Below are 72,089 nucleotides of genomic sequence, written 5' to 3' on the forward strand. Positions count from 1 at the left end.
TCTCTCGGGTCCGTGTTTGGGATAGTTGGTGGGTGGGTGGTGATGGGCACTGTTTATGACGTTGACTTTTATAATCCTGCTGTACAATTTCAGAGCCGCTCTTCCGCCTGTATAGATTTACTTCTGGGTTTCATGATTGCATGATAATATTGTGGTTACTATTACGTCGTGCCTGCACGGACTCTGCTCTTTTGATTTCTTTGTTTACGCTAAAATGGCGAATGTCGACCTTCCTAGCTGCCAGAAAATATAAAACAAACCTTTATTAATCCTGAGACGTGGTAACAACATGTTCTACAGTGTAACTTTCGAATATTTGCCTTTCGTGACAGGATGTTACTGTGTCGCCATGTTGCATGCGTTGGTGCTTCGATTGTATCCGTGGCCGGCCGGTTGGTTATGGGCCCGTATTTGTTCTTTTTTTGATGCACAATAAAGGTTTAAAAAAAAAATAAAAAATGTAATCATTTAAAGTAATTTTTTTTTTTTATTTCATTTAATTGATTTAATTTAAATATAAATTTATTTTATTTTTACCCTGTACGCCTGTACCCCAAAAACCCAAAACTGACCCTGAACCCTAAAAATACCCCTTTACCCAAAAACTGAAAACTGACCCTGAACCCAAAAAATACCCCTTTATCCAAGAACTAAAAACTGACCCTGAACCCTAAAAATACCCCTTTACCCAAAAACTGAAAACTGACCCTGAACCCAAAAAATACCCCTTTACCCAAAAACCCAAAACTGACCCTGAACCCTAAAAATACCCCTTTACCCAAAAACTGAAAACTGACCCTGAACCCAAAAAATACCCCTTTACCCAAAAACCCAAAACTGACCCTGAACCCTAAAAATACCCCTTTACCCAAAAACTGAAAACTGCACCTGAACCCAAAAAATACCCCTTTATCCAAGAACTAAAAACTGACCCTGAACCCTAAAAATACCCCTTTACCCAAAAACTGAAAACTGACCCTGAACCCAAAAAATACCCCTTTACCCAAAAACTGAAAACTGACCCTGAACCCTAAAAAAAAACCTTTACCCAAAAACTGAAAACTGACCCTGAACACTAAAAATACCCCTTTACCCAAAAACTGAAAACTGACCCTGAACCCAAAAAATACCCCTTTACCCAAAAACCCAAAACTGACCCTGAACCCTAAAAATACCCCTTTACCCAAAAACTGAAAACTGACCCTGAACCCAAAAAATACCCCTTTATCCAAGAACTAAAAACTGACCCTGAACCCTAAAAATACCCCTTTACCCAAAAACTGAAAACTGACCCTGAACCCAAAAAATACCCCTTTACCCAAAAACTGAAAACTGACCCTGAACCCTAAAAATACCCCTTTACCCAAAAACTGAAAACTGACCCTGAACACTAAAAATACCCTTTTACCCAAAAACTGAAAACTGACCCTGAACCCTAAAAATACCCCTTAAAAAAACTAAAACATATAAAATTTAAAATATTATTATATACTTACCTATACTTACGTTGTAATTGTATGCGTTGTAAAAGTTGCGTTGTAAAGGTTGTTTCCCCGGTGGATAGCGTAGGGGTAAAAATTTACTATTCACACTCCAGAGGGTGCAACAGTAGGGAAAGCGTTGGATAGCATGGGGGTAAAAATTAATTCCCACACTACTCCCACTTTAACACACTACACATATAAAAAAGACAATTAATATAAATTTCAATTAATCAATTAATAACAATTAATATTACTAAATTGATGTAATTATAAATGAACTAAATAACACATATTAATTACTAATTAATTAACAATAAATACCAAAGAAAATTACAATCTCTTTAATTAATTACATTTAATTATATCACACCCTATCCCCCTATAAACACACAACCCACTACACAGAAATAAATCATATCATTTATTCACTTAATAAATATTAATTACCAATTAATTATTATTTAACAATAACAAAAAATTAAATATATTAGCACATTAACTCTAAATAATTTAATTACATAATTAATATTATTTAATTACCAATTAATTATTAATTAACAATAACAACACATTAAATATATTAGCACATGAACTCTAAATAATTTAATTACATAATTATTCTTATTAAATTATCAATTAATTATTAATTAACAATAACAATAAAGTAAATATATAAGCACATTAGCTGTAAATAATTTAATTTACTAATTAATATAATTGTTTCCCAATTAATTAATTAACAATAACAAAAAATTATATATATAAAAAATTACTCTAATTAATGTAATTAACTAATTAATATTAATTAATTACCAATTAATTATTAACTAAAAATATGTACAAAATTATATTAATTAATTAGCTAATTAATATTAATTAATTACCAAGTAAGTATTAATTAAAAATATTTACAAACATATATTAATGAATTAATTATTATTAAATTACTTCCCACCCTATTCCCCTATAAACCCACAACCCGCTCTGATACTAAAACGCAAAATGTAAACAAATTTACAAATTTTCAAACATACATTACAAAACATGTTTAACAAACATATAAACAACACATTAAAATACATAACACTAAACAAAATTTCGATATTATTAAATTCGATATTAGTAACATACATACCTTAAAAAAATGATATTCTGTCTGTCGATATTTTGGACATCGATATTCTTTACTATCGAAATTAAAACATCGATATTATTGTATATCGATATTTTAATTTCGATATTTTGTCTCACTACCCATTGGTCTTAATTGAAGAAACTAAGGCTCTTTTTGCCATGTGGCACTGATCATTAAACCATGCCTGGTGGGTCTTCCTTCGTGGTTGATTTATTGGTTTTTTTGGAAAAAAGAAAGTCAATGCGACTTCTCCTAATTTGGAGTGGTTTTTTGCCACCATCTCTATGTCGGGACCTTCCCGATTTGGGGCCATTGTATTAGAGGCCACCACAAGAACAGAAATTAGAGCTTCATACAAGGTGCTCAGTTTGTCTTCTAAGTGACAGAAATGGGACCATCTCACTCTTCTCCTGCAATTAGAGAAGGTCAATTTTGTATCACGAAAATCGACCAGGGGTAGCATTTTCCCTTGATTAAATGATTTAATTTCCAAAACTAGTGGATAATGGTCACTATCCAGCCGTGGGACAATTTTAAAATCAATGAACCTGTTCCAGGATTTTGAGTCAATTATGATGTAATCTAATAAAGAGCCAAGATCTTTTCTATAAAAGGTATAACTACTGGATGTATTGGACAGTGTTCTACCATTGCATGCTCTTAACGAGTGCATAAGGACCAGAGAATTCATCTGCATTGCCAGGGGGACCATTTTTTGACCGGAGGGCATCTCGTCTCTGGGATTGCCCAAAATGTATCCTCGTCAAAAAGGCTATCCGGGAGAATTCCCTCCAGGGGCTCGAAATGACAGTTAAAATCCCCTTCTAGTATTATCATGTAACTGGCAGCAATGGAGCCTAAAAATACATTTAATACTTCCAATGTGGCTGACTATTTACCCAAGGGTGAGGGTCTGGAATAGACATTAATGAGAGCTACAGAATTCTTGGATGGATACTGCAGTGTGACACACAATATATCTTTAGAACCTGTGTCTTTATGCTCAGCCATACAACCTAAGTAAACTCCTACCTATGTACGTAGGCCTCCAGATGGTCTCCCTTTACCCCCAGATAGTGCGGGTATGTTGAAAGTGGCAAAACCCGGCTTTAGAACCTGCCCTCTCGCCCATGTTTCCTGGAACATGCAGATCTCAAATTTACTGGTGAATGAATCCCACTCCGGGTCATCTATCTTGGTCATCAGACCAGCAATGTTCCATACTAAAACCCTTGATATATGACAATTGAGGGGGATCTGTTTCTGAAGGGGCAAAGTGGGAAGTTGGAGGGAAGATTTAGGTAATCCACTGGCCTTCTCTGGGTTTAGTCCTCCCTGCGGGCACTCCCTAGCACTGTCGTTCTGCGGCGCGGCACCACATGGGTGGGTACAACGAGGGGAGCCGCTCATGCTCCCACCAGTTGAATCTTCATCCCTTGGGTGGGTAATCACCCTGGAAACAGCCTGTGTCTGGTTTTCTAATTGTGGAAAGCTAATTGGTGCCTTGACTGTGGGGTAGTTTTCATTTAGTCAATCCACTCCATCAAGGCAACTAAACCTATTTCCAGTCGGGATATTAAAGCTAAATTGCTTTTGGCAGTGGTGAATTGGGCAGGGGAGTGCACCGTTCGGCTAAGCAGATCTCCATTGCAGCTCTTGTTGCCGTAGAACATGGGGAGGCCAAGTGGGGGGTTAGAAGTAACCTAAGGGAAGTAATGAAATTTCACCCTTGTCTCTCCCATCCTCTCCCGCTAAAACTCCTTGGGTCACCTGTGTGTTTCTAAAATTAATTATTATGCAGTCGCCATGTATGTCCTTGCGCCGTCTGCCAATCCAACCCACCCTACGAGTAGTTAAGATCTCGTCCACTTGTTCATAGCTGAAAGGAGTGTGGTTTACGAGCCAATAGACGCATTTGTTTTTTTAACTATGGATGGGATTCGGAGTAGCCCCTTTTAAGTTCGGGAGTGCCTGCGAGGATGAGTACATATGGAGTTGATGCAGGGGGTAAGTTAATAACTGGGGGGGCGGAAAAGTGATTGGTCTCTTCTAGGTTTGTAAGCACATCACCCCCACCCTGATTTTTTAATTTTAGTTCTCCTGTTTTCCCCCTCAGTATAGGCAAACGGGTTTCTGAGATGGCGTTGCCCTGGGATGATCCTGCCCCACTACCTCTGTTAGCCTCCAATACCAGACTTCCCCCGTTGGTGTTTGGAACCAAAGCTTGCTCAGTAATGATTGGGTGTGGGGTAACCAAGCTGTTGCTAGTGGAAGGCTGGGAATTAATCCTGGAGTCTGAGCCAGGAGTTCTATTGGTTGCCCCCCTTGTTCTAACCCTGTCATTAATAATAGTGGCCAACCCATTAATTCTATCTTGGAGGTGTCTTATTTCATCCTTTACAATAACCCTCATTTGAATCTGTAAATCGACCACCAACTTTGTAACCCACGGGGGCTGATCACATGAGGGGTCTAAACTCTTATCTAAGATCCCCCCACCCGAGGTTTCATTATCAGTGGTTCTGCCTGTCGGCTTTTTCCTTCTTGTAGTAACTTTCGCCTTAGGGTTGGGTTTGGATTTACATTTCCTTCCCTGTTGAATTGGCGTAATGGTCCTGAGTTGTCCTGGACTAATTGATTCAATGAACAAGGGTTGATCGCTAGAGGGTTCGGATACTGGGGGCCCTGTTAATTGGGGGGGCTGGGTTCAGGAGATACTATATCTAGATTTGGAGTCAGGGATATGCGTCTCTCCGCCCTCTCAATTTCGGTAGCTACAGCTCCCAGAGCTTTTTCCAGCATTCTGTCTATGGAGGTGGGTTTACTAGACAGTGCTTTAGGTGGAGCTAACATCTGTTTTTTTTCTACGCATGCCCGTTTCCCCATTGTGCAAAGTTCTTTAAGTTAAACTCTCTTGTAGATTAGGGTTGAAATTAAAACAGGGAGAGTATTTAAGAGGTTACACACACTATCACGCTCAGAAAACTATTCAAATTACTTAAATGTCAAATAATGTAGAACAAGTTAAAAAACTACTATCCAAAGCAAGGTATCCTATGCTCATACAGATCTTTGAAGTCATCTGTACAATGTCAATAAGAGGCACTCAGGACACCAGCCTATACAAAGGGAAAACAATGCAAGTGATTTGATGGACTGGACACAAGATCAACAGTACCTTATTTCCAGGTCCTGAAAACGTAAAAGTTAGATTTCTTGCCCAGCCCGTCCTCTTCCAGTCTCTGACGGGCGCGGACGGGCCCGCCCTTGGCCCAGGCTTCGCCCGGGCAGCGTCCGGGCACACCCACTCGCATCCCGCACCGCGGGAGCCTGCGCGTCCTTTTGGGTGCCTCCTGGCGCTCTGGGGTGCCGTCAGCGGCGTTCACGGTGCAGGGGACGCTGGGAGGTGTAGTTTGCCTCCCCTCCGGCGTCCGCCCGTGCTGAAATGGCCCCCGTGACTCTCGCGGTGGCGGCTGCTGCTTACACGATGTCCCCAAAGGTAGGGTGAAAAGGCTGACTCTTGGCAGTGTCGGCAAAACAAAAACGAGCTCCAACCCAAATTGAGTACAGCGGAAACCACAGTATGTTAGAGCCTTCCTGCAACTAAATGGCGAGATGCGATTGATTGATCTTTGGTATTCTACTATTTGCAAACAGAAACATTATACCTGTTTTTCAGGTAGATTCCAAAGTACTTCACGAGTAGATGTCTTCTAAATTTCCAAAACATCTTGAATTTAATTCATCCAAAATTATACTAAATATCATTTTCATCACTGTGAAATAGCGTAGGTTTAAAAATAGTTGGTACACTCTGTGAGAAAGTATTATTATATGGAGTAGATGGTAGTCCACCACAGTCAATAATGACAGGATTACACTATTCTTGATGGGTCTAGTAATGATTTCAGTAATTTAAACCTGGGTTCAATCCCTGGATGCTGTGGCATAGAGGAGACAAGCTTAACTTGCAAAAATATGTAAAGTATTTAAAAACTGGCAAATCAGTTAAAAATCCAAAACCACAACACAATAAAAAGCCCTCGGTAATTTATAAAAATAGTGAGTATTTTAATGACACAATTACAACACAATTACAAAAAAACAATAAGGGATATGAATTTGTAAAGTTATAAATAAAACAGTGCTAAAAAGCACAAAGCAACAACCGCAGGCAACTGGTTGTGCAAGACCGGGACAAAGGTAAGTTTTAAGGCTCAACACAATGGAGTGTGGGTCAGATCCAACAACCAGGTTGGTCTCGGTCAAGGAGTTACAGTCTCACTTAGAAAGTTTCTGAGAAGGTAGTGTTTTCAACGGGGCAAGGGAGCAGACTGGATCAGAAGACAGAGTCATCAACTATAGAGTTCCAAGGGACATGGTATGAGTGAAGCTGTCAACAATGGTGGGAAAAGGTCAAAGTAGGAAAATTCCAGAGTTTGCAAACAGGAAGACATCGATGCATCAGACATCGCGTCTCCAGTGAAGAATTCTGCCTTCGAATTTAAAACTTTTTGGGAAGTCGGATTCCTTCAGCGGGGGAAGGCTGCAGTCTGTGGCAGAAGATGGCTCGAAGTCATCAGATGTCAGTTAGCTTTGGGTGCGCTGAACCAGATTGGCTGATTCGGAGAAGAATGCAGCGGGAGCTGTGACAAAGTCTGGCTCACTGGCTATGCTCCATCGGCAGATCGGCTTAGCAGGTTAACTCAGTCGGTTTTCCAGACAAATACTTTCGAAAAAGATTTATAAGTCCCATGTTTGAGGGTTAGGCAGAAGGAGTACACTCTGACACCAGCCCAGGGAGCAAGGATCTCAGGAACAGCACTTGGGACGAGGACTCAGTCTATAGAAGCCACCAGCAGGGTCCAGTGCAGGCCCAGTTTAAATTGGTCAGCTGGGCTACATCAGGAAAGTGGGCTTATTGCAGCTTTTGTATCCCAGTAGCTTAACAGAAGGTCAGCCAACTGGCCCTCTGAGTCCATGTCTTTGTCTTGAGTACAAGTGAGAGTAGGTCCAGCCCTTAGGGGTTTTCTCATAGGTCAAAACAGCAGCTGCATTACTTCTTTGCCTTCCTCTGGTCCAGTTGTGTTGTGAAGAAGCTATGCGGATGGGGGGACTCCTCAACCCTCTTTGACCAATAGGCAAACAGTTCCCAGGGGGTACCCCTAACCACTTTTGCAGTGGTTCCTGTGCGCCTTACTGGCAATCCCACAGTGCCCCTGTCTACCTAAAACGAAGATGGCAGAACCTTTCAGAGCTACTCTGCTCATCGAGGGGGTGTGGCCAGGGGAGCAAACCCTGACCCATGGTCACTCAAAACCAGTTTGGGGCATCTCCTCTCCTACTGGGATTGATGCCTGACAGACTAGAAGAACAATAGAGGGGCATGCCAAGTTGTGAGCTACATCTGCCTGTGACAGATTCAGTTCCAGGGCACTGCCTAGATGGAACAGGACAGCTCCCCACACACACGGCTTTTGTCTCAGCTCTGAGAGCCACTTCACATCCAATCTAGGAGCCTAGGTGACATGTTGTCCCGTATACTATGGACTTAGTTAAAAATGCCAGTTAGCAGCATAGCCAATTTCAAAATGTTTTAGTGGTCAGAGTACATGCACTGGGGTTTGGTTAACAGACTGCCAGTACACAGAATAAAAAAAAACTGCAGGATTAGTCGAAGAAAAATGAAGGTGAGCATGCAAAAAGAGTTTTTTTCCTACAGACTTTGAGAAGACAGATACTTGTGAAAAGAGAAGCAATGACCCGAAAATAGATTACATAGTAACTGTGTAGAGAGATAGAAAAGGAAATAAAAAATAAAACTGAGAGCACTTCCAAGGATATGGTTCAAGAATCATTTTTTTGTCCTTTCCCTCTTACATCTCTTTCGCTCTCAAAAAACAAACAATAGTGGCTAGCTATATATGCACCAATGTATAAACGGCTATTATCCGTTCTTGGCTAACTCTGTAACAGTGGTTGAGATTTTATTCTTTATAAAATAAATAATAATAAAAATAAACAATAAACAATAGGAGGAAGATCATATGAGTAAGTGATTATTTTAGTTGTAGAAGCTGATGACTCCTCAAAAGTATGTACATTAAAAGTCACCAAGTTGAAATAATGGAGCATTGAAAGAAACGATAATAGAATGACCACATTGATATATTCACAAAAGTATAGCAGCAGATCAGCAGAGGATAAAAGATGAAGATACAGAAAGAAGTTTAACAAAGGTATGAAAATTAAAATTATATGATATAGAATCAGGAAATTTTATAGAGTTATATCTATTGTGGGCGATATACAAAATCAAACACCAGCTAGCCATTGTGGCAGTAAGGCTGCGGTGTGCTAAATCGTTCTGGGAAAGCCAAATTTCAATAACAAATAGAACCTTTAGATGAAGGGAGAGAAAAGTATGTAAAGTGGTGCTGTGCTTTTTCGAAAATAACTGAGTAGTCTAAAGTCCAAAAGAAAAAAAGAGAATAGAGAAGATGATTAAATACAGGATACATAAAATGTTCTAGTAGTGCAGGTCTAGGTTTCATGCATTCTGAAATGTGCACATAGTGGTCATTACCAACACCATCAGCAAGAAAAAAGTAGTAACAAATTATTTAAAACTGGCCAGAAGTTAACCTAGGAGAGAAGATAGGAAATTAGAGAGGAATGTTGTGCCATACGTATAGACATGAAATGAAAAGCCAAAGAAAGAGATCATTTTACAGAGAGATGAGGCTTAGAGTGAGAAGAGGAGAGGGCCCAGAATTGAGCCCTGTTGGAAGTCTATTGGCAGAGGTGGTGGAGAGGAGCGAGAGGTGCACCAGAAGCAGGGGCGGCTCTAGGCTCATGGTGGCCCTGGGCAGGGAGCGTAGGTAGGAGGCCCGGAAGAGGGGGTCTGGGCGGGGCGGAGCATGGAGGCCAGTGAAGAGGGGGGGGGGGGTCAGGGTGTTTGGAAGTGGAACAGAGCCGGAGTTCGCCAAATCTTTGCCAGGGGCCCCCACGCAAATATGTATCCATCCTCAGAGGATTATTATTTTAAGGACATTTATTGGCGTGGTGGCCACTGGGGTTTGGTGGCCCTGTGCAGGTGCACAGCTTGCACATGCCTAAGGCCGCCCCTGCCAGAAGGCCGAGATAGCTCAGTCAGAGAAAGACAGGAAGAAAAGCAGTCCAATGCTACGTCTGAAGCCAAGATTGGATATGATAGCCAGCAGAGTGTATACACACATTTATTTATCCAGATATGTACCCACACTCATCTGTCCACCTATTCAACGTACCCCTAACTATTGATCCTCTCATGTGTACGTGTATCGATTCATCCACTTAAGTACACATCATCCATCCACATATTTGCGCGCCAAAAGGCGTGCTACTGTGTGTGCGTGACTGGATTGTGTTGCTCATTAATACACGGTGAAGTGTGTGAGAATTGCCTGAACAAAACATTCAAACAAACATACCTATTGGCCTGTGTTTGTTTCATTGTGTGGTCTCCAGTTTGAAGCACAAAACTCTTTCAGTCAGACTACATCGAGCATGCAGCCCCTGAGGAGACATGTCTAGACGGGTCCTCGTCTGGTAAATGCTTATTCACTTCATTTAGCAGAAGCAATCATACACCTGGCCTGTCATCTCAGCCTGTCAGGCAGTGGGCTTATGACTGTCCCTGTCGTTGGCCGAGTTTAGGGATAATAGCACAGCTAACGACGAGAATAAAATGTGCGTCACTCCAAGCTCCAAAGAGTTAACAACATGACGCCTTTGAGCAGCGTGTTATTGTTTTTGTGGAATATACATTAGTGCTAATGGGATGGGAGATAATCAGATAAATCAAAGCGAGGCGGCAAATTATTCATGTTGATGTTATGGGGGTTTTATGTTGCAGCTAAGAATAATTTCAAAGACTTCTGTTTGATTACTTTGGTTCTTACACAGTGGATGTTAGAAAGAGAACTCAGTGATGTGTTCGCATCCAATACGTTTGCGTTTCTAAGCAGTAGTTCAGGATGTTTGTTGAGGGACTTGGGGCATATTTATGAGCCCCTTGCATCGCCGTAGGATCACTTTTTGTGACACTCCAGTGGAGCAAACCTTGAAATCATATTTAAGAGGCTACGCAAAGCCACTTTGTGTGGCCGTGAATGGCCCCATAGATATGGAGTAACGCAAGGTAGCGCAAATCATGACATTGCCATCTGTAGCACAAATAGAGGAAGGCGCCTCTCAGGATTGTTTTTGCACAGGAAGGTATCCCAATATTCAATGTAGAAAGGCGTTGATGTTCCAGGTGAGCTTGTCCTTTTGTAATGAGGATAATTGGTTTGCTCAAATGTCCTTTATTAATGGGAGACCCCTTACCCATTTAGGGAGATACATACTTTCGGGCAAGGACAGAGCTCGGGATTGCTTAAATCTGCTTTTTGTTCCAATAAAGTGGATTGCATAAAACATTAAAACATCACTGATCCACCTTAATGGAACAAAACGCAGATTTAAGCAAAACCTCAGCTCTGTCCTTGCCCCAAAGTATGTATCTCTCTAAATGGGTTAGGGGTGTCCCATGAATTAAGGACATTTGAGCAAACCAACGCTGGCAGGATGGAGGGCTTTGTAGAACATTTGCTTGTTGCGTTGTTTGGTGCGGAATCTTTCTCCAGGATACTAATTGTGGAACGTGCCCACCGGGCCTTGATGATTCGATCCCTACTGGGTGCACCTGCACAACCGATCATTGCCAGGTTACTGAACTACCAGGACAGGCACACCGCCTTAAGACTAGCTAGGGAGAAATTGGAGTTTTTTTTTTTTTTATATATAGCGCTAACTAGAACCGAACCAAATCAGTTATCAGAGCGCTTTACATAGCCCCAGTTACGTTACATGAGGACACACTTTCATTTTTTTTTTTTTTTTTTTTTTTTTAGGCACGGGGAGATTAAGTGATTTGCCCAGAATCACAGGGGGTTTTTGGCGTCGTTACCGAGACTCGAACCCAGATCCCCAGGTCTGAGGTCGAGCGCCTTAGCCGTTAGGCCAACCCCTCTCCTCCAATGATCGCTACAATTTGAGGGCAGCACCGTGGTCATCTACCCAGACTTCACTTTGGCAGTTCAGGAAGCTCGTAGGAAATACATGCCTGTCAAGCAAAAGTTGCAACAAGCCAATATTCAATAAGCAATACTGTACCCTTTAAGGCTCCACATCAATTACCGGGGCAAAACTCGCATTTTTAATAATCCACAACAGGCTGGTGAGTTCCTGAAGTGTAGTGTGGAGCTCTCTTTCCCTGCCGCAAGGACCACACACATTTCTAGATCATCTTCACCAATGTTTTATGTGGGCTAGCTCCACCACATGGAAGCCATCGGAATTAGCTCCTGACGAACTGCTGTGTGTCATGGGGAGTCTGGATGAAGGTATAGGTGGAACGCAGAGCGGGATTGGTCGGCTACCACTTTGCAATCGCGAATACATTTCTGTACTTGACATTGACTCTGAGAACTTAGAAGCATGTTGAACCGGCCCATTTGCTCCGGTTGTGATTGTGATGGGGGGCTTGGGGCCACCACCCATGTCCCTCTAGACTCCCTTGTTCACTCAAAGAGGAAATACCTGACTCTCCGGTTGGTTACCTCAAAGGATACCCCTAACATTTACCCTTTTCCTTAGTCTTTACTGAATATACACCCCCCTTTCTACTTTCTCTCAGACCTTTACTGACCTCACCTGCTACTCTAGCTTCCCTTCTCCCTCCTTTCCTCTATTCATTGCTCATCTTCTCTTCCTTTTAATTGTACAGTTGCAATATTGTTGATCATTGACCACACGCCCTGCTGGCTAATCAGCCATGCAGCTCACCTCTTCATTAAATGGCTGGCACTACAATTGTATTCCTGTTTTTTGCCTATGGGGACGGAGACACTTTCTCTGCAGGATTGGGCCATCAGAGTAGGAGGGGGGAGGGATGATGATTAGTATGTTTACGGTTCAAATCATGTCAATTCTTTTTGGCACCATTGTGCTTCATGACACTACCAACGCTTTACTCTCGTGAGACGTGCAGCAATCCTACAATATATCAATACCACAGCAGGACATGGCTGACCCCATTTGGGCACATGCTAACAGCTCACATTTAGATATAATTGCTTAACCTCAAATGTGTGCGGATTGGGTGATTCTCACAAGTGCTGCCATATACTGGCATACCTCAATAAGCATAACATCAACATTGCTTTCTTGCAGGAGTTCAAGTTCAAAAATTTGTATAGCGCCCTACTCACCCAGAGGGTCTCAAGGCGCTTGAGGGAGGGGGGTGCTTTACTTATCGAATATCCATGTTTTTAGTTGTTTTCTGAAGGAGAGGTGGTTCTGTGTAAGGCGGAGGTGGGTGGGGAGAGAATTCCAGATTTTGGCCGCTAAGTAGGAGAAGGATCTTACCCCCATGGTGGATCTATGGATGCGCGGAATTGCGGCGAGGGCTTGATTGGACGAACGTAGTTGGCGGGAGGGGGTGTAGAAGGACGTTCGCGTGTTGGGGCATTCTGGTCCTAGGTCGTAGAGGGCTTTGTGTGCGTGGGTGAGGAGACGGAACGTTATTCTCTTGTTGATGGGGAGCCAATGGAGGTCTTTCAGGTGGCCGGAAATGTGAGCTTGCCGGGGGATGTCCAGTATGAGTCTGGCTGAGGCGTTTTGGATGCGCTGGAGTTTTTTCTGTAGTTTGGCTGTGGTTCCGGCGTAAAGGGTGTTTCCGTAATCCAGTCGGCTGGTGAACAGTGCGTGAGTGACCGTCTTTCTTGTTTCGGTGGGGATCCAACGGAAGATTTTTTTGAGCATGCGTAGGATGTTGAAGCAAGATGATGAGACGGCGTTGGCTTGTCTGGTCATCGAGAGGGAGGAGTCCAGGATGAAGCCCAGGTTACGAGCGTGGTCTGTTGGTATGGGTGCGGTTCCCAGAGCCGGTGGCCACCATGAGTCATCCCAGGCAGAGGGGGATGACCCTAAGATGAGGACTTCTGTTTTGTCCGAGTTTAGTTTTAAACGGCTGTTCTTCATCCACTCAGCTACTTCTTTCATTCCTTCGTGTAAGTTGGTTTTGGCGGTGTTTGGGTCTTTGGTGAGGGAGAGGATCAGCTGGGTGTCATCTGCATAGGAGATGATGTTAAGGTTGTGTTGGCGCGCGATGGAAGCAAGGGGGCTCATGTATACGTTGAAGAGGGTGGGGCTGAGTGATGATCCTTGTGGTACTCCGCAGATGACTTCGGTGGCTTCTGATCTAAAAGGGGGAAGACGGACTCTTTGGGTTCTTCCGGCGAGGAACGAGATGATCCAGTCCAGTGCTTTTCCTTGTATTCCAACGTTGCTGAGGCGTTGTATGAGGGTGCTATGACAGACTGTGTCGAAGGCTGCGGAGAGGTCAAGTAGGATGAGGGCAGCTGTTTCTCCTTTGTCCAGTAGGGTTCGGATGTCGTCTGTTGCTGCGATGAGGGCGGTCTCGGTGCTGTGTTTGGCTCGGAAGCCGGACTGTGAGGGGTCGAGGGATTTGTTGGATTCCAGGAAGGCGGCGAGCTGACTATTAACGGCTTTCTCGATGACTTTGGCAGGGAATGGGAGGAGCGAGATGGGGTGGTAGTTCTTAAGTTTAGTGGGGTCTGCTGTGGGTTTCTTCAGAAGGGCGCTGAGTTCGGCATGTTTCCAGCTTTCCGGGAAGGTAGCGGAGTTGAAGGAGCAGTTGATGACATCGCGGAGATGGGGTGCGATGATGGAGTCTGCTTTGTTGAAAATGTGGTGGGGACATGGGTCGGTTGGCGATCCTGAGTGGATGGAGTTCATCAGGTGGATGGTGTCTTTGGTGGTGATTGGGTTCCAGGCGCAAAGGTTGTTTGAGTGCGGTTTTGGTTCAGAGGAGAGTGGAGTGGACTGGTCTTTGGACTGGTTTTCAAAGCTGTTGTGTATTTCGGCAATTTTGTTGTGGAAGAATGAGGATAGAGAGTCGCAAAGGTCTTGGGAGGGAGTGATGTCGTTGGTGCCGGCGGTGGGGTTGGTAAATTCTTTGACGATGTTGAATAGTTCCTTGCTGTTTTGGGCGTTGTTGACGAGTCGATCCTTGAATGCTGATTTCTTGGTGGATCGGATCAGTTGGTGGTGTTTGCGGGTGGCGTTCTTGAAGGTGGCTAGGTTGTCAGTGGTTGGGTTTTTTCTCCAGGCTTTCTCGAGAGTGCGACAGAACTTCTTGGATTTCTTAAGGTCATCGTTGAACCAGGGAGCTTTTTTGTTCCCTTGCTTAATTAGGTGGTTTTTCAAGGGTGCTAGTTCGTCGGCGCTGTGGGTGATCCATTGTGTGAGGGTGGTGGCTGCTTTGTTTGAGTCCGATGATTTGGCAGGAGGGTTTTGGTGAAGCGATGTGAAGAGCTGGTCGGTGGTGATTTTGTTCCAATTTCTTCGAGGAATAGGTTGTAGGGGGTTGTGGGTCGTGGTCTTTTTGTAGTTGAAGTGAACGCAGCTGTGGTCCGTCCAATGGAGAGCTGTGGTGTGATCGAAGGAGATGTGCTTGCTGGAGGTGAAGATAGGGTCGAGCGTGTGTCCGGCTAAGTGAGTGGGGGTGTCAACAAGTTGTTTGAGTTCGAGATTGGCCAGGTTGTCCAGAAGGGTGGTGGTGTTGCTGTCGTTTTTCTTTTCCAGGTGGAAGTTGAGGTCTCCCAGTAGTATGTAGTTCTCGGAGGGGAGGGCGTGTGGGCTGATGAAGTCAGTGATGTCTTCGCTGAAATGTGTGCGGGATCCTGGGGGTCTGTAGATGAGGATGCCTCGGAGTGTGGTTTTGGGGTCGGCGTGGATCTGGAAGTGAAGGTGTTCGGCGGTAGCGAGGTTATCTTCGGAACTGGTCGTGATGTGGATGGTGTTCTTATGGACGATGGCGATGCCTCCTCCTGTTTGGTTGGTGCGATCTTTTCGGATGATCTTGTAGGCGTCCGGTATGGCTATGGCAATGTCGGGCGCTGATGAGGCGTCCATCCATGTTTCTGTAAGGAAGGCGACGTCCGGCGATGTAGTGTCGAGTAGGTTCCAGAGTTCAATGGCGTGTCTGAGGACCGAGCGGGTGTTGAGCAGGATGCACTTTAGGTGGTTAGTGTCGGAGCTCTGTTTGGAGTTTGAGAATTTGGTGCGGGTCCTGATGCAGTCAAACTTGCAGGAGTGGCAGGTGAAGGGTCCATGGGTGTGTCCTGGGGCAGCTTGGAAGCATTGTGGTGTGCGTCCGGGGTTAAGAGCAGAGAGGGTTGCGGCGTCGTATGTTAAGCGGGTGGAGTAGGTTTTGCGGGGGCCAGGGGGTCTGGCGCTGGGCGCGGTCCAGGCGCGGACGGGCGTAGACGGGCTTACCTTTGGCGCACCTTCGGCGCGCATGGGGCACGTCCGCTGCGCGTGAACGCTGCGCGCAAGTGCATCTGTCATAAGTGGATAGTGGAGGGGGGTGGGGCGAGGGAGGAGCAGCTGGGAGGCGGGAGCGGGGTGTAGAGACGGCCTATGAGGCACAACAACAACAAAATGGCATCAACAAAGAGAAAGCGAAACAGGGCGAGACTGGGGCACAATCTGAGGTGACTCCTAGGTATGGGCAGAGGCACAATCGGGCAGAAATAACTTTTAAATTCAATGCGAGCAGAGCAATGCGGGCACTATAATGACACTACAGGCAATGGCAGCAATGCAGAGGTAATATAGTGCTAGGAAATCTCTAACAATCACACTGCAATAGCGCTAAAGATAATGGCAGCAGAGCGAGCGGTGGTCTAAATTAGCTTGAAAGCGCTACGATATCACAAGTCAGCTTGAAAGCGCTACGATACCACAAGTCAGCTTGAAAGCGCTACGATACCACAAGTCAGCTTGAAAGCGCTACGATTCCACAAAGACTTGGGAGCGTGGGGAGCGACCTCTTCCGAGCGAGTCAGGAGAGTCACAGCGCGGGGGTAGACGGGCCGGTCTACAACTATCTGTGGGCGGGAGGAGCAGCTGGGAGGCGGGAGCGGGGTGTAGAGACGGCCTATGAGGCACAACAACAACAAAATGGCATCAACAAAGAGAAAGCGAAACAGGGCGAGACTGGGGCACAATCTGAGGTGACTCCTAGGTATGGGCAGAGGCACAATCGGGCAGAAATAACTTTTAAATTCAATGCGAGCAGAGCAATGCGGGCACTATAATGACAATACAGGCAATGGCAGCAATGCAGAGGTAATATAGTGCTAGGAAATCTCTAACAATCACACTGCAATAGCGCTAAAGATAATGGCAGCAGAGCGAGCGGTGGTCTAAATTAGCTTGAAAGCGCTACGATATCACAAGTCAGCTTGAAAGCGCTACGATACCACAAGTCAGCTTGAAAGCGCTACGATTCCACAAAGCCTTGGGAGCGTGGGGAGCGACCTCTTCCGAGCGAGTCAGGAGAGTCACAGCGCGGGGGTAGACGGGCCGGTCTACAACTATCTGTGGGAGGGAGGAGCAGCTGGGAGGCAGGAGCGGGGTGTAGAGACGGCCTATGAGGCACAACAACAACAAAATGGCATCAACAAAGAGAAAGCAAAACAGGGCGAGACTGGGGCACAATCTGAGGTGACTCCTAGGTATGGGCAGAGGCACAATCGGGCAGAAATAACTTTTAAATTCAATGCGAGCAGAGCAATGCGGGCACTATAATGACAATACAGGCAATGGCAGCAATGCAGAGGTAATATAGTGCTAGGAAATCTCTAACAATCACACTGCAATAGCGCTAAAGATAATGGCAGCAGAGCGAGCGGTGGTCTAAATTAGCTTGAAAGCGCTACGATATCACAAGCCAGCTTGAAAGCGCTACGATACCACAAGTCAGCTTGAAAGCGCTACGATACCACAAGTCAGCTTGAAAGCGCTACGATTCCACAAAGCCTTGGGAGCGACCTCTTCCGAGCGAGTCAGGAGACTCATATCAGGAACACTGCATGTACTACATTTACTGCTCGCTCGACATTCCACATACACTTCTCAACCTACTCCACCTATGCTTTGGGTACCACAACACTTATCCGCAAGAGCACTCTGTATGCCCCAGGGGGCGCTCTAAATGACCCTCATGGATTTTGCACGTCAATAAGGGGGAGGCTAGCTTCTGTATCCATTTCCATTGTTAATTGTTATATCCAAACATTGACAATGCTGGGTTTTTTGACCGGCTCAATGGGCGGATTGTAGACACTGTCTCCACACACATTATATGGTGAGGAGATTTTAATGTGACCCTTAATATCCAGCAGGACAGGTCCCTCACAACATCCCATAGTCATTCTGCTGCAGGCAGGCAAATCCAAGGTATTTGTGACGAGCATAATGTCCTGGATGCGTGGAGGACTCTCCACCCTCTGGAAAGGGATGGCACTTTCCACTCAGGAGTCCACCACAGTTGATCCAGAATAGATTGCTGGCTTATAACCAGAGGGCTGGGATCCTGGCCACATGGGGTGACCCATTTGACGCGTACACACTTAGAACACCCCTCGGTGCTGATTACGTTGTTCCCCCCTAAAGTCCCCTCTCCACTTGCATCCTGGCAAGTCTCAAAACACAACTGAGGCTCTTAGCCTGGGGTGGTAAAAAACAACCACAACTCCAATGGAATGTACTCACACAACCCTTTTCTATGTGGGAGGTTTGAGGCACCAGACATGGAGCTCTATTGTTTGAATGCCCAGGCACATTATGCTATACACTGGAACAAGCACACTCGTTTCATGCCACATCTGGCTATATCTGGATTCAAGCTAGCCTGGCTGATGAGGGGTGTTACCCTGTAACTGGACCCAGGATGTTTGTTTCCAGTCCAGGTCTGGACTGTCTCCATGAGGCACAGGGTCAAGACTGATTTGCATATTGCTGGGTCTAAACTGGGGTGGCAAAGTGAGCTAAAGAACAGTGATGGATTCAACCCAGATCTATGACTGGGGTTGAGCGTCTCAAAAGTTTCAGCACTCCGTCCATCATCTACTTGTGTTTGCTTCACATCTGGCTAAAGAGCAGGATTATATGGCCCCCATCCCAATTTCAGTGTATCTGGACATAAGGGGAGACATGACCGGGACAGCAGACTCCACGGTTGTGTGCAAAACAGAGTCATTGGATAGATTGGCTAAACAGCTTGTTCAACTGTACTCTATTCACCACTAATCCCACTGCCATATCACTTTGCATTTCCAGTAGCGCACAAGGTGACCTATTGGGTCATGCTCCTGAAGACTGGGCTTAACACATGGGTTAACATATATGCAGATGGTCTGTTCATCGACCGTGAGGATTTTTTGGTTGTGGAAGTGCCAACGCTGGTGGATGCCTTTCACTATATCAGACTCCAATATAATGTTAAAGCTGCCACTCCTGACATCCCCCGGGATCCTGCCACATTTAATACTCTGCATAACTTGCTTCCCACCACCAGTCCTCGACACATAGTTTTGGCTCTATACTACTGGGCTCAGCTTGAAGCGCTGGAACTGGTGGGAAACACCCTGGCTGGATAGGATCTGGAGCTTGGGATACAACTTACAGATAAACAGTGGGTATACTGCTGTCAGCAGGCAGGGCAGGTCTGTTCAAGTAGCAGACTCTGTATAATTTATTTTAAGTTCTTACACTGCATGTACTACAGGCCTGCCGGACTTCACCGTTATCACTTATGCTCAGATGACAGGTGTAACAGATGTAGGGTACAGGGGGCGGCCTTTCTCCATCTAGTCTGGTCTTGTGGGCCGATTCAGGCATACTGGAACAGCATAGAAGGGGCACTCGCCCTTATGATTGGTCACCATTAAACTTCAAACCATTATTCATGCTACTGGGACACAAAGAGGAAATAGAGGTGGGTTTTAGGAAATATGTTGCACTCTGCGTTCTCTTAACCAAGAGTTCATGCAAGTGGGGTAGAAGCTGTGAACTGAAATGTAAGAAATGGGTGCAATACCTCACCTATTGTAAAGACCAGCTAACATCATATGCTGAGCTACTTCCCCCCAGCTCCCGACCCCGAGATATCTGTGACCCCCTGCAGTCATATCTAATGACACAATCATCTGATGTTATGGAGGCGGCCACGACCATGCCACAAGCTACCGGTTGTAAATCCCCTAAAGCTACCGATTAGAGCAGAGGTCTTCAAACTTTTGTTGGCCGAGCCCCCCCATCGAAACCTTTTTACAAGCCGAGCCCCCCCACTGCCACCACCACCTGATAAAAAAGTTCTGGAAGCTGGTACTCTGCATCATTGATGGCCATTCCCTTCTGCAGAGCCCAGGTTGTATAGGGCAAATAATCCATACTAATATTATAAAGAGAGAGCCCAAACCTTTAAGGCGGGTAATCTCAGTAACCACAGCACCAATCACAACACCCAATACAGCGTTGGAAAGGGCAGTTGCAGCAGAAGGACATAGGCTATGCAGACGGCCACCATATATATATATATATATTTTTGCAGAGTTTTATATAGCGCGAACTTGACCCGAACTGAATCAGGTATCAGAGCGCTTTACATAGCACCAGTTACGTTACACGAGGACACACATTCATTTTTGTTAGGCTCGGGGAGATTAAGTGATTTGCCCAGAATCACAGGATGTTTGGCGTCGTTACCAAGACTCAAACCCAGATCCCCAGGTCCGAGGTCGAGCGCCTTAGCCGTTAGGCCAACTCCTCTATACATTTAAAAGGTAAAAGAACCGTGCCAGCAAAGTAGTCCCTTGTGGGCGTGTCTGCGTTGTGCTGTGGGCGTGGGCTGGGGGCGTGACTAATGCTGGGGGCGTGTGGTATGGCCATCACATCGTGGGCTGTGGGCGTGTGCTGGGGGTGTGACAATCGCTGGGGGCGTGTGTCCACCCTTCATGCCATGTGATTCGTACATACAAGCGCCAATTACGTTGCTGCGCAGCATCAAGGGGCACACTGGGGGTGTGAGAAACGCTGGGGGCGTGTGTCCGTTCTTCATGCCATGTGAACGCAATTACGCCGCATCAAGGGGCACGCTGGGGGCGTGAGAAACGCTGGGGGCATGTGCTACGTTCCCGCCCTTCATGCCATGTGGGTTGTACATTAATCAGAAGATCGTCTGTTGTGGCTGTGTGCTGGGGGCATGACAAACGCGTTCATCTGGAGGCCTGGTAAGTAACGTTACTACAGCCTCTCCTGCGCGCTGTTACTGAGCTCTCTCATTCAACGAAATTATACGCGCCTGCTACCATCAACCAGGGCTCTAGCCGTGCTAAGGCGACGGATCTGTACACTAATTACACGCGCCTGATAACATCAACCAGGGCTGCAGCTGGGCCTCAAGCGGGGGGAACACGCGCCTGCTAACAAAAACAGGCCTGCATCTGGGCCTTGAGCGGGGGAACACACAAATGAGCGTGTCTGCGGGGACAATTATTGCAGCCTCTCCTACTCGCTGTCACTCAACTCTCTCATTAAACGGATTTACCCGCGGCTGATAACTCTCTCATTCAACAACATTACACGCGCCAGCTAACATCAACCAGGGCTGTAGCCGAGCTCAGGCGGCAGATCGCTACACCAATTACACGCGCCTGCTAACATCAACCAGGGCTGCAGCTGGGCCTTTTCCGTCCCTATTCTAATGAAACAAAAAAAATTGTCTACCGCGAGATTTTAAAATAAATCGCCCTTGCCAAATACACACATTACACACATTCTATTTCGGGATGGGCTGCTGGTATTAAATAAAGTAAGAGTGATTCAAGAGGATGTATACATCTTTATTCACTAGCAGCATCAAGAGTTAATTTGTTAGCAGAGTTGGCTTATAAAGAAGATCACCTTCCAAAGCTTCCGAAATAGCTGCACAAGGAAACATTTTAATTTGGTCTACGAAAGAAGCGAGGACAGATGGTAGGCATACATGACAATATTTGTTGTATTAGGTTTGTGGACTCGGCTGTAGGGATTGGAACATGTTAAACAAGCACCAGTGACTTTAATCAAGCTCAAATTCCTTTTTCATAAGTCATTGGTAAATTAAGTGATTGTGCCCAGGATCACAAGATGTTGAGCCGATGCCATGACTCGAGCCCGGGTCCCCAGAACCATAGTCAGCACCTATGGCATTAATGCCAAATCCGTTCCTCCTAGAAACATCCAATGTTCCCACTAGTATTGGGACGAAGGGGAAAGGACTGAGGCTTTAAAAAAATAATACAAAAATCTCTTCACTCTTACCTGCCAGAAAATGGAATCTTCAGGAAGAATACAACCATTGTAAACTCCTGCAGTGAAACATACTTCCGACGTGGGAAGCAACATGGAGCACAACTAGACCTGAACTTCAGGGGGGGCTAAGAGTCCCAGCCAGGGCTGGCCCTAACACTGATCGCTTCAGCACATGTTGCAGCAGAAGGCCACGCTTCCGGTGTTAGACGTCACATGGATTGAGGAGAGCTCCAGTGGGCACTTTTCCCTGTGAGCTGTCCTATTTTAATCTCTGCCCTCCCTGCAAGTTTCAACAGCAACTTGGGCCGTGGGGTCTGATTGCATTGCTGAACACTGATAATCCGTAGTCCTACATTGTCACCCACATCTAAACAGACATGGCTGAAGATCATGGGTACTGAGACAAGACACAACAGTAAGATATGTTATGGACACAGATTTTATCAGGTATGAATTTACAGTATCTGAATCGGTGGCGGCAGCCATGTCAAAGGCCCTAAAAAACATACAGGACTGCCTGTCTGACCAGTTTAAACCTGCAAAGGGTCGCAGTTCGGACACACCCTGTGGGTGCAGACGGGTCCCTAAAGTGTGGATCAGAGTTAAGAGAAATGCGGAACAAAGGCATACTCTGTTAACAAGTTGCAGTTGCGAAGACCAGAGGCATGAGGTAGCTGCTGTACCCAGTGGTGTATTTTGATCAGAGAAGGGTGCCGCCCATAAAGGGGCTTCTGACTAAGACCTGGGGATTCAATTGCCTTCACATCAAGTGCACAACGCCCATAGGGCTCATAGGGCTTCAGCGCTCACACCCCCCTGTCCCCCAAACCCACCCGTTGTGTGTGTCAGTCCCGGCTGAAAATAATTCTGGTGGAAAACCACCAGTGTGCTGGATGCACAGTGTGGATTAATGTATTTATATTTCACATTCTTAATCAACAATGAAATCACCAGTGCTAATCAAATCAATTTAAACTTCACATTTATCTGAAAGTACTTATTCCAGCATCACAGAAATGTTTTTTTGTTGTTCATTTAAATAAAAATTGTCAACATGTGCAACATAAGATCATTGCATTTAACTAAATGCTGTCAAAATCAAAAACGTCAACAAATAATATGACTTCAGTGGTGTTCCGAAGTTACATAGCCGTGCCCAATGCATTTCGAGATTAAACTCAAATCCCTTCTTCAGGGGACACTGTAAAAATAAAGAAACATACATAAACATACCATATATAGAATGCTGATCTCATTTAAATTCTTTAAGATGCATCGTTTAACATGTCCAGGAGTGCCAGCACAGACCCTGTATGTATTTAACCCAAGGCAATAGCAAGAAAGTAGAGCTGTGATTTAGTTCACCATGCCCGAATGTGTGAAAAGAAGCAGTGAGCATGCCCTCTATCTAAAGCACTGTGAACACGTGACTCATAAGCCACTGAGACTGCATGCAAACCTGCACAAAACCTTCGTGCACCTCGCTTAATAACTTACTGGAGGGCTGTAACAGACGGTGAAACTCAAGTAAAAAATGTAGGCGACACAACTACAGGAAAAAATTAATCTGTGGAAAAAATATGAAATCCGTAAGTGTGTGTCACCGTTGGCCCCTTATTACAGTTATGGATAAAAAAAACTGTAAAAATGGCTTACCAGTGGAGCAGTGACGGCAATGTCAAACTGCTGGGGACAGCTCGATGGAACAACCAACTTCTGAACTATACGCCAAAAAAACATCAAAATCAGCGATGTGTGGGTTTAAAACATGCTGAAGTACATTGCGTGTCATGCTCAAAAACGACCTGAAACCGAGCCCGTTCTTCACTGCACTGTAATTCGATGTCGACCTTAAACCAAAGTGAAAGAAATTAAAACTCCCGGCTCTACTCTTCTCTCACTTGCCAGGCTCCATAGGCAACACTGATGCTGTAACTCCCAAGTCCTGGATGAGACAGCTACCCAGGCACACACACACACAGACAGTTTTGGAGCTGCCAGCGCACCCGAGTACTTCACAGGTCTTTAAAAGACGATTTACGCTTAATGAGGCTTTGTTTTTCACCCCCTTCTTAGAGCCCCTGAATCTCCACTCTTCCTATTGCTGGAAGAATTAGTCCCCCACCACCTCCAAAATCATTGCGCCTCTGGCCTTTAAAGACCTGTGACTCCAGACACTCTCAGCTGAGTCCCCAGCAGCCCGGGCTGAGAGAGACGACTGGCGCCTGAAAGCAATAACAGAAGGTGAAGTGCGCCACCCCTGGAGGGATGCTGCGCCCCACAGTTTGAAGACCTATGGATTAGAGTATTAAAGATATGATTCACTGCATGTGATACTTGGTTACACTGCGTGTACTCCAAGCGCTGTCCTGGGTGGATGTCTAAGAGGGGTTGTATGCATGGAAGTTGGTTTACGACAGATGCTCAATCCTCTAGATTATCTGTGCATCCCTTTGTTGTGAGTGGGTGGGGCCTGTGTGGGCTAAAGCCTCCTGAGGTTGGAACAACGGGTATTGAAATGGAGCATAATGCTCTTGCTTTGTCGTATGTTAGAACGTTATTATCTTTGTTCTCACATGAAAGTAAGAACCAATAAAGAAAGTTATTTAAAAAAAGAAGAGGTAGCAAAACAGGAAATGTTAACAGTAAGAAAATCTCTCTTCTCAGTCATTCCCATAAGGGTGGGCCAGATTAGTGATAAATGGGACTTCCCCCTACTGACACCACTACTTTTAAGGTCCTGCATTTGAATCCCTTCAATGCCAGGCTGCGCTGCATGTAAACAAAATCCATTTATGTTGCTTTTAATTTATTTTAAAAGTATACAGCCTGATTTATCAAGGTACCGTTTTGCGAGTCTCTAATAGAGATTCATAAGGAATCGCTATTAGAGACTCGCAAAACGGTATTCATGTAGGAATTGCTAAATAAATAGCGATTCCTACACATTCCTTATTTGCGAGTAGCAAATTGCTATTCGCAAATAAGGAATAACTCCCCATTCATTCCTATGGGCCAAAAGGCCCATAGGAATGAATGGGGAGTATTCCTTATTTGCGAATAGCAATTTGCTACTCGCAAATAAGATAGCGATTTAAAGGGTGCCAGGGGTGTCCAAAGGACACCCTGTAGCACCCACATTTGAACAGGTGTTGCGCACACACATGTCCAAAGGACATGTGTGTGTGTAACATGCAAAAGAAAAAAATGCACTAAAGTGCTTTTTACACTATTTTCGCAATTTACCACCAAGTCAGACTTGGTGGTAAATTGCGACCAAATATTGCGATTTCGCAATTTCTAATTGGTTGATGAATTGCATTTAAGGAATCTCTATTAGAGATTCCTTAAATCCAATTCCTCGCAAATATGCGATTTCGGTAATAGAGATTTTTGCATTTGGGATGATGAATCCCAAATGCAAAAATGGCACTCGCAAAGGGCCAGATTCTCAGAATCTGGCCCTTTGCGAGCGCAAATCAGCTTGATGAATCAGGCTGATGGTGACTAGCCCTTTACAGCCAGATAGGAAACTCACGTCCTAAGAAGCACTTTTTTCAATGGTCAGAGTTCAAGTCGCTAAACCAGCATGGCAGTGGACAAATGCTTGTGTATTTTTGTTCATTTAACTTTACTGAAGAAAAAGAAACAAAATTTAGTATGCACTGCTACATGCAGCTGTCACCTGCGAGCTGGTGGGCAAACATACACTCTCACTCCTTGTAAACAGTGCTTTCTGCACCCATAAATAGACGGGAAGTCTACTGGAGTAGAGTAACTGTGGTTTAAAGAATCATCCTTTCTCCAAAAGTAATGTGCTTCTCCACAAATTGGCACTAACCACAGACAGGCCAGACATAGTTAAAATGTAAGGAAAAAATTATTTCCACATTTACCCTTCACCCTTCCTTTTCTATGCAGTCCTCAATGCTTGAGATGAGGCCCTGCCCCCTAAATAGTTTTATTCATGCTCTGAAAAAGAATTGAACATTTTCTAGCATATGCGAAATATTAAATTCTATTAAGGACACGGTGGTGAGGATTATGCTTTCTCTGTCTTTACCACTCCAAAACAGCGGCCAATTCAAAATCAGTAAAACACAACTACATTTCCCATGAGGCTTTGAAACAGCCCACCAATAGTGTACAAGCATAACCAACAAATCAGCGAGGTGCCATCCTGGCTGCCTCTTTCTTTGCATTAATAGCTGTCCAACACATAAGTGAAACAAAAGTCCATAACCGGAACAAACAACAGGACCAGGACCCCATTCAACGTAGAGTTACAAAAGTCCAGACAAACACTGATATCCAAAGGGGACTGAAGCTTCACCATGCTTTAGTCTTGTTTGTGGCTGGAGCCCAAAGGGACTACAGCTCAACACCGCTTCGGAACCGGAAATTAAAAGAACAGTATGAATCCGGATACACAACCCTAAAATAATCGCAAGGGGGCAAAGGATAGTAACAGCCATGTATATAAAATAGACCTTAAATTAGTAATTTAACACCGCTTACCAGTCCTTCCTTGTTCTTAAGAGAATCTAAAATTCTTATTTCATATGCTATAGAATGTTTTATTCTATGGAAGAACTGGAGGCTCCGATTATGCTGATGCAAAGCTGACAAACCACAACAGAAGAAGCGTGTACAATGGGCTTGTAATAAAAAGTCTTATATACAGAGTCAGGGTAAACAGCGTTTACCACAAATCTTTTACAACGTGGTACCTTTACCACGCGGCCGTTACAACGCAAGTCGTTACCACGACTTGTGCTGGAGGGCGCTGTGGGATAAGGAATTTTATAAATTTATATTCCAACACCTCCCCTAGTATCCACGGGGACTGGTGTTGGAATATAAAATTATAAAAATCCTAAATCCGCGCCCTCCAACGCAAGTCGTGGTAACGACTTGCGTTGTAGCGGCCGCGTGGTAAAGGTATGCGTTGTTACAACCTGCGTTGTAACAACGTACATCCCAGAGTCAGATTACCAATCAGCGACACATAGAATATCTTCCAACCTGGATCCCAACACAAAAGCTTTGGAGTAAATAGCCACCCAAGCAGAATGAGCTCCATAAACAGACACATCATGCCAGCCTCTGCCATGATCCAACGGACCCAATGGGCCATGGTCGTGGCAGATACCAGTCTAAGGTTTTCTGAATTGCCAACAACAGAGGACCAAGGGTGTAAGCCCTATGTGTCAAAGTTCTTTCTCCATAAACTTTCAAACATTTCACCACACATAGTTTTGCACTGTGAGGAAAAGTTGGGTAATCAATGTGCCAGGACATAGTCTTCATCCTTTAGAGTTAAAAAATGGAAACACCATCAGCAGAAAACAACCCACCGGCTAAGTCAAGGGCTTTGACATCCACCACCCTTCGACACAAGACCAAACACAAAAGCATTGTAGAAATCAGTTTCTAGGACACCTCAAAGTTATCTTGTTAATATTAAGAAATACAATGTTGTTGTGTGCATGATATGTGTACGTATTACAACAAACTCGCATCTCTGTTGTTGAATCCCCCCGAAACGACCTCCCCATCAACCACAAAAGTGGGGTTAGGCAGGACCTGCGACCTAGGCCTGATGCAACTGATTGACAGTTCACAGATGGTGGAACACGTAACCCTTAAAGAAACATGCAAACAGGAAAACTCAGATCAATCCCCAGATTTGCAGTGACTCCACAATAGTCTTAGAAGACTTGCTACGACAGAACACGTTTGGTCGGAATGGTGCGCATTCCCAAAACACTAGAAACTCAGAGGCCACACTAAGTTAGTAACACTCAGCCAATTAGAATACACCATGCACACCACATGCAGCGATCACCCGCTCCCCATGCCAGACATCTAGACATGTACCCATTGGCCACACATTGTGTCAATGCAAAGTCAAGATCCACCTGCGCTTCTTATCAAATGACCAGATTTATGGCCCTGTGACTAGGCCCAGATTTCTGCCTCCAAAGGAATGTACAAATTGCTTTATGACGCTTCATTTAATATATGAAATGATGGCAAATACCAATGTACATTGAGACAGACTTCATACAATGACTCTGTTAACTGTTCAAGTAGGGACAGAACATTTCTTCACATCCCACAATGCGAATATTGAGGCTTGGGAGGATTTGCCATTCTGACACCTTTTAACAACTTACACACAAGAGGATGCATAGCTACTGGTTTGCCATCAATGAGGCTGTGTCCAGCAAATAAAAAATACTTGAAATGATTTACTGACCTGTAACATAATCCAGATTCAGCACACTCAGAGAGAAAATTGAGAACATTCTTTACCTCAGATTCCATGGGATCCACCTCCGTTGACGTCACCAACTCACCCAACTCCCAATATCGTGGGTGAAAGGAGCCCAATCCTGTCATAAAAACGGCAGCTGGTGCTGAAATGCCCTCAACCTAGAGTGCAATATATATATATATATATATATATATATATATATATATATATATATATATATATATATATATATATATTCACTGAAAAAACCATAGGTTATAGACCATATATAGTTAGGAATTAGCATTTAAAAAACCTTATTTTACTCACACAAAACCATTGAAATTCCATATATAGTTAGTTGTACTAACTATATATCGCGCACCCGCAATCCACTGCTGATCATGTCACATATTACATCATTCATGACATGGTCAGTGACATCACTGATGACATCACTGATGACATCTCAAATGACATCACTGATGACATCACTAATGACATCTCAAATGACACCACTGATGACATCACTGATGACATCTCATTTGACATTACTGATCACATCACTGATGACATCATTCATGTGATAATACAATGAACCTCTTCAGACTCTAATATAACCTTAGATACACTCAGTGTAAACATACACTCACAGACTGTCACTCATCCATGGAGTTACTCAGACACCTAGTCAGTCATGCAAAGAATCAATCACACCTCCATTTTCTCAACTATACAGTTATACACACCTTACTTATTCAAACATATACTAAAACATATTTACTCTCTTATACAATCCTGGATACAAGTTCACAATGATGCATACAGCCACTCACACATTCACTGGCTCCTATGCACAGTTATTTATATATGTCAACTCTCACATGTACTGTATTTTACATATGTACTTACTTTGACATGTAGCACTAAGATATCCATTCACTCACCAATACACTCATGCACACAGTCAACCGCCCATACAGCTGTTTCCACATGCACTTTTGAACCCATACATCTAGTGAATCAACTGCTCACACATCTATGCACAGAGTCATACACCTCCCAGCCACCCACACACACACTCAGTCTCCCATACAAATGCTTGGGCAACCAATCAATAACCCATATAGTTACTCATTTAGCTACTGATCAACACATGCATCAGATTACAGAACAACAGACACAATAATGCACAATTTAAAACAGTTTAGTCACTAACCCATGCACTCAGTGAGACACATTTAATCACTCACTTATACAGTCAGTCATGCACCTACTAAATCCTTCATCCAGACACTTATACATCCACTCATTCTTCAATATGTAAGACATATTTTAACTTTACAGAAACATACAGTCACTGGATGTTGTCATCAGTGATGTCATCAGTGATGTCATTTGAGATGTCATCAGTGATGTCATCAGTGATGTCACTGACCATGTCATGAATGATGTAATATGGGACATGATCAGCAGTGGATTGCGGGTGCGCGATATATAGTTAGTACAACTAACTATATATGGAATTTCAATGGTTTTGTGTGAGTAAAATAAGGTTTTTTAAATGCTAATTCCTAACTATATATGGTCTATAACCTATGGTTTTTTCAGTGAATTTCATTGGTTTTTTAAAAGCTAATATCTATAGCTGTAAAATGTATTCTTCTTTAAATCCAAAAATATATTTTATATGTTTATTAATAATTTTTTTTAAAATATTTTTTTTGTTTCGCTCGTGACATCATCAGCAGAGGATTGCGGGTTTTTTGGCAACGTGCCTTATCCACGGTTTAATAACGCTGCCTTTTGCTTTATATAAGTTTTCAAATTGTATGAAATATATACCAATAGGTCGTTATGAACCTTTAGGTAGTGCTTTTCTTCATGAGGTCTGGTCGCTTCCATACACATACAGATGTTTCAAAGATGATCAAGAAGTTTATCTGAATGGAGAGGAATGCACTGAGACGCCAGATCATTCACTAATGTGTAGGCACATACAGTTACACGGTTCATGCAACAAACACCGACCAAATATGGCTTGCGTGTTGCAAGGCACGCCAGTTCCTGCTATCATCCCCACGTTCAAGTTGTTGGAAAATGGTAGTTATTTGATGCTCAATAATGAAGATTGTTCTGAGTTAATTAAAAGTATTCCTTTTATCGTAACAGTAAGTAAACAGGTTATTTGCTGCAGAAATGTTCTATTTCCTCCCACACATGAACATAGGGAGTTTTCAATCTGGCCACAAATACCAACCTTGGGAGCACATTTCAACGGCATGGCAAGAATAAGAGCTCTTTTGTCTCAGAGAGAGGTGGCCTTGAGTTCGGCCCGTGAAACTTTCGTGCTTCACATAGCGAACACCCGTACAGAGGTGCAGACCCTTTTCAATTCAGATTTGCCTTTCAATTTCAGCAAGATGGTTCGGACTATCTTTAACGCATCCTCCACAAAGGCCCTGGCGCACTTTTTTAAAGTTGTTACCAGTGGTCTCGTGACTTCATTTGAGAAAATCTTTGGAGTCATCCCTGCTTTCTTTCATTCTATTTTCTCCACTCTGCTTCGTGGATTGGCATTTTTACTTGCATTACCAGCGGACGCTCTTGTGCTTTTTTACATTTTTAAATATGGATGTCCCTCCTATGCAACCTCCCACCCTGCAGCTGCTGACACTGTTCCGCAATCGCATGCTAGAATATTATGGCACAATGCCGTTGGCGATATTAAGCACGGCATATGGATTATCTTTTCGATTCTCCTACTTCACCTGTGTCCAGCCTGTATTTCACTGCCTGACCTGTGATTTCGATTGGGCCATTGATTTGTGTCTCTGCGGACCGGTTTCTCCTGACGTCGACTTTAATCAGCTGATGACTCCTATCATTACTCACGAGTTGGTTTGTCCTGGCGAAAGGATTATGGCTGTGGCATTGATGCATGGACTACTTGGTCCCTGGAATTTACTGGCGGCAGCACAGTCTTTCTTGGAACAGAGCTTTCTTGAAAACCCACCGAGCTGTCCTCTGATGGTGATAGAGGATCCGGTGCTGGGAGAGCACGTATGTTCTTTTCCGCTTTTAAATTGGATGGCTGAACTGTTTTCGGATGAAGACGGTGACTTCCTATTGGAGGCTGTTGCAGCTTATTTTGCATACACAGTTATGTCATAGACCTTTTTCATGTTTGATATGCTGAGTACTAGCATTTCATTGACAATTCATTGACTTATTTGTCAAGTTTTTATTATTTACCTTGCCTATTGGCTTAAGACTCGATAAAGTACTTGGCTGTTTTATTTTTCTTTAGCATTAAATTTTCCTAGTTTTTAATGCTTTACCTTGCGGACCGTCCACATATAAACTTGCAATCTGCTCTCATGAGATGGCACTTCTATTATCTTATTCAGTTCGTTTCCGGATCATGGGGAGGTGTCATCTAGGTCCTGGATATCTTTACACCGTGTTAAGTTAGCATGGGCTCATTACCGGTTTAAACGCCATTTTTCCTTTTTTGCAACTTCTGCACACGACACTTAGTTGTTGCTTTAGCTTTCCACCTAGTAGTTCATCGTGGTTTACATGAGAATAATATGTTATTGCTCTACTATCTGCTTTGCTTGTTAAACTATATCTGTACAGCGAGTGCTAAAGTTTCAAGAACAACACGATACAGAATTGTTATGAGGTCTGATCTCCACGACTTCATACTCATAACATAAGTGCAACTTCTGCCAATTCTGGGCATGAGGCGGGTTTTATATTGCTTTGCCGAACACACATACACAACAGTTGATGCGGTTCACATGAAGAGAGAGCTGGTGTATGCTGATGTGATTCCTTCAAATCTAAGACAATAAAGTATGGGCACGCCCTAAACCAACACAAAGAGACCTTCTTAGCAAATAATATAATATGTGTATTAGGGAGGGTGAGATATAAGCAGCCGCGGGCCGTGGAGGGAGTTACGGTGAGGCAGGGAGGCGGGGAGGGGGAGAAGCAGGGTGGAGCCCTCTCTACCCTGCCCCTCCCCCTCCCCGCCTCCCTGCCCCACCGTAACTCCCTCCACGGCCCGCGGCTGCTTATAAGTGTTGCTAACTCTTATTCATTTACAGCATGTTAACATACTGTCACCATTCGCTTTTTATGTACTAGTAACTATGCTGGTAATTTTGCTACTGATAATATGTGTACTTGTATTATCTAAGATACTACGCCTGAGAAGACGGCATTAGTAAATAAACATTTCAAATACACATGTGTTCTTCTTAACTCCATGTTCTGGTTTCTAAGAAATATATAACGACCGACTGTTCATGAGTTCCACGTATCCTGAGGTACTATAAGTTCATATTCTGGATTGTCTAAACATTGAGAGTTTGTTATATCCAATGTGACACTGTACCTAGCTTGCTAAGGGGTTTTTGATTACTAACGTGAGTTTTGGGACACCCTAATTCGCCGAGGTTCCAATCCTCTGTCCACAGTTCTGTGTGAGAACAGAAACCCTGCGACAGGGGCACCCCCGACCCTTGCTGGAGCTTCATCACACTTGCGATACAACTCCAGCAATGCGCCACCTTTACGGCACAGATACATCACACATCTGTGCTGTTTTTGCCCCATGATGCGCCGCATTGTAAATGCAGCACACCATAGGTGACGGAACAGCGGCACAGAATGACTAACACATCCCTGGTGATGCGCCAGTCATCATAAATGTATCCCTATGCTTCTTATCTTGTTAGAGATGAACCGCCATATGTATCATCAAAGTTTTTTGCATTTCCTAAATAGCGAACTTTAAGGAATAAATAGCGATTCTTTACCATTCCTAGTTTGCGATTAGCTATTTGCTAATTACAAATTACCCATTCATTTCCTTCATTTCCATAGGGCGGTTGGACTCACTTTTAGCTCGAACGGCTGAATGGATTTCCACGAAACTTGGCAAAATTGTAGGGACTGGTAGCCCGATGTGCCTTTGCTATGTCTCAAGATATATGCTCCAGTGGTTTTTACGAAAATTAACTTTGAAAAATATATATTGGGCTACATTGGCCTATATATATGTTGGAGCCCAAATGTAGCCCAATGTAGCCCAATGAAGCCCAATGTAGCCCAATGTAGCCCAAAGATGGCCGCCAGACACACAAAAAAACAAATGTAGCCCAAATATCAGCCAGATGTAGCCCAACTATAGCCCAGTGACAGAATGACCAATCAGCTTCGCAAACCTCCGTTACGCGAAGCGGAGCGCTGTTACAGATATATATCTTTTTTTGAACGTTAATTTCTCAAAATCCACTGGAGCACATATATTGAGACCTAGCAAAGGCACATCGGGCTACCAGTCCCTAATATTTTGCCAAGTTTCGTGCAAATCCATTCAGCCGTTCGATTATTATTATTATTATTTTTTTTGCCCCGCGGGGCCCTTTTAAAACCTCCACATCAAACCTAGGGGGTCAGCGAGGATCTACTATGCCCCCTTATGGTTATTTCCCCCTTTGTTTTGGCCTCCTCTTGTCTCTCGATCCTACCGAGAGACAAGATGGCGGCCGCTACGGACTTTTTGGAATGTTGACAGACGCCAGAGAACCAATCAGCTTCGCTCACAAAGCTCCGTTGCGCGAAAAGTACGCGTCCTGGGACGCTGCCCGGTCCGCTGTTACAGATATATATCTTTTTTTAAACGTTAATTTCTCAAAATCCACTGGAGCACATATATTGAGACCTACAAAAGGCACATCGGGCTACCAGTCCCTACAATTTTGCCAAGTTTCGTGCAAATCCATTCAGCCGTTCGGGCTAAAAGTGAGGCCAACCGCCCTATGGAAAACTCAATGTTAAAAACACGTTTTGGGACCCCCCTTTTTTCTTGGCCCCCCCTTGACGAACCCCCCCCAAATTTTCGAGGGCTGCTCAGAAACAAAATGTGCCATTTTCCTGAAAATTTCAGCCAATTCCGTCCACAAACGCCAAAGTTATTAGACATAGAATTTTCAAAAATCCCATAGAGAAAAAATCCTAACTATATATACCTACTGGCGACCGCCAGTAGGTAATATATATATATATATATATATATTCACTGAAAAAACCATAGGTTATAGACCATATATAGTTAGGAATTTGCATTTACAAAACCTTGAAAATTCACTGAAAAAACCATAGGTTAGAGACCATATATAGTTAGCTGGACATTTTATTGACATAAAACCAATGAAATTCCATATATAGTTAGTTGCACTAACTATATATCGCGCACCCGCAATCCACTGCTGATGATGTCACATATTACATCATTCATGACATGGTCAGTGACATCACTGATGACATCACTGATGACATCTCAAATGACATCACTGATGACATCACTGATGACATCTCAAATGACATCACTGATGACATCATCTAGTGTCTGTGTGTTTTTGTAAAGTTTAAATATGTTTTACATATTGAAGAATGAGTGGATGTATGGAAGACTGAGTGTGTGTGTGGCTGGCTGGGAGGTGTGTGACTCTGTGCATATCAATGTGTACTTGTATCAGTGATTGTATAAGAGAGTAAGTATGTGTTAGTATATGTGTGAAAAGTATGGTGTTCTGTGTTTAACTGTATAGATGAGGAAATCGAAGTGTGATTGATTCTTCACAGGACTGACTAGGTGTATGAGTGCATATGATAGTGTTGTAATAATGAGTGACTGTATGTATGAGTGATTGTATGGGTGAATGAGTGAATGTGTGTGTAGACGTAGGAATCAGTGAGTGCGTATGTAGTAACTGGTATTGGTGTGTCATGATGTCATCAGTGATGTCATTTGAGATGTCATCAGTGATGTCATTTGAGATGTCATCAGTGATGTCATCAGTGATGTCACTGAAGTATGGTGTTCTGTGTTTAACTGTATAGATGAGGAAATGGAAGTGTGATTGATTCTTTACAGGACTGACTAGGTGTGTGAGTAACTCCATGGATGAGTGGCAGTGTGTGAGTGTCTGCATAGGTGTATGAGTGCATATGATAGTGTTGTAATAATGAGTGACTGTATGTATGAGTGATTGTATGGGTGAATGAGTGAATGTGTGTGTAGACGTAGGAATCAGTGAGTGCGTATGTAGTAACTGGTATTGGTGTGTCATGATGTCATCATTGATGTCATTTGAGATGTCATCAGTGATGTCATCAATGATGTCATTTGAGATGTCATCAGTGATGTCATCAGTGATGTCACTGACCATGTCATGAATGATGTAATATGTGACATCATCAGCAGTGGATTGCGGGTGCGCGATATATAGTTAGTGCAACTAACTATATATGGAATTTCATTGGTTTTATGTCAATAAAATGTCCAGCTAACTATATATGGTCTCTAACGCATCTGTGCTGTTTTTGCCCCATGATGCGCCGCATTGTAAATGCAGCACACCATAGGTGACGGAACAGCGGCACAGAATGACTAACACATCCCTGGTGATGCGCCAGTCATCATAAATGTATCCCTATGCTTCTTATCTTGTTAGAGATGAACCGCCATATGTATCATCAAAGTTTTTTGCATTTCCTAAATAGCGAACTTTAAGGAATAAATAGCGATTCTTTACCATTCCTAGTTTGCGATTAGCTATTTGCTAATTACAAATTACCCATTCATTTCCTTCATTTCCATAGGGCGGTTGGACTCACTTTTAGCTCGAACGGCTGAATGGATTTCCACGAAACTTGGCAAAATTGTAGGGACTGGTAGCCCGATGTGCCTTTGCTATGTCTCAAGATATATGCTCCAGTGGTTTTTACGAAAATTAACTTTGAAAAATATATATTGGGCTACATTGGCCTATATATATGTTGGAGCCCAAATGTAGCCCAATGTAGCCCAATGAAGCCCAATGTAGCCCAATGTAGCCCAAAGATGGCCGCCAGACACACAAAAAAACAAATGTAGCCCAAATATCAGCCAGATGTAGCCCAACTATAGCCCAGTGACAGAATGACCAATCAGCTTCGCAAACCTCCGTTACGCGAAGCGGAGCGCTGTTACAGATATATATCTTTTTTTGAACGTTAATTTCTCAAAATCCACTGGAGCACATATATTGAGACCTAGCAAAGGCACATCGGGCTACCAGTCCCTAATATTTTGCCAAGTTTCGTGCAAATCCATTCAGCCGTTCGATTATTATTATTATTATTTTTTTTGCCCCGCGGGGCCCTTTTAAAACCTCCACATCAAACCTAGGGGGTCAGCGAGGATCTACTATGCCCCCTTATGGTTATTTCCCCCTTTGTTTTGGCCTTCTCTTGTCTCTCGATCCTACCGAGAGACAAGATGGCGGCCGCTACGGACTTTTTGGAATGTTGACAGACGCCAGAGAACCAATCAGCTTCGCTTCACAAAGCTCCGTTGCGCGAAAAGTACGCGTCCTGGGACGCTGCCCGGTCCGCTGTTACAGATATATATCTTTTTTTAAACGTTAATTTCTCAAAATCCACTGGAGCACATATATTGAGACCTACAAAAGGCACATCGGGCTACCAGTCCCTACAATTTTGCCAAGTTTCGTGCAAATCCATTCAGCCGTTCGGGCTAAAAGTGAGGCCAACCGCCCTATGGAAAACTCAATGTTAAAAACACGTTTTGGGACCCCCCTTTTTTCTCGGCCCCCCTTGACGAACCCCCCCCAAATTTTCAAGGGCTGCTCAGAAACAAAATGTGCCATTTTCCTGAAAATTTCAGCCAATTCCGTCCACAAACGCCAAAGTTATTAGACATAGAATTTTCAAAAATCCCATAGAGAAAAAATCCTAACTATATATACCTACTGGCGACCGCCAGTAGGTAATATATATATATATATATATATATTCACTGAAAAAACCATAGGTTATAGACCATATATAGTTAGGAATTTGCATTTACAAAACCTTGAAAATTCACTGAAAAAACCATAGGTTAGAGACCATATATAGTTAGCTGGACATTTTATTGACATAAAACCAATGAAATTCCATATATAGTTAGTTGCACTAACTATATATCGCGCACCCGCAATCCACTGCTGATGATGTCACATATTACATCATTCATGACATGGTCAGTGACATCACTGATGACATCACTGATGACATCTCAAATGACATCACTGATGACATCACTGATGACATCTCAAATGACATCACTGATGACATCATCTAGTGTCTGTGTGTTTTTGTAAAGTTTAAATATGTTTTACATATTGAAGAATGAGTGGATGTATGGAAGACTGAGTGTGTGTGTGGCTGGCTGGGAGGTGTGTGACTCTGTGCATATCAATGTGTACTTGTATCAGTGATTGTATAAGAGAGTAAGTATGTGTTAGTATATGTGTGAAAAGTATGGTGTTCTGTGTTTAACTGTATAGATGAGGAAATCGAAGTGTGATTGATTCTTCACAGGACTGACTAGGTGTATGAGTGCATATGATAGTGTTGTAATAATGAGTGACTGTATGTATGAGTGATTGTATGGGTGAATGAGTGAATGTGTGTGTAGACGTAGGAATCAGTGAGTGCGTATGTAGTAACTGGTATTGGTGTGTCATGATGTCATCAGTGATGTCATTTGAGATGTCATCAGTGATGTCATTTGAGATGTCATCAGTGATGTCATCAGTGATGTCACTGAAGTATGGTGTTCTGTGTTTAACTGTATAGATGAGGAAATGGAAGTGTGATTGATTCTTTACAGGACTGACTAGGTGTGTGAGTAACTCCATGGATGAGTGGCAGTGTGTGAGTGTCTGCATAGGTGTATGAGTGCATATGATAGTGTTGTAATAATGAGTGACTGTATGTATGAGTGATTGTATGGGTGAATGAGTGAATGTGTGTGTAGACGTAGGAATCAGTGAGTGCGTATGTAGTAACTGGTATTGGTGTGTCGTGATGTCATCATTGATGTCATTTGAGATGTCATCAGTGATGTCATCAGTGATGTCATTTGAGATGTCATCAGTGATGTCATCAGTGATGTCACTGACCATGTCATGAATGATGTAATATGTGACATCATCAGCAGTGGATTGCGGGTGCGCGATATATAGTTAGTGCAACTAACTATATATGGAATTTCATTGGTTTTATGTCAATAAAATGTCCAGCTAACTATATATGGTCTCTAAACTATGGTTTTTTCAGTGAATTTTCAAGGTTTTGTAAATGCAAATTCCTAACTATATATGGTCTATAACCTATGGTTTTTTCAGTGAATTTCATTGGTTTTTTAAAAGCTAATATCTATAGCTGTAAAATATATTCTTTATTACGTGACGTATCACGTAGCCACGTGAGACGCCTCATGACGCGTCGCATAACCGTGACGTATCGGCTCTGCAGCGCAAACAAAACCCGTAACGTAAGCGTGCCGGAGCACGCTTACAGATATATATTTTTTTTTTAACCTTAATTAGACAAAATCCACACGTGCACATATCTTGAGGCCTTGCAAAGGCACATCAAACAAACAGTCCCTACAATTTTGCCAAGTTTGCTGGAAATCTATTCCCTTAATTTTTTTTTTACTGTTTCTCTTGGTTTTCCCCTTGTTAAGCTTACCGGGACGCTACCCGGTACGCGAACCGGACGCTCCAAAAACACAAGATGGCGGACTCCCGTTACGCTGCCGGTTAGCTGCCCGGTTCGCGTACCGGGAAGCGCCTCTACCGCGAAAAATCGCGGGGGACTTTAATATCCCCCTCATCAATCCTAGGGGGACAGGAGGGGTTTACCTTGCCCCCTTTCCTTCATTTCCCCCTTCTTTTTTCACCACATCTTGTCTCTCGAACCTACCGAGAGACAAGATGGCAGCCGCTCCGGACTGTTTACAATGTTGACAGCTACGCTGCCGGTTAGCTGCCCGGTTAGCTGCCCGGTGAGCTGCCCGGTGAGCTGCCCGGTTCGCGTACCGGGACGCGCCTCTACGGCGTAAAATCGCCCCAAAATTTTTTTATTTTTTTTTGCCCCGCGGGGCACTTTAATATCCCCCTCATCAATCCTAGGGGGTCAGGAGTGGTCTACCTTGCCCCCTTTCCTTCATTTCCCCCTTCGTTTTTCACCACATCTTGTCTCTCGATCGTACTGAGAGACAAGATGGCGGCCGCTCCGGACTGTTTAGAATGTTGACAGACACCGGAGAGCCAATCAGCTTCGCTTCGCGAAGTTCCGTTACGCGTCAGGTACGCGAACCGGGGCGCTAACCGGAGCGCTGTCACAGATATATATATTTTTTTAAACGTTAATTTCTCAAAATCCACTGGAGCACATATATTGAGACATAGCAAAGGCACGTCGGGCAAACCATATCTACAATTTTGCCAAGTTTCATGTAAATCTATTCAGCCGTTCGAGCTAAAAGTGAGTCCAACCGCCCTATGGAAAAATGAATGGGAAAAACGCGTTTTGGGACCCCCCTTTTTTCTCGGCCCCCCCTTGACGAAACCCCCCCAAATTTTCAGGGGCTGCTCGGAAACAAAATGTGCCATTTTCCTGACAATTTCAGCCAATTCCGTCCACAAACGCCAAAGTTATTAGACATAGAATTTTCAGAAATCCCATAGAGAAAAAATCCTAACTATATATACCCACTGGCTATCGCCAGTAGGTAATATACATATATAAACATATATAATCTGCATATCTATATAAATATAAATGCATGCATACATATACATATATGCATACATATGCATGTTATTTACATGAAAGTTTTAAAAACACTAATAAAAGCAAAGCTAAAAAGCCACCTCATTACAAACAGAATGGCTTTAACTTAAACGAGGGCGAGATCAATTGCATTTTCAATGCTTGTTTACTTTGGTTCTATCAAGAAGGCATTCAGATGTGTCACACATTTGCCATAAATTCTGAATGTTAGCACTCTAGTTGCTCATTAGATCACTGTAGTAAAGCTAGTGCTCACCAGGGAAGTCTGCTGCTAATCATGGTTTGCAGCCATTTTCCCGCATTTTTTATCCCGCAGACTTTCAGTCCGCATACCATTATCCCGCAAGGTCATTGACCTCGCATACCATTATCCCGCATTTTTTCAAAACGCATGTGCATTTATCGCGCATGCCTTTACAAAGAATTACATTTTAAAGGCATGTATGGTAAATGCATTTGCGTTGTGAAAACCACGATGACGAGAGAGGTAAGTGTGTTTGTGTTAATTTTTTCGTGGGTTAGTGATTGTGTAGTGTAGTGTAGTGTTGTGTAGTGTAGTGTTGTGTTAGTGTAGTGTAGAGTTGTGGTGGTTGTTTAGTGTAGGATCATGCTGGGGGTAGTGTTTTAGGGTTTAGGGTTGTGTTGTAGTGTTTGCGTAGTGTAGGGTCATGCTGGGGGTAGTGTTTTAGGGTTTAGGGTAGTGTTGTAGTGTTTGCGTAGTGTAGGGTCATGCTGGGGGTAGTGTTTTAGGGTTTAGGGTTGTGTTGTAGTGTTTGCGTAGTGTAGGGTCATGCTGGGGCTAGTATTTTAGGGTTTAGGGTAGCGTTGTAGTGTTTGCGTAGTGTAGGGTCATGCTGGGCATAGTGTTTTAGGGTTTAGGATAGTGTTGTAGTGTTTGCGTAGTGTAGGGTCATGCTGGGGGTAGTGTTTTAGGGTTTTGGGTAGTGTTGTAGTGTTTGCGTAGTGTAGGGTCATGCTGGGGTGTAGTGTTTTAGGGTTTAGGGTAGTGTTGTAGTGTTTGCGTAGTGTAGGGTCATGCTGGGGGTAGTGTTTTAGGGTTTTGGGTAGTGTTGTAGTGTTTGCGTAGTGTAGGGTCATGCTGGGGGTAGTGTTTTAGGGTTTTGGGTAGTGTTGTAGTGTTTGCATAGTGTAGGGTCATGCTGGGGTGTAGTGTTTTAGGGTTTTGGGTAGTGTTGTAGTGTTTGCGTAGTGTAGGGTCATGCTGGGGGTAGTGTTTTAGGGTTTTGGGTAGTGTCGTAGTGTTTGCGTAGTGTAGGGTCATGCTGGGGGGTAGTGTTTTAGGGTTTTGGGTCGTGTTGTAGTGTTTGCGTAGTGTAGGGTCATGCTGGGGGTAGTGTTTTAGGGTTTTGGGTCGTGTTGTAGTGTTTGCGTAGTGTAGGGTCATGCTGGGGGTAGTGTTTTAGGGTTTAGGGTCGTGTTGTAGTGTTTGCGTAGTGTAGGGTCATGCTGGGGGTAGTGTTTTAGGGTTTAGGGTAGTGTTGTAGTGTTTGCGTAGTGTAGGGTCATGCTGGGGGTAGTGTTTTAGGGTTTAGGGTAGCGTTGTAGTGTTTGCGTAGTGTAGGGTCATGCTGGGGGTAGTGTTTTAGGGTTTAGGGTAGTGTTGTAGTGTTTGCGTAGTGTAGGGTCATGCTGGGGGTAGTGTTTTAGGATTTAGGGTAGCGTTGTAGTGTTTGCGTAGTGTAGGGTCATGCTGGGGTGTAGTTTTTTAGGGTTTTGGGTAGTGTTGTAGTGTTTGCGTAGTGTAGGGTCATGCTGGGGGTAGTGTTTTAGGGTTTAGGGTAGTGTTGTAGTGTTTGCGTAGTGTAGGGTCATGCTGGGGTGTAGTGTTTTAGGGTTTTGGGTAGTGTTGTAGTGTTTGCGTAGTGTAGGGTCATGCTCGGGGTAGTGTTTTAGGGTTTAGGGTAGTGTTGTAGTGTTTGCGTAGTGTAGGGTCATGCTGGGCGTAGTGTTTTAGGGTTTAGGATAGTGTTGTAGTGTTTGCGTAGTGTAGGGTCATGCTGGGGGTAGTGTTTTAGGGTTTTGGGTAGTGTTGTAGTGTTTGCGTAGTGTAGGGTCATGCTGGGGTGTAGTATTTTAGGGTTTAGGGTAGTGTTGTAGTGTTTGCGTAGTGTAGGGTCATGCTGGGGGTAGTGTTTTGGGGTTTTGGGTAGTGTTGTAGTGTTTGCGTAGTGTAGGGTCATGCTGGGGGTAGTGTTTTAGGGTTTAGGGTTGTGTTGTAGTGTTTGTGTAGTGTAGGGTCATGCTGGAGGTAGTGTTTTAGGGTTTAGGGTAGTGTTGTAGTGTTTGCGTAGTGTAGGGTCATGCTGGGGTGTAGTGTTTTAGGGTTTTGGGTAGTGTTGTAGTGTTTGCGTAGTGTAGGGTCATGCTGGGGGTAGTGTTTTAGGGTTTAGGGTAGTGTTGTAGTGTTTGTGTAGTATAGGGTCATGCTGGGGGTAGTGTTTTAGGGTTTAGGGTAGTGTTGTACTGTTTGTGTAGTGTAGGGTCATGCTGGGGGGTAGTGTTTTAGGGTTTTGGGTAGTGTTGTAGTGTTTGCGTAGTGTAGGGTCATGCTGGGGGTAGTGTTTTAGGGGTTTGGGTAGTGTTGTAGTGTTTGCGTAGTGTAGGGTCATGCTGGGGGTAGTGTTTTAGGGTTTAGGGTCGTGTTGTAGTGTTTGCGTAGTGTAGGGTCATGCTGGGGGTAGTGTTTTAGGGTTTAGGGTAGTGTTGTAGTGTTTGCGTAGTGTAGGGTCATGCTGGGGGTAGTGTTTTAGGGTTTAGGGTAGTGTTGTAGTGTTTGCGTAGTGTAGGGTCATGCAGGGGGTAGTGTTTTAGGGTTTAGGGTAGTGTTGTAGTGTTTGCGTAGTGTAGGGTCATGCTGGGGGTAGTGTTTTAGGGTTTAGGGTAGTGTTGTAGTGTTTGCGTAGTGTAGGGTCATGCTGGGGTATAGTTTTTTAGGGTTTTGGGTAGTGTTGTAGTGTTTGCGTAGTGTAGGGTCATGCTCGGGGTAGTGTTTTAGGGTTTAGGGTAGTGTTGTAGTGTTTGCGTAGTGTAGGGTCATGCTGGGGGTAGTGTTTTAGGGTTTAGGGTTGTGTTGTAGTGTTTGCGTAGTGTAGGGTCATGCTGGGGGTAGTGTTTTAGGGTTTAGGGTTGTGTTGTAGTGTTTGTGTAGTGTAGGGTCATGCTGGAGGTAGTGTTTTAGGGTTTAGGGTAGTGTTGAAGTGTTTGCGTAGTGTAGGGTCATGCTGGGGTGTAGTGTTTTAGGGTTTTGGGTAGTGTTGTAGTGTTTGCGTAGTGTAGGGTCATGCTGGGGGTAGTGTTTTAGGGTTTAGGGTAGTGTTGTAGTGTTTGTGTAGTATAGGGTCATGCTGGGGGTAGTGTTTTAGGGTTTAGGGTAGTGTTGTACTGTTTGTGTAGTGTAGGGTCATGCTGGGGGTAGTGTTTTAGGGTTTAGGGTAGTTTAGTTGTTTAGTGTATGCTAAAGGCATATTCGTTCTAAAAGTTTTCGTTATTTTAAATTGCGGCCTAATAGTACATGCGGGATTTTTTTTGCGGACTGATGGTATGCGGGATTTCGTCATATATTCGCTAATCATACTTTCTATGGCAAAATGAACCCCCTCATTTTGTTCCTTTTTAAATTAAATGTTTTAAGAGGTACCACTTTATTCCAATCAAGATGGCTTCAGGTGTGCCATACCTTTGTAATAAGTAGGACTGTTAGCACTCTAGTTGTTCTTTAGAACACTCTGGGACATTCTGTCATTGGGCTATAGTTGGGCTACATCTGGCTGATATTTGGGCTACATTTGTTTTTTTTTGTCTCTGGTGGCCATCTTTGGGCTACATTGGGCTACATTGGGCTACATTGGGCTACATTGGGCTACATTTGGGCTCCAACATATATATAGCCCAATGTAGCCCAAAATATATTTTTCAAAGTTAATTTTCGTAAAAACCACTGGAGCCTATATCTTGAGACATAGCAAAGGCACATCGGGCTACCAGTCCCTACAATTTTGCCAAGTTTGGTGTAAATCCATTCAGCCGTTCAGGCTAAAAGTGAGGCCAACCGCCCTATGGAAAATTGCATGGGAAAAACACGTTTGGGGACCCCCCTTTTTTCTCGGCCCCCCTTGACGAAACCCCCCCAAATTTTCAGGGGCTACTCAGAAACAAAATGTTCCATTTTCCTGAAAATTTCAGCCAATTCTGTCCTCAAACGCCAAAGTTATTCGACATAGAATTTTCAAAAATCCCATAGGAAAAAAATCCTAACTATATATACCTACTGGCTATCGCCAGTAGGTAATATATATATATATATGTATATGTATATATATATATATATATATATATATATATATATCCAGGTTCCACTCTCCTCGCTATCACTATCGCAGCGCTCGCCAGGAAATGAGAGAGACGGACTCTTGCTTTGTACAGCAGCCGCTGGTATTCTTTATTTTTCAAATCTTTTGTGCATTGCTGTGGCAAAAATCCAAACGCGTTTCGGCGTTCCCTGACGCCTTGCTCGCTGGTGTGTATATATATATCCACAACAAAAGATTGCTTGCTGTGTCACACAGACCTGCGGAGACGTGAAGAAGCGCACGCATTAGGAACAGGAGTCAAATTGAAGGTGATGAGACGCCGCTGTTGGAAACAAACTGTCTGCCACCACCCACTTGGGAATATTTGAAATTAGACTACAGCTGGCATCTAACCCACTGGGGTAAGAGACAAAGCACTACCAGTACCGAAAGGCCAAGGGGGTGGCCACACCCACTGAGGCAGAGTTTACAACATCATCCAGGTGCTTTAAAAACGGACACGCCAGCTTGCAGTTTAAGACCTGCTCCTGATGAAATGCCGTGGTGCATGAAACGCGTCGAGTTCAAAGGGTGATTTTTTATGTCAGAAAGTTTGATCCACATACGGCGACCTTCAATAAATAACTGAAAATTACCTACCTGTTGAGGGCCCCTCCTTTGCAGGCAATCTTTTGTTGTGGATATATATATATTTATATATATATATATGCAACGAGGATCTCTGAGGAAATCTCAGAAAAGACGAGCCACACCAGGATTGCAATCCAAAAATACTCTTGTTTATTCAGCAGTCAAAGGACGACGCGTTTCGATCTCAGGCGAGATCTTGGTCACATGACCTTCAGTGGAATTCACAAACATTTTAAAGGTGCAGTGCACGACGAAGCGTGCATCGATATATAAAGAAAACACTGTGGGAATTTCTTTTTACACAGGTTATTACATGTACAGTTGACTTTTGTAAATAAAGTTTTTGGAGTGTTTACATAATTCGTAAAAGTGTATTATTATCATTATTACACAGTTCTTTTAACAGATAAATGAATATTTGCCAGTGCATTGATTCCATGTATAGTACAAGAGTCTCTATATTCTAGAGGGTGTTTTTAAGGGGTTATGAGTTTAGAACCACTTTGGCAGTATAACGGTGAATCATGCAGGATTTGAGAAAATGGCTGTATAGTACCATTTAATTTCTCATTGGACTCGTGTGAGGCCTAAGTTTACCTGGACATGAGTGGTCAAGTGTGTGGGGACTAAAAGACGACAACTTTTTAACTATTGGTGATGAAAAGACGACAGTTCAGTGGAACATGCTGGTCCTCATGTGCTTATAACTTTAAGTAAGTGGCTACTCTCCATATGTGGTGCCTTCTTCAATCTGCCAAAATAAAAACAGACAGGTAAGTCATGAGGAAACATTATCTTAAATACATCACAAATTGGTTAGATAATACAAGGAAGATGAATTTGAATGCAGTCTAAGTCCCTGGTTAATAGGGAGACTCCCACTGTAGTTACCACAGACTCGCTGGATCATAGTTTTAATCATGAGAGATCAATATGCTTTCTTTACTGTGTACATTATATCAACTGTGAAACAGAATTGTTAAAACAATGAGTAATGGGAAAGAAACAACAGTGAAAGTGAGTTGACATATTAAGAAAAAAATTAATAATTTAAAAACATTGGTTCAAATCTGACCATGTGGGTGAATTCGAGCTGTGTGACATTTTTTTGTCATTGTTCATGCCATGCGGGAACATACTACCAGCCATTAAGATTAATCTAGATTCAAGGCGACGTAGGGCCTGCACTCGATTTCCCCCTCTAGGATTTTATGGGACCGTGGCCAACCCAAAGTACATGCTTATGTTCCAGTCGCCTTCATGATTGTCGTTGAAATGTCTGGCAGTGCTGTAACTGAAGTCGCGGTTTGTCACCACTCTCCAGTGTTCCAGTATTCTTTTCTTTACTCGTAGTGTTGTTGAACCCACGTGCCACTTGTCGCATGGATAGGTGATCACATAGACCACGAAGTCCGTGGTACATGTGATAGGTTTGGTAATCTTCCATTTTTTCTTAGCTCTGCTGAGTGTAACTTCTTTGACATTTACACTATTGCTGCAAGCTTTGCACTTGTTGCACTTATGAAAACCTCCCCTCTGTTCTAGCCATGTCGCTTTTTGGTGGTGTGCAGGTGGCTACTAACTAGGATATCTTTTAGTGATGTGGTCTTTCTCTATGTAACTGACGGAGATTGGCCTAGTTTGGTTTTAAGGAGGGGGTCTTGTGTCAAAATGTGCCATCTTTTTTTGATGATGTTCCTGAGCTCATTAGATTGGGTACTGTGGGTGGTGATAAAACGAACTAGTGCCTCAGTGTTGTCAGTTTTGGTCAAAGTTGGGGGGAACATAGAGGGCATCAAGATGACTAATGAAATCAGCTTTCCTTGCGCCTTTCCTTAACATCTTTGTTGGATACCCTCTATTTTTTAATCTTGTTACTATGTCATGTTTGTTTTTTTGGTAGGCTGTTTCTGAACTGCAGTTTCTTCTGGGGCGCAAAAATTCACTATAGGGAATGCTCCACCTAAAGTTCGGTGGGTGACAGCTGGCTGAATGGAGGATAGAATTTCCCGCTGTCTTTTTCCTATACACATCTGTAGTAAGTTTCCCATTTTCAACAGTAAGTCTAATATCTAGAAAATCAATCACATGTTGACTGTACTGCATAGTAAATTTGAGATTCAAGACATTGGCATTCAAACGTTTCACAAAGTCCAACAATTCAGGTTCATTTCCCTCCCAAATAAAGAAGACATCATCAATGTAACGGAACCATAGACCAATGTTGTGGGACCATGGCTCCAACTCCTCACTCCAGAGTACCTGCTCCTCCCACCAGCCCACCAACAGGTTGGCGTAGCTGGGGGCGAAGCAAGTACTCATAGAAGTGCCCTGGAGCTGTTTGTACCATCTACCATTGAACATAAAGACATTCTCTGTTAGACAGATCTCAATCATTTGCAGTAGCATGCGAGTATGTTCTAAAAGTTTGATGTTCCTAGCCCTCAAGAAGTGTTGGCATGCTTTGAGGCCATCTGGGTGTCTACATCTAGACAGACCAGCCAGTGGCTAGTATCCCAGTGTACATTGTTTATCTTCTGCAAAAAGCCTGTGGTGTCTCTGAGATATGAGTTAAGATCTCTTACATATGGAAACAGAAAGTGACCCACAAACTCAGATGTTTTTTCAAGTAAGCTATTTTTTGATGAAACTATTGGGCACCCTGGGGGTTGGTGGTGTCTTTATGCACTTTAGGTAAAAGAAATAGGATCTGTGTTGTGGGCGTCTCATTGGTTAAAAACTTTCTTTCATCCCAATTAAGTAGTTTCTGATCGTACCAGGCATTGAGATATCCATGGTATCTGGCTTGTAATGCATCAAGATAACTTTTGTATACTCTCTCGTAGCAAGTGTTGTTATTTAATTGCCTGAGAGCCTCTTGTATGTGTCTCTCCCTATTCATTACAACAATGTTTCCCCCCTTGTCTGAGGACTTGATTATTATGTTTTCATCTTTTTGCAAGTTGGTGACTGCCTCCCAGTGTTCTTTCTTCATATTTCCCAATCTGGGACTCATGTTGACAAGTTTTAAGAGATCTTGGCTCGCTGTTTCGTGGAAGAGGTCTATATTGTCTTTAGGGGTCTGAGGTACGTATTTGGATGGGGCTCTGAAGTTGATCATTGTAAGAGATCCTGCATCTATGCCTAAAGTTTGGAGTGTGATTTCATCACCCTCCCCGGGGTTAAGTGGGTTAGGTGTGATAGTGGTAGTGGTAGTCTGGTCTAACAGGTCTTGCATATCTACTAGTGCTGGGATGTCCGCTATAGCTAATGTTTACGAGGTGTCTTCTAGGTAATCACGTGTCACTGTGTTGCTAGTTGTTACATTGATAGGTTTAATATATATTAATTATATTAAATATTAACTTAAATTACATTTAATATACATTTTAACAAAATATTTACATTAAAAGCATTAGTAATCCCTGTTCTGAAAAAAAAAAAGCATTAGTAATCTATTATTTTTCATTTATTTTAAAACTTTAAACTTATATAAAAATAAATAACATATATATCAATATTTTAAAATATAAGAAAAAAAACTTCTATAATAAATTAGAACATTAAACTATTAAAAAATATTAAAATTTAAATTTCCCAATACAGTCAGTGCAAAAGTAGGGAAGGTGTTGGCTAGTGGGGAGGTAAAAATTATTATTCCCACTCCAACAACTACAACAGTAGGGAAAGTGTTGGATACCGAAAGGGTAAAAATTACTATTCCAACTCCAATGAGTGCAACATTAAGGTAAATGTTGGCTAGCGGAGGGATTACATTTACTATTCCAACTCCAGTCAGTACAACAGTAGGGTAAGTGTTGGATTGCAGAGGGGTACAATTTACTATTCCCACTCCAGTGAGTGCAACAGTAAGGAAATTTTGGATAGCGGAGATATAAAGTAGCGATAACACAACGCTTTAAGTGGGATAGCACAAAAACCAATAATTAAGCACAATGGTACATATATGGGAAAGTACACAGCAGAGAGGGCTGTGGAGCAGCAAAGAAAGAGGCAGTCAAGATGGTGCCTCACTGTTTTGTAGGTTATGCCTGTACACTGTTGGTGGGCTGTTGAGGAGGCATGGTTCAAAGCCTCATGGGAAATGTAGTTGTGTTTTCCTGTTTTTTAATTGCCTGCTGTTTTGAAATAATAAAGATAGAGAAACCATAATAGGAGTCTCCTGTCCTGCCATAGAATTATCTGTGTAAAACATAGTCTTTCTTCTAATTGCGTCATCATGCAGTATAAATAGCTTCATCCCTCCCAACGTGGCCTGTGATTTTCAATCTCTAACAGGTAAGTCAGTCTGTTTGAGTTGTTGTTTTATTTTATGCTTGGCTACTTATATTTGTCTTACTTGTCAGATGAATTAAGAGTTTGGCGTTCCAAGATGTGCTCCCCACATATACTTTGGGCTGGGACGGGAAGCTAGTCTCTGTCTCGGAACGTGCCATATGGAAGCCATGGGGTTGGCATTCCTGTGCTGTAGCATTGTGTGCTTTTATGCGTACACACTTCCGGAAGGCAGCAGAGGATTGCTTTGTTACCACTTTTCATGGCATGAGATAAGACTTGGTTGCATAGTAACCTATATAAACAGGAACCACTTCAGTTAGGGCTTTGTGCATATATTGCTCTGCAGAACGCTGTCATGTAGAAACTGACCCAGACATTGATGAGGTTGGATTCTTAAAAGGGGTGTCTTTCAGCTCTTCTATTCAGGAAGTGTGCACCAGTTTAAACTTCAATACAGGATTTGAATGAGGGTGGAATATAAGATTTATTCCAACTACTTAACTCCACAATAGATAAGCTCCTTCGCCATCAGCCTGTTCCCTGCAACTGTCACGGCACTAGCTTCCGCATTCTATTCTAGATTTAGGAGCTCGCACCATGACAACACAAACCCTTAAAGTGCCAAAATAACACATCCCCCTCTATTAGAATACAAAAAAACAATATAAATGAATACATACAACAGGCTTGAAAAGTGAAAATATATGCATTCAAAATACTACCCGGAAAAATTACATTTACTAAACATAATGCAAGAAAAAAAGCATATGTACATTTCCATAAATGCAAAAAAATAAACAAAACAATAAACTCCAGAAAACCACATTCCATAATATGCAACTATTAAAAACATTAACCATCATTCTCACACACATAATCAGACGTTCACACTGGTTTCTTTCTAATCCTTTTCTCATCTGGAGACACATACCTTAGAGTGGTAATTCGTAACTTCTATATATTCCTCGGCGCTCGCATTGTTCTCCATCCCTTCCTGTAGCTTTTCCTCTCCCTGCAAATCTACATCAAAATCATAATCCCTATTGACCCCCCCCCCACCCCCCACCACCAAGAACATCTCTGTATACTTGTTTTTCACCTTTCAATACATACATTTTTTTAAGGTGCTATACTTTTCCATCACTTAACTTCAGGGCATTCTTCAAGATCTTTGTTACCTCTAACATTCCTGAACACTTACTTTCACCTCTTCTACTACAATGTCAGAACAACCAACCGCTCTCCATAGATCACCAAGCGAACATAAAGGGTGAGATAGGGCTGTATTTACCATCCCTCCTCTCCACCCCCCACAGGTGACCCCTTCTCCATCAATAGATGATCTTTAGAGTCCTTCCCCAGGCTCTTCCTTTTAGGAACCAAGGTAACTTTGGATGGGGGGCTACATTTCCCAGCACTCCACCACTCCTCCTTTAGGGAGCATGTGACTCTGGTCACATGACTTTCTCACGGAACATAAAAGACAGCCCAATTCAGGGTCAGCCATCGTCGGAGGAGTGTGGGAGATGAATATGTGCAAGGACGGACAATGTCCCTTGCTGTAGTAAAGTGCTGGGGGAAACAGGATAATTGAGTCCTTTCTTTAGGACCCCCACCACACCTTTTTATGAAACAAAGGATAAACACTGTGTTTTCTATTCTCTAAGAGTGTGAGAGCAGGGATCACCCCCACCTCCACTACCTAATGGCAACTGAATCTTTAGGAATCATGTAGGTGTCATAGACATGACAAATGTTTTGAAATACACTAGTGTGTGCATGCTTAACACTAGTAGATATTAAAATTTAGTTTTATTTACCTTCATATGTGTGTTTTTATGTGTATGTATATATATATATGTCTTGTCTGTCATCTGGCAGCAAACTCATGTGTCTGCATGCCCCGTTTTGCACACGATCATTTAAGTTTGCACATGCATAAGACAATTACATGATCGGGGGCATGATTCACCCCGTTAACAAAAATGCTTTTGTTTTTTCTATTTCAATGACCATTTGAGGGAAAAGGTCCACTATGGTCTGTATAACGACATGCTTAATGTTTAGCATACTGTGTAAATCATCATTATGAGTTGGTATTTAACACAATCTGTTGAAAATCTACGAATTTAGTCGGTCCTGAAGAAAGCTTGCTGACCTTAATGGCACTTGTAACAGGTTGAAACATGTCGATCTTACTGAGCCATTGATGTTAGGCGTCATTGCACTCTTTGAACATCACCCTGTTTTAATCCCAGCTAAAGGTCCTTATTAATAAACAAGAATTAGGATCCTGAAGGCTTTTTTAACTTGCACTTAGCATTTAGTAAGATCCTGCTTACAAACTGCATTGAGACCACTGAGTCACAATAGGTGAAGTGGGTGAGGATACAATGATGAAGCATGTCAGTGGTGGTACTAGTGGGTGAGTATCCTACTAATATATCCATGTGATGCAAGGGCCACACCGATTCACCTGGGTGCAGGTCCCGTTCCACTTTGATATATATTGAGATCAGTTTATTTAACCTCTTAAAACAAGTTCATCAGTTGTGAGGCTTTTCCTCTTTTGTGTACTGTTTACTCCTTAAAAACATCAATAACTGTAATGATGTACTTATTTTGGACCCCAATTGGACCCACTATGTCCACAGGTATGATATCCCAAGGGTCATTAGGAATAGAGGACTCACTCATATTGGGTATCAATGTCTTAACTGATGTGTCAGTATTAGCACAACCTGCACAATTCCTGACCAATCTTTCTACTAAAACATCCATTCCTCACCACCAGTATCCTTTTTTTATCACTTGCTTTGTTCTTAGAACTCTATGATGACCTTCTTGAGCTTGCATGGTAATGGTATGCCTTGACGTAATCGGTGTAATCATTCTGTCACCTCTCCTGATTATACCATAAATAACGACAATTCATCTCTAATTTCCCAGAAACTTCTCAATTCTGGCTTTTGTGCCCCTTTCGTAGACCAAGCATTTGCCTTATGTCTTAACACTTCCTGTATTAAAATATCTTTACTGTTCTCTTCCAACCAAATTTCTTTGTCTATGGCAGGAACACCATGATCATGTATCAAAGCTGTATGATACTCATCTCACTCAACACTAAAATCTACTTTTATTTACAACTGCATGCTAGACAAAAAATCTGTGATTACATTATTTTTTCCTGGTACATAAATCATTTGGCATATAAAATTCTGAAGTCTCATCGACATCCTAGGGATGCATGTAGACACTTTAATACCTTCTGTGGTGAGAAATCTGACCAGAGGTTTTGGATATGTCTCAATCTACACTGCTTTCCCCACACAAAGGATCTAAAATGTTTGAAAAGTCTACACACAAACCAGGGAATCTCTTTCGATAACTGGGTATTTTTCCTCAGACGCTGTTAAAGCTGTGTAAGCATATGCAATAACTACTTGTTTTCCCTTTTCCTTTAACTGAGACTGCTTGACCCATAACCCTTTGCAACTAGCATCCATGGTAATTATACTCAGCAGGATGAGATCAAAATGACTTAAAGCTGTGGCCTTGGCAATGTCTGTCTTGACATTTTTAAACTCATTTTGACACTGCTTACCCCATTCAAATTTACATTTATTTTTTTCGTCAATGGTGAATGTTAAAAATTCTGTCCGAAAAATTTTCAACATATTTAGCATAGAATTCTGCAAGACCTAAAAAAAGATCTACCATCATCCCTACTCCATGGTAACAGCTAATTGGATTGCTTCCACTAATATATGTTTAGCTTTCCATCCATCCTTATTTGAAAAATTACCCAGTGAAGCCACTGGCTCCACATCAAACTTGCATTTTCTGAATTCTATAGTTAAACCCCTTTCTTTCAACATTGCTAAAACGTTCTCAAAAATATACTCCTGTTCTTTCTTGTCTTATCCATAAATCAAAATGTCATCTAGGAAACATTTAACATTGGCTATTTTGCAGAGCAGTTGGTGCTTTAAGCATTGGAAAACTGCTGCAGCCGACACAAAACTGAAAGGCATTCTCTTGTACTGGTAGCAGCCCATGTGAGTAACAAAAGCTGTGTAACGTTTGCAACCTTCCTGCAAGGAAATCTGGTGATAGGCCACAGAAAAGTCTAATGGTGAAAACAAACCTGCCTCCTTTACAAGGGCTAATATTTCCGAAATTCTTGCCAGTGGAAATTTATCAACAAGAATATTCTTGTTTAAAACCAATCTAAAGCAGATGGATTTGTACAGCATGGCTAATCATCAAAGAGGGTATAAGGCACTAAAGGCTGCTGCTGCTGTGGCTCATTTGAATAACCAGGTCTTAAATCTTCTTCTTAATTCCAGCAAGGAGGATGAGGCTGGTAGGTTAAATGGGAGGTTGTTGCAGGCTTTCATAGCAAGGTAGGTGAAGGATCATCCTCCACTGCTGCTGCAATGTATGTCGGGAGATGAACGGGAGATGGAAATTTAGTCGGTGGTTGATGTACTTTGGTCTTAGGTTGTGGAGGGCTTTGAAGGCATGGTTCACCATCTTGAACTGGCATATTTTCTTCATGGGGAGCCAGTGGAGGTGAGGGAGATGTGGGTCTGCTTGGGGAGGTCAAAGATGAGCCCTGCCAAGTTCTGTATTGTCTGTAGTCTCTTGATGAGTTGTGAGGTGAGTGTGTTTCTGTATTCCAGTCGGATAGTGATCAGGGTTTTTGTTACGTTGCATTTGGTGTTGATGTGGAGCCACTTGAAAGTCTTGCGGAACATGGAAAGGCTGAGAAATAATGTTGAAAAGGCTGCGTTGATCTGTTGTGTCATGGTTAGCTTATTGTCCAGGATGATGCAAACGTTGTGCGCGTGGCTGGTTGTTGCTGATGGGATTCTAATTTGGGGGGAGCCACCATGCGTTGCTCCATGGGGAGGTGTTTTTGAACATTAGTACTTCCTTCTTGTCTGTGTTGAGTTGGAGGCAGTTGGTTCTTATCCATTCGGAGATGGTTGTCATGCAATTGTGGAGGTTTGTTACCGTGGTGTTGGGGTCTTCAGATAGTGAAAAGATGAGCTAGGTGTCGTTGGCATAGAAAATGATGCTTGGTCCGTGTGATCTTACGACGATGGCCAAAGGGAGTCATGTAGGTGTTGAACAGGGTGGGGCTGAGGAATGAACCTTGAGGGATGCCAAAGATCTTGGGTTCCAAGCTGAAGGGCGGGAGGTGTATTCTCTGAGTTCTCCCTGTGATGAAGGAGGCAATCCATTTGAGAGTGTTTCCTCTGATTCCGATGTTTGATCAGGATGTTGTGTGAGACTGTGTCATATTCTTCTGAAAGGTCGAGTAGGATCAAGGACACTGTTTTTCCTTGGTTTAGAAGTGATCTGATGTTGTTTGTAGCAGCCAGCAAGGTGGTTTCGGTGCCATGATTGGTGCAGAATTCTGATTTGAAGGTGTCCAGAAGATTGCAATTCTCCCGGTGTTCCTTAAGTTGGCAATTGATGGCTATCTCGAGGACCTTTGCAGGCAAGGGGAGCAGAGAGATGGGTGTGGTAGCTCTTGAGTTCATTGGGGTTGGCTGATGATTTCTTGAGTAGAACTCTTGACTTCTGCGTGCTTCCATTCATGAGGGAAAGTCACAGTGGTTCTGATTAGTTGAGGATGATAGTGAGTTCGCTGCTGATTGTCTTACTTCCTAGGTTGTAAATGTTCCCGAAGATGGTTAAGATCTTGTTGTGAAAGAAGTTTGCCAGGGAGTCACAGAGTTCTTGTGATGAGGTGATGTTATTTTTGTTAGCTAATGAACTGGAGAACTATCTGACGATGTTGAAGAGTTCCTTGCTGTGGTTGAGGCTTGCTTCGATGTAGTTGGCTAGTGTACTTTTTTCTGTCCTTTTCAGGAGTTGGCAGTAAGGTTTGAGAGTGGTTTTGAAAGTGGTTTGGTCTGCAGGTTCTTTGCTGGTGTGCCAGCTCCTTTTGAGTTATTTGCAGGTATGCTTTGAGGTTCTTAGCTTGGTTGTGTACCAGCTGGCTTGCTTGGAGGATCTTTTGGACTTGGTTGGTTTGTAGGGGTAACTATATTGGTGCAGTCTTTAATCCAGGCAGAGAAGTTCTTGACTGCCTGTTCGAGGTTGGTTGTGGTACGTGGACAGGAGGTGCTGAGGGCATCCGTCCATTGCCTCTCTGAGATCTTGTTATAGCTGTGGTGTGAGGTGTTGGGGGGTTAGTGGGCATTCCGGGGACACCCATAATGGTGAAATTGACAATGGTATGGTACGTCCAGGTGAGCTTGCTGACATCGCTGTATTTGATTCTGTCGCTGGCTGTGAAGATCGGCTCAGGAAACATCATTTATCCTGCAGTCTTTACAATGACCAGCCTTTACAACGGGTTTCAAGCCCCACATGCGACATTACCACGTGTTACTTTAGCACGCAAGTAGCTACAATGACTTGCTGCAGGGGGCGCATTATTAGACTTTTGTTGGTTTTTTAGGTCCAACACCTTCCCTACTGTTGCATAGACTGGAGTTAGGATAGTAATTCATACAATTACAAAGCCCTGCCTCCCCTAAAGCAAGTTGTTGTAACAACTTGGTGCTAAAGTAATGCGTGGCAATGTTACATGCAGGGTACTGACTGCATTGTGAACGTGTGCCAGGTAAATGCCTACCGGGTTCCATCACACAACCAATCGGGTCGAGTGTGTGTCCTGTGATGTGGGAGGGATTGGTGAAAAGTTGGATGAGGCAGATGCTGTTTATGCTTTCGAGGAAGTTGGCGGTGTTAGTAACATTGGGGCCATTAAGGTGAAAGTTGAGGTTCACGAGGAAGATTTAGTTTTTGGACTCTAAGGCGAGCAGGGTGATGAAGTCAGGGAGGGCGACGCAGAAGCTGGGACGAGGTCCAGGGGTCTGTAAGCGAGGGTGTCTCTGGTGGTGGTTTTGTTGTTGGTTCAGAGTTGGAAGTTGAGGTGTTCCATGATTAGGGTGGTGTTGAATACAGTGGTGGTGCAGTGGATGTTCTCTTTGTGAATGATGGTGATTCCACCTCCATGCTTGTTGATGCAGTCTCTGTGAGTGATCTTGTAGCAGTCAGGCATGGCAGTGGCTATGTCAGGTTAAGCTAGGTCTCGTGAGGAAGATGGCATCAGGGGTGAGAGAGGTGATGGTATCCCAGGTTTCATGGCGTGTTTACATAGAGGCAATGGAGCTGAGCTGGGGTGGTCAAGGTCAGTGTGGCGCTGGTCCATGCGTGAGCTGGCGCTTTGGTATAGCAGGAAAAGAGGCAGTGTCAGCAGATGAAAGGTTCATGATTTTTAAATGACGTAAGCCAAAGCATAGTCTAATTTTTCTGTTAATGCGCTTGGCCACAACAATGGAATATTTCCACTCAGAAGATTCAACCTTTTCGATAATATCATCTTTCTCAAACTTTTTTCCTACTTCATCTCTAACTTAGGTAATATTATTTCTAGATTTGGTGATCTTTGGAGAAGCATCTTTTTTAAAACAATCTACTTAACATGACCCTTCCAGTACTTTGCCCTTCATCAACAATCATCACTGGTTCGGGGTTTATTAGGATTCAACATCATGTGCAAATCTCCCTGATCATTCCATCCAAGCACCAAAGGTCCCTTTTTTGCAACGTACAGTGTACCTGTAGATATATGATTTTTAACCTAAAAGTGAGCATCCTCTATCCTAACATCGCAATTTTCCCACCAGAATACTGTTCTGGTCTGATATCAAGTTCATCCAATTCACTTCTCAATCTGTCTACAAACCTGGATTTTCATACTTTTTAATTGACAATAGTACATGGAGAACCCGAATAAATCTGAATGCTCACTCCTCCAATCATCATATCACATAAAGGTTTTTTCTTTATCATTCGATTATCAATGTTTAAAACGTTAGCATCACAGTCATTAATATTCAAGACAAATATGCAAGTACTCTCTTTCACTGTACCACTTAGCATTGAATCCTGACCACTTCAACTTCCGTCTTTCAAGCATTTCACTCTCAGATGTTTCTTCTATTTGCAAACCTTTGAGAAATTACTAATGTTAGAGATGGGCTCTCTAGTTGGCAGTGGTTTGCACCCTGTCCATGTAGGGACCCTCACTCTTATCAGGATAAGAGAGACACACAGGTAAGATGACCCCTGCTCACCTCCATGTTAGCTTGGTACGATTAGTCAGGATGATCTCAGAGGTAATGTATAAAGTATTTGTACACGCACACAGTACCACAGTGATAACACTAAAAAGGCAGTTTGCACCAGTTTAGAAAATTAGCCGATATTTATCTAAATACAGCAGGACCAAAACTACAATGATCCAACATACACAAGTCAAAATGTCAATTTTAGAAGATTAAGCAAATTTAGTCCATAAAACTCAATGGATGTGTTCATTTTAGCACAAAGTACCTTAAACGCATCATAAATTGAAGACGAGGCAAGAAACAGCGAAAGTGAGATGCCGGAAGAGCAAAGTGAAGCATCAGTTCCTTACTACACAGAGGGGGTGATGTGTTGGTTCCTTACTGCTAGACAGCGGTGGTGATGCATCGGTTACTAGACATACAGCCTCATCTCCTTGCTGCAGTTCAGTGTTGATCAAGAATCGGTGCCCAGTGATGATGCATCAAAAATCCAGATGTGCTGCATTGATGTGACAGTGGCGAAGCAGGTGCTGCATTAATTCTTCAGCCGTAAAGCAGCCGCTGCTTTGGAGTCGGAGCAGGTGTCACGGATGCCAGCTACATGGGGACCGAAACTTATGCTGTGGAGATTCTTCTGACACGCTGTGACGGTGAGCTGGGGCCTGTGATGAAAGCCATAGCCGACGCTTTGAGTTGGAACCACGCTTCCGGCAGGTGGCGGCATTGCGTCGATCTTTTGCACCAATGCGTCGATAAAACAGGCGCTGGGAAGAGAAGTGTGGATTTTCTACTTGAGATCACCAAGTTACACTTCCACGGACCCAGAAACTGGATTTGGCATCACTAGCAAGTCAGGAATCTCAGCAGAAGAGCTCAGGCATTGGCATGTGAAGTCTTTGATGGTCCTGGGACTTCTTAACAGGTGGCAATATCAACTCAAGCCCTTGGAGAACATTGGAAACAGGATACAGAAAGCAAAGTTCATAATTTCACTCCCAGGACAGACATAGCAAGAAGCAGGCCAGCACATCAAAGCAATAGGCAGAGTGGTGGTCCCCCCTGCAGCATCCAGCTCTTCCTGGCAGAATGTCCTCAGTCCAAAACTGTCCTGATTTTGGGATGTGAGAGGTCCAATACTTATACCACTTTCTGACTTTGAAGTAGGCAAACTTCAAAGGAAAATTTTTGTAGTGCACACAACCCCGAACTGGCTTGAGACACATTACAGGGGGTGGAGACAGCTTTGTGTAAGGACAGGCCCAGCCCTATCCTGGTGTCAGTAACTACTCCTCCCACCACTCAGGAAGGCCCATCACCCTGGTGATGGCCAATCCGGATATGCAGGGCACACCTCAGCTCCCTTTGTCTGACTGTCCACTGTGAATCCACATGAGCCCAACTGTAAGCCAACCCAGACGTGTATTCCACAGACAGGCAAAGACACCGAATGATTAATCAAGAAAACGTCCACCTTCTAAAAGTGGCATTTTCAATTGTGCAATTTAAAAACCAATTCCACCACAAGATGTATTTTTAAATTGTGAGTTCAGAGACCCCAAACTCCAAATCTCCATCTGTCCCAATGGGAAATTACACTTAAAAGATATTTCAAGGCACTCCTAATTTTACCCTAGATGAGAGATAGGCCTTGAAATAGTGAAAAACAAAATTAGCAGTATTTCACTATTAGGACCTGTTAATCACACCAGCACATGTCCTACCTTTTAAATACATTGTATCCTGCCCATGGGGCTGCTGTGAGCCTACCTTAGGGGTGCTTTACATGGACTAAAAGTTAAGGTTTGGCCTCTGTAAGTGGGTGCAAGGTCGAAAGGGCAGTTTAAAACTGCACTCAGAGACACTGCAGTGGCAGGTCTGAGACATGTTTACAGGGCTACTCATGTGGGTGGCACAATCACTGCTGCAGGCCCACTAGTAGCATTTGAATTACAGGCCCTGGGCACACCTGGTGCTCTTTTCTAGGGCCTTATTAATAAATCAGATATGCCAATCGTGGATAAATCAATCACCAATACAATTTAGACAGGGAGCACTTGCACTTTAGCCAAAAGAATGTAGATGGCAGCGCATTTCCTGATGCACGCTACGTCTTAAAATCTGTTCTCCCAAGTTGGCGGCACGCTATGCTCCGAAACACGACCTATCCCTGGGTAACATGCAGGAGGAATGGAAGGGCACACTTTCGTCACACAATTGAGGTGCGCTGGAATGTGGGGAGTGTGAGCAGACTTACAGTACGAGCCTGGTGAGTCAATAAAAATGCCTGCAACTGCCAAGAATATTGTAAATGGAAGTTGTGAAAAGTTAGCCCTGCTTACCAAGGCATCCATTCATTGCAAATTTTAGAGGCAGCCACACAACTTACTTTCGCATTTTTCGCAACCTTTGGGGCCTTAAGAAGAAAATTCCACATAGCATTGAAAACGCAGTGCAAGGCTGGATAACAAGCATCAATCTAGAATGTGGTGCTCAGTACTGCAGGTCCATCATTGCCACTTATAAAGTTCAATACAGGAGTCTAATTAAGATGAGACATAAGACTAACTACTGAACACCACAAATAAATAGGCTCCTTCCCCTTCAGCCTCTTCCCGCAACTGTCATGTCATTAGCGCCCCATATTATTCTAGAATTAGGAGGTTGCACTGTGACAACACAAACCCTTAAAGTACCAACACCACAATCATCCAGGTCCTGACTGTAGTATCATGGCCGTGGCTCTATTTAAACCTCCTGTAAATCATTTATTGTCTCACTGGTCCACAAAGAATCAGAATTATGAAAGGTTAAATCCAGCCTGTGCGCGAATTGTTCAGAGCCTACAGTGATGGTTGGTGAAGGTGAACCTGAGCAGAGGGGTTACCTTTTAGTATCCTGTTCCCTTAGTCTTATGACGGATGGTACATTTCGAGAATGAGAAAGCAAGTGGGTCTAGAGATGAAGAGCTCTTGGTCCCAGGTTGAGATGTCTCACTCTTCCAACTGGGAAGAATTTTCAGCTAAACGAAAAGCTCTATGGAGGATTTGTTGGAAAGCAAGAAGGTTCTAATCAGGGTTGACAACCAAGAGGGAATAAAGAGCAAGTTCACAATATTTGCAGTTGGGCAGAAGAGCAGCTTTCATATCTGAAGGCCATGTTTATTCAGGGTAGAGTGAATATACCGCAAACATTTTGCATCGCAGCTTTGCTTTCGTGGTATCATTCATCTGTCCCTCTCAGTACTCAATAAAATAGTTGTTCAGTTATGCAGTCCCTAGCAGGACCTTTTTTCCTCCCCGCTCAATATATTGCCTCCCAGTTCCTGCAAAAAGACGTGTCCTCAAGCTTAGGAGGTGAATGGAATGTCAATACCTGTGCTCCAAGGGATGCTGTTTGTATTCCCGTCTATTCCCCTTTACCCGAGGGCGTTGCAAAAGACATGAATGTAGATGGTGCATTGTAGTGCTGTTAGCACTCTAGCTGATGCACGCACGCATCCACGCATCCGCAGGCCAGGCGTGGTCTGCGGGGATTCAATAAAAGGAAGGCGTGCGCTCGGGCACGTCACTTCCGAATGAGACTACGTGTGAGGCTGACTGGTGATTGCTGCGCGTGTCCACCCCTGCGCTAGCGGTCTGGCACCAGGCCAAGTCACCAACCTCACACCATTACACTGGCGACGAGGGTGGGATCATAAACCCCCACCCGTGCACCTGCACTCGTCGGAGCGGTCCGCTCCTCTTCCGCGGTGCTGACCGCGTGCATCCTGACTCCCATCCGGCGAGTCTGCTGCTGTGGCTGGAGCTCCCCTCCCTGTCCCTGCCTGCCTGCTGGGACGTGGCCTCTCTCACCTAACTGCTCTCCGGTGTGGGCGCAAGCCGCCGGCGGATCCCCGCGGTGCCCTGGTTTGGTGCTGCGACGAGTTGCCAACTCGCACGCATCTCGCGTGGTCCGCGGCATCGACACCCTGCCGAACCTCACGGATTTTGCGTGAGACGCGGAATTCTACCCTGCTAATGCTCACGCATCCCGCGTGCACCGCGTTTTGGTTGGCTGTGACCCTGAAGAGTATGCTGACGCCTGGAGGTGCGACAAACAACACCCTGGGAACCTGGCAGTGCACCTAGTACCACCCTGAACACCCCACGCCTGGCCAGACACGACACACGTGGCGCAGGAAGAAGTTGGAGCGCGTGGAGAGCGGACGGTGTGGATCCCTGCCAAGGTACACGTGTCGCTGCGAACTCCTGAGGGGACTGGCTAGACCCGAGGTCATCACCGCCCTAGTTGGAAACCGCCGCCATGGGGGATGGAGATGGGGCTGCGCCCACCATTAATATCCTTTTCCAACACGCCGCGACCGGGGTCTTGCCGCCATTCAGCGAAGCAGTTGACCCGTCCACAGCTTCACCTCGCTGGAAGATTTGGCTAGAAAGGCTAGAGAACTATTTTGTGGTCACACGGGAGACGGACGACGCGGTAAAAAGGTCCTTACTGCTCCACTACGCAGGAGATGAGATATTTAGACTCTTTAAACACCTCCCTAACACGGGTGCGGCGGCCAGTTATGACGATGCAGTTGCTGCTCTTAACGGACATTTTGATCCCCAATTAAACGTAGACTTCGAGGTCTTCAAGTTGGGACAAGCACGTCAACGAGAGGGAGAGACCATGGACCAATTTCACACGTGTGTTAGGGAACTGGCCAGCTCCACCGACGAGGATCAACCCAGAGCCATAAGGAGGCAACTAATACAGGGATGCCGGGACAAAACCTTGAGGGGCCAAATTCTCCGTAAACCAAAAATCTCCCTGGAAGATATCCTCATCTTGGCCAGATCCCACGAGCTATCAGATGTCAGGGCGACGGCCATGGAACAAGCTCTACATAGAACCCCGATCAAGGCGGAGAACATCAAGATAGAACGCGCGGATGCGGTGAGGCCTAAGACACGTGGTCAGACACCGAAAGGATATCGAAAGAAGTCACCCCAGACCCGCTGCGGATACTGCGGTCATGAACCACATCTAGCCAAAGACTGACCGGCCCAAGGACAGACCTGTGGGAACTGTGGGATCCCAAACCATTTCGCATCAGTCTGCCGCAGAAAGAATCAAACTAGGAACCCCAAGAAACCATGGACACCCACCAAAGCAGTCCGCCAACTGTCACTAGACGACCAGGCCCCGGAGAAGTCAGAGAAGCACCTGCCCACGGTATATGATGAGTCAGATTCGGAAGACGAAGAGGCATACGTCATCTCTTTTGCCCGGGAACTCAAACAGCGACGACGACCACAGCCAACATGCGTGGTGCAAATGGGACAAAGTGAAGTGAAGGCGATCATCGACACGGGGGCCACCGTGAACGTGATGGGACTCCAACAGTTCAACAAACTACGCCCCCGCCCCGAGGTGTTGCCGTCTAAAACGAGAATCTTCGCCTATGGCGCGGACACACCCCTACCACTCAAAGGGAAAATCGTAATACCCATCCGAGCAGATGAAGAAGAAATAACGGCAGCAATCCACATTATCAACCGGGAAGCGGACACCCTACTGAGCAGCCACACGGCGGAGGATCTGAAGTTGATAGCGTTTGCTAACCGGATCCGAGCTCACCAAGTGGACGAGTTGCTAGAACGCTTCCCTGAACTGTTCAAGGGACTAGGGTGCATCAAATGTGACCCCATTAAACTCCATATAGACAAGTCGATATCCCCCACAGCTTTGCGCCACCGCCGGATACCATTCCATCTCCGACCACTGGTGGAAAAAGAATTGGAAAAGCTAGAGAACCTGGGGGTTATTGAGAAGGTGACGGGGCCTACCCCATGGGTATCGCCCATGGTCATTGTCGAAAAACCTAAACAGCCGGGCGAGATCCGTTTGTGCATTGACATGCGATTGCCAAACACAGCTATCCGGAGGGAGAGACACCTGACGCCCACAATGGATGACATAGTAGCTGATGTGAATGGATCAAAATGGTTCTCCAAAATCGATCTTAACGCTGGATACCATCAATTACCCCTTGCGGAGGAGAGCCGATTCATCACTACATTTAGTACTCATCTCGGCCTCAGGCGCTACAAACGCCTCAACTTTGGCATCTCGTCAGCAGCTGAGGTGTTCCAAAACACCATCAGAGAGCTCCTATCTGGGCTGCCAGGAGTCATCAACGTCAGCGATGACATCCTCATACATTCGTCCACCGCATCTGACCACTACAAACATCTGCGAAATGTCCTGAAGAGACTAAGCACATATGGAGCGACACTCCACAAAGACAAGTGTCAATTCTTCCAGTCATCTATTGAATTCTTTGGCTACATATTCAATCAGGAAGGAATTCAAGTCGACCCGAGAAAATCCAAGTCGATCAAGGACGCTCCCGCGCCTAAGTCACCAATGGAGGTGAGAAGTTTTCTCGGGATGGCCACTTATTGTGGCCGATTCATTCCAGGTTTGGCCACAAAGAGTGAACCCCTACGAGCCCTCACCAAAACGGACGCTGTCTGGCAGTGGGGCACCAAAGAAGATGAAGCTTTCCAAAGCATCAAGGATGCCCTTCTGGGAAATGCCACACTATCCTACTTCGATCCGGGAAAACGCACCGAGGTTATTGTCGACGCCAGTCCGGTAGGCCTGGGAGCAGTTCTGACACAAGAGCACGAGCCCGGGCAATGGACAGCACTAGCATTTGCTAGCAAGGCTTTGACCCCCACCGAGACCAGGTACGCTCAAATCGAGCGGGAAGCACTAGCAATCAAGTGGGCCTGCAGCCACTTCCACCTCTACTTACAGGGTCACCCATTCGTCATGGTCACTGATCACCAACCCCTAGTACATCTCTTCAAGGGCACAGCCCCAAATCCACCACCACGCATTGAAAGATGGGTAATCCAGCTGCAGTCGTATGGAATGGAGGTGGTGTATCGGCCAGGAGCCAATAATCCGGCGGACTACTTGTCGCGCCACCCTCTGCCCCAAGAGCCGACTCCCACTGATGACGACTGCGAAGAATACGCCCGGTGGGTGGCACTCACCTCCTGCCCCCTGTGCCTGACCATCACCGAGATCAAGGAAGCGGCCGCTGATGACAATCCATACATGAGATCGCTACAAGCCGTACTAGAAGGGACCTGGGCTAATTACCTGCACCCCCCCGACACCTGGACGGCAGCGGATAAGGAGGCCCTCACAAAGTTTTGGCACGTACGTCATGAACTCAGTGCTACCGACGATGGCGTACTGCTAAGGGGAACACGTCTGGTGGTGCCACAACGCCTCCGGCACCGGGCCATGCAGCTCGCTCACGGCGGTCACCAAGGCGCCACGAAGATGAAAGCCCGCATGCGGGAAAAGGTATGGTTCCCCGAGCTGGAAACCATGGTCGAAGATCAAGTGAAGAACTGCCTGTCCTGTCAACTGACGGGTGATCCAGAGAGGCCGGCCCCGATTATCACGGAGGAGGCCTGCACCACACCATGGGCCAAAATAAGTGTAGACTTCAGGAGTTTTCCGGGCGAAGGACACACACTAGTGGCCATTGATTCATACTCCAAATACCCGTTTGTTGAAATAATCGACTCCACAGCTTTCTCACATGTGGGGCCAGCACTAGAGAAACTGTTCTCTATGTTTGGGTACCCGGAAGAATTGAAGAGCGATAATGGACCACCATTCCAGGGAGCAGAGTTTGCAACCTTCCTGAAGGCCAGGGGCATCACACACCGGCGCATAACACCCCAGTGGCCGCAAGCAAATGGAGAGGTCGAAAGATTTATGCGAACATTAAACAAAACATTCCGTATAGCAATGGTAGAGCAGGCAGACCCTGAACAGAGACTACATGACTTCCTACGGGAGTACAGAGGGACCCCTCACTGCACCACCCAGAGAAGCCCGTGGGCCCTCATGTTCCAGGGGCAACGCAGAGATCTCCTCCCCACGGCCCCGGGGATGGTGCCGACCCCGAATGACATAAGTGAGACTCAGGAACGGAGGCGACAGAATAATCAGCGAGCCAGTCGGCGTCGAAGAGCAACATCAAGACGGCTGTACCGGGGAGACCGAGTGGTCATACGAAACAGACGCCCTGGGGGAAAATTCCAGACACCCTACGAACCAGGACCGTGGACTGTGATAGCCACAAAAGGGACCATGGTAACGGCGCGCAAGGAAGGGGAAGAAGTGTCGAGGAACACCTCGTGGTTCAAAGTGGTAACGCCGGGGCCTACCAACAGCTCGGAAGCGGTGGACAACCCAGCGGCGTCACCCAGGGCCCTAACGCAAGAGACTGAAAACAACTCACCAGCAGGGACCCAAGGAGTGATGGCGGAACCAGAGAATGGACCATCAACGCCGAAAACTCCCACCAGGAACACCCTACGTCACCCAGAACATGGTCGAGACCAAACCCCGCGATACAACCTACGGCCCAATCCACCCCCGAGTCAGAGGTTTAAGGATTACGTCTGTCGGCTGATTCCCTGAAGTCTCCAATAATGGACATGCAAGTACAGAGTTTTATAGTTTCTATGTTGAGAATCTGAGAGACTGATCATCCAGGCCTGGAACATTTGTTTGAACAAAGTTAAAAGTTTATAAAGTTTGATAGAGATGTAGTGCTGTTAGCACTCTAGCTGATGCACGCACGCATCCACGCATCCGCAGGCCAGGCGTGGCCTGCGGGGATTCAATAAAAGGAAGGCGTGCGCTCGGGCACGTCACTTCCGAATGAGACTACGTGTGAGGCTGAATGGTGATTGCTGCGCGTGTCCACCCCTGCGCTAGCGGTCTGGCACCAGGCCAAGTCACCAACCTCACACCATTACAGTGCATGTGATTTTAGTAGCGCCACTTTGACCTGGTTGCTGGTGGTTCCCTCTCTTGAATCAGATATCCGTATGCGAAGGTTTTCAGCTTCCCCTATACCCTCACCTCTTCAGTTCCCAATACTGAATCAGCCCCATCTTTTTCATCTATGACTCATAGTGTGAAATTTGAGAGGTTAACACTCCAAAGATTTGGATGCTCAAAAGAAGTTGCCTTATGAATTCAGGCATCAAGAAAGCCCCCCACTTCCTGTAAGAACCATTGGGGTAATTTCAGAAGGTAATGTCTAGAGAAAGATTTAAATCTAACCACATGTGATCCTTTCAGTGTATTGGATTTTGTTCAGGGATGGTTTACTGAAAGATCTATCTAATTCTGCTTTAGCACCTCAGTAGGCAGCCGAGCTTCATAACCAATGCGGGGCACAACTTATATATCGTCAATATTTTGACCCTTCTTAGTCATGATTCTTAAAAACATCTAAATGGGTCTTCTTCAGGACTAAAACATGTGCAACCTGGAGTCACAGGAAATATTTTAAAAAGTTCTGTATATATTCTGGATCCTGATTGTTTTGTTTAAGTCACTTCTTCGCACTTCACGTGCACTTCACTTTTATCACTGTCCGAATCAGCCGGGAAACATCCTTCACAACGAAACTTTTACAACGCAGTGCTTTTACAATGCAGGTTTTACAACGAAAACCATTACAACGCATTGCGCTGGGGGGCGCTCTAGGATAGGGAATAGATTTAATTTACTATCCAACACCTTCCCTAGTGTCCACGGGGACTGGAGTTGGAATAGTAAATTAAACTATTCACTATCCAGCACCCCAAAGCGCTATGCGTTGTAATGGTATGCGTAGTAAAACCTGCGTTGTAACAGCATGCGTGGTAAAAGCATGCGTTGTAACGTCATACATCCGAATCAGCCTTTTCGATCTTATATCTGTAACCTCGCTATATATATGAATAACAATATATGAAGGAATTCAGACCCATGCGTGTAGTAATCATTTATTGATATTGTAAAATGAAAAGAAAAAGTAGAAAGTGATAAACTGTTTAAAGAAATAATCCCTTCCCAACAGAAGTCATTGTTGCTAAAAATGGAATACTAAAATGAGCAATAAATAAATTGGTATTCATAAATCTTACTTGAAATGTTGAACATTTTTAGAGCCTTTTCTAATAAAGAGTTTTTGTAAATTCTCAATCAGTAAGGACTGGAACTAAGAGGATGTGTGAAGGGGTTTGAACTTGTTAAATACTGGTAATCTTAATTACCCTGAGTCATAGTCGTCCACGTTTCAAGTCCTATGCCCACCCTCCATTCTTTTTGATACCGCTAATTAACCTAATCAGTTTGTTTTAGCAGGCCGTATTGAGAGGGAGGAAGGTATTTATATGTCATGATAGCATAATTAAAGGAAACACTATCTTATATATAATTTTTTTCTTCAGAACATGGATAAAACTGCCCACGAGGCGAGGCTTCTCCTCAAGCAGTGAAGACTTGGGTGAGAACGACTATGCCTCAGAGTAATGAAGATTACCGGTAGGGAGCAAGTACACGTTTCCTCATAAAAACAATTTTAAACGTATAAACTAGTGTGTGTTGTAACTCTCCACATACAATATAGAAAAGCATTATGGAATATGTATGGTGTGTTTTTCACTTCAGCAGTTCTACCCAAAAATTACAGAATTTTGACCATTCACCACTGGCAAGGGAAGGATTTGAGCACTCTCAGATAATAAAGTTTTCCGGACTGGATTCCTCAATCCTGTTGATTCCTTCAGCAACTAATGCATTCTGGGAGTTGTAGTCATGTTTATTTCAAGTTAACAAACTGCACTAGGGCTACCTGAGTTAATACTTTTTCAATGAAAGTCTAGGACCGGAACATGGTATATCACTGATGATATAGATTCATAAATCTCCTACCGAGTCATGAACACCCTTCTTGCACAGTGGCATAAACGCAAAATGTACATCAGTAAACAGTGCTTAATTTGAGCCGGCGGTTGCAGGTGACAATCGGCACTCCTTATTTGGGGACCGGCACTTATATTTCCTCAACAAGCTTTGATCCAGACCACGAGAGAAAAGAACACAAAAGGAGGAAAGGAGGAGGCATAGTCACTGGAAGTAAGGGTGTAGGGGGCGCTGCAGTACCTCCGGAATAATCAGTCTAAAGTGTGGAAGGTGAATGAGCAAGAAATATGCTGCATTTAAAGACAGAGATCAAATGTCAGACTTTGTCTTCTGGCAAATTTCTATTTATTTTTTTAACATGTAATAGGCTATTTACTTTTCTCTCTTTAACCGCAAAGTTAGAGAATTTTGTACAGCAAAGTATCTGACAATCTTTCTGGGACACAGGGAGTGGTAAAGGAAAAGTTGTACCCATGTCAGTTTTTTATAACACAAAACACCTTTGGGTACCTGTAAATGAACTGTACAAATATTTCAAAACATAACATCAGCAAATGAATCATAGTTCGTTGTAATTGTGAAAAGCAATGCAAACAAAGGGGCTTATTCTCAAAGAAATTATGAAGCGCGGCGCTGCCAGGAATTTAGCAATGCCTGTGCTGCGTCATTTGAAAAATCCAGAGATGCGTCGTATTCATAAGAATACCATACCCCTGTGTTTTCCGTTGCACCGGCTCTAAAAAAGCTGCCCAGCGCAACGCAGAAATCCCTGCATCACGGAAGGGATACCTTCCTGCATGTAAACAATCATTAAAAGTGAGTTGGTCCTTCTATGTGTGCTGCAGAAAGCAGCACACATAGAAAGAGCAAAAAACAAAGGGAAATAAAAGTATTTCTCCTCGTTGAGCCACTCTAATGCCTGCTTTTCGGTGCAGTCAGTTTTTGGCTCTGCCTCAGGTTTACAAATACTTGTAAATCTGGGGCAGTGTCAAAATGCAATGGCTTTTGCAGTGGAATGCCCACAGCAACACCGATTGCACGCCCCTTTCACGCAGATACCTGCATGAAAGGGTAGGATATTTACAAGGCGGCGTTAAGCCATGCAAAGTGGCTTAATGCGGCTTTGTAAGTAACAATGGAGCAGGGCATTGCGATACTGGAACGCCGATAAAAGTTACGCTCTTGTGGCGTAATGCGTTTGTGAATACAACCCAAAGAATTTAATAGGATCAAAACAAATCAAGACACTTTACTTGAGTGCAAGCATTAAAGAGTTACTGAAACTCGATTTCCACGCATTCTTATTTAAGCTGCACTTCAGTGTGAATGTTGTTGCCATTTTTGCACAATGTGCTTCATGCAAATGAAAGTGCACTACCACAAAATGCTTCAGTAATATTTTGTGACAGTGTGCTCCAAATGTACCACTGGCCATGCCACACCCTTATCAGAATAATGGGCGAGGCTCACTTGCTTCAGGTGTTCTTTGTGTAACACCAGGATTTTTCACAACATTGAGGGCTGCACATTGGAAATTGTTCCAGCACCACTGTCAAGAGAAAGAGAAAGACTGGAAAACAGTTAGAAAGAGAGAAAGCAGGAATTAAGGAAATTATCTGCAAGAGTGAGAGAAAGTAGTAGGGCGTGTCTGGTGGAATCAAACCTGGTTTGAACAGCTGGGCTTTCTGTAGCGCCGCCCGCGGGCTTAGGAACAAAACTCTGGGACCCAATACTTATTCTTTTTCAAATTAAGCACTGAGTAAACAGCACTTGCATTTAAATTCCTATGCAAATCACACCTTACTGCTGGTATTATTTATAAATTAGAACTGATTTTTCTTTACCGTGGATCGATAACGCCTCGAATCGATCCATGTGAACTGTGCGTTTGGATAGATTCTGCATGCTCGCCTCTGGCAGCTGAGCTTCGCCCATGTGGTTTGTCAGTTTTTTCAGTTATAGATTACATTTCTGGTTGCATTAAAGTGCTGTCTGCAAAAGCCGGTCTCTTTGAACTATATCAAATATCGCCACCCCAGCATCTGTTCACCTGAAGGACCCACAGCCCCGCATCTATTAATAGACAAAGCAGTCCACGTGACTGCACGTGTCCGGGTAATGTATTTCGCCCGCTTTAAAATTCAGGCAATGAACTGTAATCTTGAACCGCAGGTAACCACGTAGAAAAGATCTGAAGAGTGTTTGGAAACCTAAGGTTAGTGTGAATGGATCGTCAAGGTATCGAGCCTAAAACCAGTAAAGTAATACGCATCTTATTTTGTATTAAAATCCGATGTGTGATTACAACAGTGAGCAGTGCTTGAGTTGTAAAAAAAAAAAACAGGACTCTCGTCAGGACTGCAGCTTGCACCACGCAATGCCCCTCCCAGCGCTGCCAATAATAGTAACGACCCACCTACTAGCCATCACACACAAGTGTGACATTTCGGATTATTCCAGGTCATCTTTGATGTATATTGTATTAATTAACTGTTGTGTTTGTCTCTAAATTAGACGGACAGCGTCACCTTGTGGCAGACTACCTCAAGTGCAGGTGTTGATAATTAAGTACTGGTGCCAGCACTGGAAACCACCGGCTCAGATTAAGCACTGGCAGTGAGGACTCATAAAAATGACACATTTCCATCTCTTATAGGGTCCCCCGGTGTAGGTATAATAACAGATCTCTATGCCCAGTCCTAAAGTGGGCGTTCTAGAATGTTTGTTTGTTTGATGATGTCAACTGGGGATTTGAGATCTATTGGGACATTATTGACCCAATGACCTCTTTAGTCCAGGGCTGCATTGTTAGTGGGCCGTCGGTGTGTGTATGCAGAAAACACCTCAGCCCAGAAACAGAGTGGTGGTTCACATGCCAATGTGCAGTTTTGGGGCAGTGCTGAACTAGAAACCAAAATCAGCCCTGGCAAAAAAAAAAAAAAATTCAAATCTGCCCTACCCAGCTGCAACAAGGGGCAACAAGGGTGTGGTTGGGTCAAGGCAGACCACCCTGCTTTGAAATCAGCTCCTTAACCTGAAGCCAGGGGCGCAACTAGAGACACATTTCGGGTGGGGGCTAATACTTCCAGCAATATGTCCTTGTATTATGTAACTGGTGGTCATGCAAAGTGCCTAAATACCTTCTGGTGGAGTTGAAGCTATATTAAAGTGCAAGAAAACAAAGTCTAAGGTTGCTTTTCAGGAAATGTATTCTCACACTGTGGCAGCAAAAGTAATTGGCAACTTTAAGGAATAGGCAGAGTGGAGAGGCAGGTGCTCTAGAACGGGTGAAAAAACAACAAAAGCCTCTTTATCAAGTAAATGGTCTTTTAAAGCGCGGCTATACGTCTTATTAGTCTCATTAGCACCGAACCTTCTTGTGTCCTCCTTTCACCCCTTTCTCTCCTGCTTCTTTCTATCACCCTTGTCCGAATTTTCAGCAAGTCAAGTCCGATGGGGTTAGCTAAAACATATATTTCAAAAGTGCCTGTAAACACTGTTTCTACAACCTATGTATGGCTAACCTTGTAACAGAAATGCTAATGTCTTTGCTTGTAAACTTAATAAAATACTTTGAAATATAAAAAAGACCAGTGAAATACCCGGGATTACTCTGTTACCAGACACACTAAAGAGAGGATCGAGGCACAAGAGGAGTCCCGGTGACCCACGCCACGCAGCAAAACCTTACCAGCAGTGACCGCTACCACCAGGCTCGCCGCCGCCGCTCCGGGACCTCAAACCCCGGCAGCCCTTGCGGCGGCGCATTCCCTGACGCGCTAGACGCGCCAGGAGGGGCGATATATCCAGCAAGCCCTCGGAGGAGCGGGGGGGATTACTCTGTTACCAGACACACTAAAGAGAGGATCGAGGCACAAGAGGAGTCCCGGTGACCCACGCCACGCAGTAAAACCTTACCAGCAGTGACCGCTACCACCAGGCTCGCCGCCGCCGCTCCGGGACCTCAAACCCCGGCAGCCCTTGCGGCGGCGCGTTCCCTGACGCGCTAGACGCGCCAGGAGGGGCGATATATCCAGCAAGCCCTCGGAGGAG

Source organism: Lissotriton helveticus, chromosome 2_1, assembly GCF_964261635.1.
Source record: "Lissotriton helveticus chromosome 2_1, aLisHel1.1, whole genome shotgun sequence".
Taxonomy (NCBI): Eukaryota; Metazoa; Chordata; class Amphibia; order Caudata; family Salamandridae; genus Lissotriton; species Lissotriton helveticus.